Source organism: Scyliorhinus canicula, chromosome 1 (assembly GCF_902713615.1).
Source record: "Scyliorhinus canicula chromosome 1, sScyCan1.1, whole genome shotgun sequence".
Classification (NCBI taxonomy): domain Eukaryota; kingdom Metazoa; phylum Chordata; class Chondrichthyes; order Carcharhiniformes; family Scyliorhinidae; genus Scyliorhinus; species Scyliorhinus canicula.
Window position 1 is genome coordinate 168744466 of NC_052146.1, and position 72089 is coordinate 168816554.

The 72089-nt window shown below is 48.2% G+C and overlaps 1 protein-coding gene across 1 annotated transcript; it reads right to left on the reverse strand.

Moving 5' to 3' along the window:
• Positions 1-28111: 28111 nt before the first annotated feature.
• gtf2h5 (general transcription factor IIH, polypeptide 5) lies at positions 28112-51908 on the reverse strand. Its single transcript, XM_038802382.1, has 3 exons — positions 51829-51908; positions 45156-45282; positions 28112-28470 (listed from the first exon to the last, which is right to left on the reverse strand). The coding sequence occupies exons 2-3, from the start codon at positions 45188-45190 to the stop codon at positions 28290-28292; spliced, it is 216 nt and encodes a 71-aa protein (XP_038658310.1). The 5' UTR covers positions 45191-45282; positions 51829-51908; the 3' UTR covers positions 28112-28289.
• Positions 51909-72089: the final 20181 nt, after the last annotated feature.

Consider the following 72089-nt stretch of genomic DNA (forward strand, 5'->3'; position numbering starts at 1 on the left):
CCACAGTCCAAAGATGTGCGGGTTAGGTGGATTGGCCATGCTAAATTGCCCGTAGTGTAAGGTTAATGGGGGGATTGTTGGGTTACGGGTATACGGGTTACGTGGGTTTAAGTAGGGTGATCATTGCTCGGCACAACATCGAGGGCCAAAGGGCCTGTTCTGTACTGTTCTGTGTTCTATGATAGGAACCTATGCAAGGAGTCAGAGAAAGAGGGAGCAAGGACAAAAGCAAAAGGTAGAAAAGTGAACAAGAAAAATGATAGGTGGAGAAACCAAGGGCAAAATTCAAACGGCAGTGGAGAAAAATATTGGGAGCAAGACAAGCATTGTGAAAAAGACAAACTTAAAGGCTCTGTGCCTTAATGCACGGAGTATTTGCAATAAAGTGGATGAACTAATCACGCAGATAGATATAAATGGGTATGATATAATTGGGATTACGGAGACATGGCTGCAGGGTGACCAGGAATGGGAACTGAACGTCCCAGGGTTCTCAGTATTTAGGAAGGACAGGCATAAAAGAAAAGGTGGTGGATTGCACTGCTGGTTAAAGAGAAAATTAACACAATAGTGAGAAAGTATATTAGCTCTGACAATGTTAAATTTGAATGGGTAGAGTTGAGAAATACCAAGGGACAAAAAACATTAGTGGGTGTCATATATAGACTCCCAGACTGCACTGGTTAGGTTGGAAATGGCATTAAACAAGAAATTAGAGATGCATGTAATAAGGGAATATCGGTGATCATGGGTGATTTTAATCTTCACATAGATTGGGCAAATCAAATTAACCACAATGCTGTAGAGGAGAAATTCCTGGAGTGTGTACGGGATGGTTTTCTTGACCAATATGTGGAGGAACCAACTAGAGAGCAGGCCATCTTAGACTTGGTACTGTGTAATGAGAAGGGAATCATTGCCAATCTGGCTGTACAAGACCCCTTGGGGATGAGTGACCATAACATGATAGAATTTTTTATCAAGATGGAGAGTGAAGGAGTTGATTCGGAGACTAGGATGCTGAATCTTAATAAAGGGAACTATGAGGCATGAGTTGGGCTTGATAGATTGGGGAGAGTTACTTAAAGGGGTGACAGTGGGACAGACAATGGCAAACATTCAAGGAACGCATGGAAGAACTGCAGCAACTGTTCATTCCTGTCTGGCACAAAAGCAAAGGGGGTAAGAGGACCAATCCATGGTTTACAAAGGAAATTAGAAATAGTATCCGATACAAGGAAGAAGCATACAGATTGGCCAAGAAAAATAATAGGTCTGAGGATTGGGAGCAGTTTAGGATGCAGCAAAAAAGGCCGAAGGGATTGATTAAGAGGAAAGTACAGTACGAAAGGATGCTTACAGGGAGCATGAAGACCAACACAGAGTTTCTACAGATATGTGAAGAGAAAGAGATTGGTAAAGAGAAATGTAGGCCCACTACAGCCAGAAACAGGGGAATGCATAGTAAGGGACAAATAAATTGCTGAGCAATTGAATACATACAATTCTGTCTTCACAAGTATTTGTCTTCACAAGTTCACAAGAATTTCACAAGTTCTGTCTTCACAAATAAGGACACAAATCAGGTCCCAGAAATGTTGGAGAATGAAAGGTTTAGTGAGAGGGAAGAACTGAGGGAGATCAACATTAGTAGAGAAATGGTGCTGGGAAAACTGATGGGATTGAAGGCGGATAAATCCCCAGGGCCTGAGAATCTGCATCCCAGAGTGCTTAAGGAGGTGGCTCTGGAAATAGTGGATGCATTGGTGGTCATCTTCCGGGATTCTATAGACTCTGGAACTATCCCTGTAGATTGGAGGGTAGCCCACATCACTCCGATATTCAAAAAGGGAGGTAGAGAGAAAACAAGGAATTATAGACCAGTAAGCCTAACATCGGTAGTGGGGAAAATGCTTGAATCCATTATCAAGGACTTTATAGCACAACATTTAGAAAGCAGTGGCAGGATCAGTCAGAGTCAGCATGGCTTTATGAAGGGAAAATCATGCTTGACAAATCTGATGGAATTCTTTGAAGAGGTAAACAGTAGTCGACAAGGGGGAGCCAGTCGATGTGGTATATTTGGACTTTCAGAAGGCGTTTGACAAAGTCCCGCATAAGAGATTATTGTGCAAAATTAAAGCGCATGGGATTGGGGAAAATGTGTTGAGGGGGATAGAAAACTGGTTGGCAGAGAGGAAACAAAGAGTTGGGGTTAATGGGTCCTTTTCAAATTGGTAGGCAGTAACTAGTGGGGTACCACAGGGATCGGTACTGGAACCCCAGCTATTCACAATATATAGAACATAGAACAGTACAGCACAGAACAGGCCCTTCGGCCCTCAATGTTGTGCCGAGCCATGATCACCCTACTCAAACCCACGTATCCCCCCTATACCCGTAACCCAACAACCCCCCCCCTTAACCTTACTTTTAATAGGACACTACGGGCAATTTAGCATGGCCAATCCACCTAACCCGCACATCTTTGGACTGTGGGAGGAAACCGGAGCACCCGGAGGAAACCCACGCACACAGGGGGAGGACGTGCAGACTCCACACAGACAGTGACCCAGCCGGGAATCGAACCTGGGAACCTGGAGCTGTGAAGCATTTATGCTAACCACCATGCTACCCTGCTGCCCTCATATTAATTATTTGGATGAGGGAACAAAATGTAACATCGCAAAGTTTGCAGATGATACCAAATTAGGTGGGAGGGTGAATTGTGACGAGGTGCAGGGATCCTACAGCAGGGATCCTACAGCACAACTAGGAATTTGTCCGTTGATGCAGACGGGTGTGCACGATACTTTGGTTCCTGAAGTCAATGAACAGCTCTTTAGTTTTGCTGACATTGAGGGAGAGATTGTTGTTGTTACACCACTCCACGTGGTTATCTATCTCCCTCCTGTCTTCTGACTCATCGTTGTTCGAGATCCGACCCACTCCACTTGTGTCGTCAGCAAACTTGCAGATGGAGTTGGAGCCAAATTTAGCCACGCAATGATGTGTATGTAGGGATTATAGTAGGGGACTAAATACGGAGCCCTGGTATTTAGGACTAGCGTGGAAGAGATGTTGTTTATCCTTGCTATGGGTCTATGGGTCAGAAAGTTGAGGATTCAGTTGCAGCGTGAGGAGCCATGTCCTAGGTTTTGGAGCTTTGATATAAGCTTGGCTGGGTTTATGGTGTTGAAAGTGGAGCTATAGTCAATAAATAGGAGTCTGATGTAGAAGTCCTTGTTGTCAAGATGCTGCAGGGATGAGTGTAGGGCCAGGGAGATGGTGCCTGGTATCAACCGCTTGTGGCGGTATGAGAATTGCAGTGGGTGTAGTCATTCTGGGAGTATGGAGTTGATGTGCCTCTTGACCAACCTCTCGAAGCACTTCATCGATGTCAAGGCCATTGGATGAGTCGTTGAGGCACGTTGTCTGGCTCTTCTTTGGTACCAGTATGATGGTGGTCTTCCTGAAGCAGATGGGGACCACAGAACGGAGTAGCGAGAGGTTGAACATGTCCGCAAACTCATCTGCCACTTGGTCTGGTAAGGATCTGAGTGCACAACCAGGGACCCCTTCCAGACACGTCGCCTTCCAAGGGTTCACTTTCAAGAAGGCCGGTCTGACTTTGGAAACTGTGATGATAGGTATGGGTAAGTCTGGGGCTGTTGGGACAGTTGACAGCGGTTTGATAATTTCCTGCTCGAACCGATCATGGAATGCATTGAGTTAATTGGGAAGGGGTGTGCTGCTGCCAAACAAAACTTTATTTAAACTTTCAAAAATCGAACCTATCAATACAGTTTATCAGTATCTCTTAAGCCTAACACATGATTTCCCAATAAACGGCACGTAAAATTAACATGCAACTCTGCACTCCACTTACACAAGCAGGAAAAAATTGATACTTGCATTGCAGAGCATGTTCCTACTGGTAGTGAGACTTGCAGACCCTGTCCGAAAATCTCTTTGTGGCAGCTTCTCCCGATCAGTCACCTAATCCTTCTGCCCCCCCCCCCCCCTCACCCCAACCATCTGTTCAAACAAGATTCTTTTATTCTTCCCCATTTCTCCGTGGGTCTGTTGGTCGTTCTGGGTGAGTGTGCTTAACACTCAATTTGGCTCTGTTTCTTTACTTAGCTCTGGAGTCGCCAGGTATCGTTAAGATACCGCCACAAGTTCGCGGTGAAGTTCAAAGCAATAAAACCATACACCAATTAGTAAGTTCAAACAACTGAGTTTATTATAATACAATTATAATAACTACCCATGCACACGCTAAAACGATTAAGCTATTCCTGCCGCTAAATAAACTAATACTTATCTCGAAGGAACTGCCGGGTCAGGGAACAAGGCCTCTTGCTCTGCTCTGGTCTGCAGACTTCAGGTTGGTATAAGTTAAAAGGGGTCAGGAGTGTCTATCTCTGGTAGCGATCGTTGTGAGACACTTACTTGCTGGCGGCTGCTGTCCGAACCCTCTCCTCTCTCTCGTTCAAGGTCTTCTGGGCAAAAACTGGTCAAGGTGCTGGTCCACGGAGGAGTGCTGGTCAAAGAGAGAGGAGGGCTGGACGAGAAGACTGAACCATGTGTGGGACCTGTCTTTTATAGGTCCCAGGGATCCGCGCCCCTTTGGGCGGACTCCCTTACCTGCTTGGAATCGATTGGGTCTCTTCCCAATCGATATGTTTGAATCCCCCCAATACTGAGGCTGTTCCTTAGCTACTGGGCGGGCTTTCAGGCTCTTTGTTTTCGAACCCTGTGGTGCCTGAGTGTCTGGTATCCTTTACAATGTTGCAGTTGCTTCCCCATTTGTGTCCATTGTATCTGGAATCGTTCCATTAACATGCTAATTATCCCGGTGATTGCCTCATTAGTATGTGGAATGTTCGTTTCGGTGCTGTCTGCTTTCTTAGCAGACAGAATCCACACCTGCTAGGTGCAGCTTGCTGGGGCTGCAAACATTGTCCATTTTATCCTGTATGCTTTGCGTTCCTCCATTTTGTATTCAGGGAAATGGCCAACTTCGGTGGCTACAGGTCTCATCCCCACAACCCAAAGATGTGTAGGATAGATGAGTGGCCATACTAAAATTGCCCCTTAATTGAAAAAAATGAATTGGGCACTCTAAATTTATTAAAAAGACTAAAAAATAAAATAAATGCCCGCTTTGAGCAAGAGGTCAGCAAGAGCGAGCCCTCCACCCCAGAAGCCGCGGATGAACTTGTATCTGAGATCACCACTGCAGACGTCAGAGCAGCCTTCTCGAAGGTCAACCCACGGAAAGCCACTGGCCCGGATGGGGTACCCAGACGAGCACTCAGGTCTTGCGCGGATCAGCTGGCGGGGGTATTCGCAGACATCTTCAACCTCTCTTTACAACAATCTGAGGTCTCTATCTGCTTCAAGAAGACGACCATCATCCCTGTACCAAAAAAAAAGTTAAGCAGCGTGCCTTAATGACTATCGTCCAGTGGCTCTGACATCCATCATCATGAAGTGCTTCGAAAGGTTAGTCATGGCACGAATTAACTCCAGCCTTCCAGATTGCCTTGATCCACTACAGTTTGCCTACCTACCGCTGCAACAGGTCCACAGCAGACGCCATCTCCATGGCCCTGCACTCTACCCTGGAACACCTAGATAACAAAGACACCTATGTCAGACTCCTATTATCGACTACAGCTCAGCCTTCAACACCATCATTCCTACGAAACTCATCTCCAAACTCCGTGGCCTTGGCCTCGCACTCTCCCTCTGCGACTGGATCCTGAACTTTCTAACCCACAGACCACAATCAGTAAAGATAGGCAACAACAGCTCCTACACGATCATCCTCAACACCGGTGCCCCACAAGTCTGTGTCCTCAGCCCCCTACTATACTCCTTATACACCTATGACTGTGTGGCCAAATTCCCCTCCAACTCAATTTTCAAATTTGCTGATGACACCACCATAGTGGGTCGGATTTCAAACAATGGCGACAGTTTAGGAATGAGATAGAGAATCTGGTGAACTGGTGCGACGACAATAATCTCTCCCTCAATGTCAACAAAACAAAGGAGATTATCATCGACTTTAGGAAGCGTAGTGGAGAACATGCCCCTGTCTACATTAATGGGAACGAAGTAGAAAGGGTCGAGAGCTTCAAGTTTTTAGGTGTACAGATCACCAACAGCCTGTCCTGGTCCCCCCCATGCCGACACTATAGTTAAGAAAGCCCACCAACAACTCTACTTTCGCAGAAGACTGAGGAAATTTGGCATGTCAGCTACGACCCTCACCAACTTCTACAGATGCACCATAGAAAGCATTCTTTCTGGTTGTATCACAGCTTGGTATGGAGCCTGCCCTACCCAAGACCGCAGGAAACTACAAAAGGTCGTGAATGTAGCCCAGTCCATCACGCAAACCAGCCTCCCATCTATTGACTCTATCTATAATTCCCGCTGCCTCAGAAAGGCAGCCAGCATAATTAAGGACACCATGCACCCTGGATATACTCTCTTCCACCTCCATCCATCAGGAAAAAGATACCAAAGTTTGAGGTCACGTACCAACCGACTCAAGAACAGCTTCTTCCCTACTGCCATCAGACTTTTGAATGGACCTACCTTGTATTAAGTTGATCTTTTCTCTACACCTTGCTATAACTAACATATTCTGCAGTCTCTCCTTTCTCCCTTATGTATGGTATGATTTGTTTGTAATTTGTTTTAACAATACGTTTCATGGTATACTAATACATGTGACAATAATAAATCAAATCAAATAAAAGATTATTTTATCCCCTTTGAGCTCCACCCAGCCCCTCAAAGATGGTTTTGTCCAGAAGTGTCCAGACTTGAACTCATCATCGCTGTCGGGACATTTGATTACCCACTCCCACTTACACAAAAGAGCAAGGCTATACTATGAATATGCAAATAACCTCCAATTTACATAAAAGAAGCCATCAGACTCCGTAATGGGCTGATGGGTGGTCAAACAAGAGTGTCTCGGAGGTGATGCACTATCAATTACGACGAGACGAGAGTAGAGAGTAATTGAGGCTTTATTAAGCAGAGATGTGGAGCCTCCCGCAGCTGCTGCTGAAATGGCTGCAGCTCGGAGAACCCACACATTTATACTCCACCTACTGGGTGGAGGCGACAGGCAGAGATCTACCCCCGTACCTGTAGTACAGGAGCCTTACCGTAATACTCTCGTATGCAGTATACACAATACAACAGTGGTGACTACCACATTCGCCCCCTGTTTAAAAAGAGTCCAGCGGGGGTGGTGGGAAACTATTTACATACAGGTTGTTTTTTTTTTAAAAATACAGGTTGTTTAAATTTTAAGAAAGAGGTTACAAATTTAGACGGTCAGGTGCCTTGGTCCATCGTTGCGAGCGACGAAGTTGTGCTGTTGATTCAGGCGTCGGTTCGGTCGTCGGGGACTCCGGGAGCATGTCAACCTCATCTTCATCCACGGGTGGGACCAAGGGGAGGGCGGATCGTCCTGGAGCGGGGTCTGACGTGGGGTGCGCTGGGGGGAGGGAGGGTGGCGCCGGAGCGGGGGGGGGGTATGTGTGTGGGGACCCAGCTGGTGCCAGGTCCCGGAGGGAGACTGTGTCCTGGCGGCCGTCGGGGTACACTACGTAGTCGTACTGTGGGTTCGCGTAGAGTACATAGAACATAGAACAGTACAGCACAGAACAGGCCCTTCGGCCCTCAATGTTGTGCCGAGCCATGATCACCCTACTCAAACCCACGTATCCACCCTATACCCGTAACCCAACAACCCCCTCTTAACCTTACTTTAATTAGGACACTACGGGCAATTTAGCATGGCCAATCCACCTAACCCGCACATCTTTGGACTGTGGGAGGAAACCGGAGCACCCGGAGGAAACCCAAGCACACGGGGGAGGACGTGCAGACTCCACACAGACAGTGACTCAGCCGGGAATCGAACCTGGGACCCTGGAGCTGTGAAGCATTTATGCTAACCACCATGCTACCCTGCTGCCCCAAGTAGCTGTGCCCTCTCAACCAACGGGTCCGCCTTGTGGAGCCTCATGTGGTTGCGGAGGAGAACGGGTCCTGGAGCTGCCAGCCATGTTGGGAGCAAAACCCCGGAGGTGGACTTTCTAGGGAAGGCAAAGAAATGTTCATGGGGAGTTTCGTTAATCGCAGTGCACAGGAGCGACCAAATGGAGTGAAGGACGTCGGGGAGGCCGAGAGATTTCTTGACCATAGGGCCAGCTGGACGGCCTTCCAGATGCCCCTGTTGAGCAGGTACTGACGCAGCTCATCACTTATAAATGAGGATCCCCGGTTGTTGTGGACGTAGGCGGGGAAACCGAACAGAGCGAAGGTGGTGTTGAGGGCTTTGATGACGGTGACAGACATCATGTCGGGGCATGGGATGGCGAAGGGGAATCTCAAGTACTCGCCGACCACATTGAGGAAGTATGTGTTGTGGTCTGTGGAGAGGAGGGGCCCTTTGAAGTCCATGCTGAGGCGTTTAAAGAGGCGGGAGGCTTTCACCAGGCGTGCGCGGTCTGACCGGTAGAAGTGCGGTTTACACTCCGCGCAGACCTGGCAGTCTCTGGTGATAGCCCTGACTTCCTCGATGGAGTAGGGCAGATTACGAGCCTTTATGAAGTGATAGAAGCGGGTGACCCCTGGGTGACAGAGATCATCATGCAAGGTGCGGATTCGGTCCACTTGTGCGCTGGCACATGTACCTTGGGATAGGGCATCGGGGGCCCGTTGAGCTTACCGGGGCGATACAAAATCTCGTAATTGTAGGTGGAGAGCTCGTCCTCCACCTCAAGATTTTATTATTTTTAATCTTACCCCGCTGTGTGTAGTTAAACATGAAGGCAACCGACCATTGGTCAGTGAGGAGAGTGAATCTCCTGTCAGCCAGGTAGGTAATGCCTCCAATGCCGCACAGCTGCTACGATGGCTTGGGCCTCCTTTTCGACAGAGAAGTGCCGAATTTCGGAGGCATGGAGGGTGCGGGAAAAGAATGCCACGGGCCTGCCGCCTAGTTGAGGGTGGCGGCCAGAGCGACGTCTGATGCATCGCTCTCGACTTGGAAGGGTAGCGTCTCGTCAACCGCGTGCATCGCGGCCTTGGCGATGTCGGCCTTGATAAGGTTGAAGGCCTGGTGAGCCTCGGCCGTTAGTGGGAAAACGGTGGAGTGAATGAGTGGGGGGGGCTTTGTCTGCATAGTTTGGCACACACTGGGCACAGTACAAGAAGAACCCCAGGCATCGTTTGAGGGCCTTTGGGCAGTGGGGGAGGGGGAGTTCCATGAGGGGGAGCATGCGATCGGGGTCGGGCCCTCAAACTCCGTTCTGGACCACGTAGCCGAGGATGGATAATCGGTCCGTGCTGAACACACACTTCTCCTTGTTGTAGGTTAGGTTGAGGAGTTTGGTGGTGTGGAGGAATTTGGAAAGGTTGGCGTCGTGGTCCTGCTAGTCGTGGCCGCAGATGGTGACGTTATCGAGGTACGGGAAGTGGCCCGCAGTAGTACCGGTCAACCATTCGGTCTATCTCCCGTTGTAAGACCGAGACCCCATTAGTGACGCTGAAGGGAACCCTAATGAAATAGTAAAGGTGGCCGTCCGCTTCAAATGCGGTGTACTGGCGGTCCGCCTTTTGAATGGGGTGCTGGTGGTAGGCAGATTTCAGGTCAATTGTAGAGAAGACCCGGTACTGTGCAATCTGATTGACCATATCAAATATGCGAGGGAGGGGGTACACGTCGAGTTGCAGTATACACAATACAACAGTGGTGACTACCACAGGAGGACAATGGATCTTGCGTTTATTCCCATTAACGGGTTTAAGTCTGAATGGGACAATGTAAGTCAGGTCAGGTCGGGGCATATAACTCTGACCAGTGCCGGCAGTTTAACCCTGTTAACCCTTAAATTACATACTACCTTTTCAATCCAATTTCCTAGCATCTCCCAGACGTCACTCTCCACCACGGCAAAAACTATCACTTTGGTGTGGCATTTTAGTGAAGAGGCTTCTGGGTCTCCTTGTGGTGCGCACTTTACACATGCTGTAGCACATCAGGTGGAGGCAGTGATACCCGAGGAGGAGGGCTGCCCGATCCAAGGAAACAGCTGTAACCCGCACAGATATCGTGTTTCTGGGAAGTAGAGGGCAGCACGGTGGCAAGGTGACACTGCTGCCTCACAATGCCAGGGTCCCAAGTTCAATTATGGCCTTGGGTGACTGTGTAGAGTTTTCATATTCTCCCCGTGTCTGCGTGGGTTTCCTTCGGATGCTCTGGCTTCCTCCCAAAGTCCAAAGATGTGCAGATTAGGTAGATTGGCCATTCTAAATTGCCTCTTAGTGTCCAAAGTTGTGTAGGTTAGGTTAAGGGGTTTAGGGCGGGGAAAGTGGGTTTTGGGGGAGTGCTCTTTCAGATGGTCGGTGCGCACTTGATGGGTTGAATGGTCGCCTTCTGCACTGTATGAGTTCTATGATGATCCCATCACTGGTACAGATGCAGGCACAGAAGCAGGATTTACAGAGGGAGTCAGCGACTTTCCAGCAACTGCAGGTGCAGCTGGAGGAATGCAATGGCCTTTTGGCACAGGAGATGGTGCTGACAGTGCATGCTTGCCAGGCCAACACTGAATGGGTGGCGCCTGCAGTGAAAGCCTTTGGGTAATAAGACAGAGCCATGGGTCAAGACGTTCAGGGCATGGGCAATTTATTCGGTTGATGGCTAAAGGGCAGGGGAGCTCAGTCACGGACAGACGTGTACCGGGCCCACATGAACATTGCTGCCGCGCTCCACAGCTTGGCCCAGGCACAAAAGGGTCATGGCTGAGGGCATCGGGAGCATTGGCCAGGTCACAGAAGAACATGACACAGTCACAGAGGGACATGTCCCCGGCAGTGAGGAACCTGTCTCCAGAGCTCACTCCGACCTCCTCTCCATCCCATGGAATAGCTAGGTGTCCATTGAGCACCACTAGGGAGGAGGAAGTGATGGGCCCACTCCTGTGCCTCCCACAGTAGAGGTGCTGGAACACCTCAGTGCTTCCAAATCCCCCCCAACTGACACTGGCCCATTTAATGGGCAGCGGGCAGAATAGGGTGGCACTTTGTCACCTATGACACGCAAACGTCGGCCGGACACATCCAAGTCCAGGCCCTCCAAAGGACAGCCACCAAAGGAATTTCAAGTCGGAGGGCAAGAAATGCAGCAGGCCGCCTCCACACCTGATGTGCTGTCTGGGGTAACACCTAGAAGGGGGAGGTAGGCCATATAAAATTAGTTTGACACCAATTAAGTTGGCATGGGTACAGCACATATGAGATCGTTAAGGGTCAGGGCACAACGACGTATACAGTCACCAGTAAACACTTTCTCACCAACATTTCAACCTGCCTCTATCCTCTGTCTGAAGGGTTTACCATGGCCAATCCACCTAACTCGCACATCTTTGGACTGTGGGAGGAAACCGGAGCACCCGGAGGAAGCCCACACACACACGGGGAGGACGTGCAGACTCCGCACAGACAGTGACCCAGCCGGGAACCGAACCTGGGACCCTGGAGTTGTGAAGCATTTATGCTAACCACCATGCTACCGTGCTGCCCAAATATGAGGCTGCCTTCTATGACAGCTTACCAGTGAGTGACCCATCACTGCTTACCATCTCCATAACCGCCACCCCTCTTCCCCCATCCCCTCCAAGGATATTTGGGCCCGTGAGATGGATTGGCAAGCACACATGCAGGGAACACCCGGGCGGACAGTGGAAGGTGATCCTAAATGCAGGAGTCAGACTTGGTGAAACGACGAGGAGCATGAGAGTTCATCTCACAGAGAGTCATCATCGTGCTCCGTCCTGTGGACAAGACCCGCTGATACTGCCAACCCAGGGTGAAGACCCTGTGATGATGCTGGTAGAACCCTCGGAGATGGGACAAGAAGCTGGGGTGGTGGGTCAGGAAGGTGCAGTGAAGGGAGGAGGGACAGGAAGATGTGGTGAAGGGAGGAGGGACAGGGACGATGTGGTGAAGGGAGGAAGGACAGGGAAGATAGAGTGAAGGGAGGGCAGAGAAGGTGGAATGAAGGGAGGAGGGACAGGGAAGATGTGGTGAAGGGAGGAGGGACAGGGACGATGGACTGAAGTAAGGAGAGAAAGGGAAGATGGAGTGAAGGGAGGAGGGACAGGGAAGATAGAGTGAAGGGAGGAGGGACAGGGAAGATGGAGTGAAGGGAGGAGGGACAGGGAAGATGGAATGAAGGGAGGAGGGATAGGGACGGTGTGGTGAAGGGAGGAGGGACTGGGAAGGTGCAGTGAAGGGAGGACAGGGGAAGTGTGAGCGGCCACGGTGGAGAGGGCACCACAGGGCGATGGAGAGGTGGGACAGGGCAGCAGAGATGCCGGTGGCCAGGCCTCTTAGTCGGCAAATCGGGAAGTGATCAAGTTGCCTGTGTGTGTTGGCCCTGAAGCACACGTCAGGTAGCCGCTCTGCCAGCTCGGCTCCATACCCGGTTTTTCTTGGGCATCCTTCTCATTAGATGAGACTTGGCATTCATCTTCCTCCTCCAGCATGCCCCCCCACTTTGCTGGGTGATGTTGTGCAGGATGCAGCAGACCCTTCTGCAGCTACTTTGGAGAGCTCCATCAGTGCGGTCCAGGCATCGAAAGCGCATCTTGAGGATACCCATGCACCGCTCAATGATGCTCCTGGCTGCTGCATGCGTGTTGTTATAAGTCTCCGAGCAGGTCTGGGCCTCCAGACTGGCAGCATTAGTCAAGACCTCAGTGGGTAACCCTTGTTGCCCATGAACCAGCCCCTCACTCTAGGGAGTGCTGGGAACCTCAGAGTGCACCGGGTTGTTTACATTGTGCACACTGTTTGGGTATTGGGCATGATGTGCAGCTGGTGGTCACACAGCAAAGGTACATTCTTGGAGTAAAACCCTTCCTTTTGATTAAGGGCACCTTGATGAGCCAGTGCTCGTCGGGAACATATGTGCCATCAATCACCCCCAGACCAGGGGCATGCCAGCGGTGGCAGCTAATCCTGCCTCCTGGGCACCCTGGTGTGCCTGGTCCAGACTGAAGTTCATATAGTCCTCTGTCCGAGTGCATAGGGCACCTGTAACAGCGCAGATGCACCTGTGCGCGGATGTCGGCGAGATGCCAGACAGGTCCTTGCTTGGCCCCTGGAAAGAACCAGAGGCATTCAAATTCAGGGCGACTGTCACCTTGATGGCCACCAGGACCGGATGTCCTCCTCCAACCCCCCGCAGTGTCAGGTGCAAAACCAGCTGGCACAGGTGGCGCACGGTCTCGCTGGTTAGCCGACATCTTCAGCGGCACAGGGGGTCTGGCATCTCCTCGAAGGACAGGCGCTGATGGTATACATGTGCGTCTCCTCTTTGACCTGTTGGATGGCCACTAGAGCCTCAGCAGCTGTCCTTGGCTCTTCTGGGGCACGCTCCTCTTGAGCAAGGTCCTCACTGAGCCGGCCCTGTTCCTCCAGCCTTAGTGCATCTGCAATGGCTCCTGTGGCCAGGTGGATAGCGAGCCCTGCTGGCTGTACTCTGAAATTCATTCTCTGTAGGGGGAGAAAAGAGAAGACATGTTAGCAAGATGAGTATTCCCTTGCCCATTCAAATCCAACATGCTACATGGTGACTCTGAGTTGCACTTCAGCCACTCCCTAATATGTTACCGTCCACACTGCACCTCTGTCCGCATCAGTGAGTGGCACCAGACCTGTGATGTGAGGAGCCTCTATCCTCATCACCCATTTGTCACCAGGGCCACCAGTGGCTGCCGCTACCCGTATCAGCGATAGGCTCTGTGGCCCTAACCGGTTTCCCCAATGGGGACTACTGAGGGTGTCCTCATTGGTAGGGCCGTGTGTTCCATCAATTGCCGTCATCTGTAGAGGCTTCTGTATGGGCAGGTCTTACATATGGGGATGAGCGACATGTGTCTACTGGGAGCTTTGCTGCAGTATGATCTGGGTGTGACACACAAGTTGTGACAATCTGTCTGGGAGCAGGGGCGTGGTGAACAGGCAGTACTTGGAGACAACTGGTGGTCCTGAGGGGTCGGCTAGCTGATAGTGTCACTGGAAAGGCCTCTTCCCTAAGAGGGGCAATATGTCAGGAAGGGTGCTAAATTCCACAATGCACGTGCCTTTGTTTGGGGTGAGCTCTGCTATTCCCCTGCAGTGGAGCCGTGCTTCTAATGAGTGCACTGAGTGCCAACACCTGGTGTGCCACTGATTGAGCTTGGCCATGCCAATCCTGTTGATGATACTGTTGGGGTATGAGGGTTTCCAGAGAGACAGCCTGTGTGGGCGCCCAGGTGACCAGAAGCTCTCCGAACATTTACAGGACACGGTGAGCAGTCAGCAGAGTGAATTTCTAGGGTCCTGTAAGTAGCACCAAAGAGGTACGTTTACAGCACAGACTGCAGCAATGGCAGTCTGCGCCAGGCCATCCCGATCCTGAGGGGCACCCCAAGTCCACGGATCTGTAACCACGCTACTCCCCCCAGCCCAGGCAGCCACCCCCCAGCAAGCCTGACAATTTTGGAGAATTTAAAAAAAGAATCTTACCTTCTTGCTCCCCTTCAGCAGCCATAGTGACTAAGACCCGTTTGTAAATACTTAAACTAATTAATACCCGCATTACTTCTGTCTGAGGGATGGAGCATTGGGGAAGGACAGAACATACTATGTCCAAACAGCTCAGTAGAGTTAAATGAATGAATTTGACGGTTTTGCACGGCCCCACTGACGTTGGCCGCAAACCTCGATTTTGTCGCTATGGGATCGGTGTTGGGCACAAACCTTGATTGGGCATGACGCACAATCGCATTTTGCATTTCCGACATTGCAAATCAGAGAAGCCAACCTCTTATTTACAAAAGCATAATTGGTAGGATTCAAACATCATAGAGTTATCACAATTCAGAGCCTTCTTTTTATTTCCTACATCTCATCTTTAACCTTTGGACAGAGGTTAAATTACGTTGTTTTTTTTCCTACAGATTCAGACAATTGTTACGGTCTCGATAGATGCTATTCGGTCCATCGTGTCTTCACTGCTCTTTGAAAAAGCATTATTACTCATTGCCGTTCTCCTGCCTTTTCCAAATAATCATTCAATGCCTTCTAAACCTTTTTGGCGCTCTCTCCGATACGTTCACAAGTATTGAGCCGAGAGCTGTACACAATACTCCAGCTGTGGTCTAACTAGTGTCTTATACAAGTTTGGCATAACCTCCTTGCACTTGTACTCTGTGCAACTATTAATAAAGCCCAGAATACTATATGCTTTATTAACCACCCTCTCCACCTGTCCTGCCAGCTTCAATGACTTATACACATATACACTCAGTTCCCTCTCTTCCTGCACCCTCATTAATTTTACCCCTGATTTTATATTGTCTCTCCATATTCTTCCTACCAAAATGAATCGTCTCACACTTCTCCGCATTGAACTTAATCTGCTACCTATCTGCCCACTTCATCAACTTGCCCGTTCTGAAGTTCTACATTATCCATCTAAGTGGAGGTAGGGTGATGGGATGGGGGAATGGGCCCAGGTAGGGTGCTCTTTCAGAGGGTTGGTGCAGGTTCGATGTGCCAAATGGCCTCCTTCTGCACAGTCGGTTCATAGTTTACTATGGTTCATAGTTTACAATGCTTCCAAGCAGTAGTCATAATTTTAGTGTAAATGGCTGTAACAAAGATGAACAGCCTTTAGTTGTTTGATCTGAACATTTCATATTTGGATGGGCAGTCAGGGTTTCAGTTTTTTCAGTCAGTTGATTTGTGAGAGGAGTTTCTAAGAATTTGGCCACTGCAACCAACTTGCTAGAGTCATAGATGTTTACATCATGGAAACAGGCCCTTCGGCCCAGCTTGTCCATGCTGCCCAGTTCACAGTAGCAGCATTCAAAGTCCCCTTTTCAGCACCATCATTCTTCCCAATGTCTACTAGAAGTTGGTAGAGGCAGGTCAAGTAATATTTTCTTTTTTTTGGTTGCAGTTTTTGATGTTCCTTCACTACTTCTGGACAAGTCATTTCAGCTGCTCTGCTCCTTACTTTTTTTTTTTTTTTTTAATTTTTTTATTGGAATTTTTTGCAGAAAATATAACAAAAAGTATAGCAAAAAGCAGTAATATGCAACTAACATGCTCCTTACTCACTTCAATATAATGTATCACGTCTTATTCAATTTTGTCCACAGCCCTCAAATGCTGGTGCTGCATTTTTACATTTCTTTGTTGGAGATCAATTTGCTTGAATTGCCAGAGTTCCAATTTTCCTGCTTATGAGAATTTATTTTATTGATGATTGATTCACTTTCTTACAATTTTCTCACAAGATCCTCCTTTTCATTTTGCAATATGTTTATGGGTTTTTTAATGTTGTACTTGAGTTTTGTTTCGTAAACAGTGCTGCTGACCCTACTGTCAGATTTTGAGTGCTGCTGCTTGCAATTAGCTAGCACTCAGCAGTTAAAATTTCCTTTCCAGATACCAGATTGTATTTGGTTCCTTTTAGACAAGTTAAGTTTCCTGTGCTTCCTTTTCAGTTTTGTATACTTCATGCTGACGTTCAGGTTCTTCTAATAAATTCCCAGACTTCTTTAGCTGGATATCATTATTTACAGTTATATTTGTAATCATTTCCCTTGGTTCTCTCATTTTCCTGTGCTCTGACCTCCCTGGTTCAATATTTAGGACTGCTCTTGCTCGTACACTTTGTGGCTGGCTTCCAAAATCTGCTCACGAGAGTGTGAAGTCTGGGCCACGGGAGATCATTCATTGGAGGTCTAAAGGTCTTGCAGTTTTTCTGGTCTGGTTAATCTCATCAAGAACAGCATTGCTGATTGATGGCAATTCATCTCTCTTTTCTGTACTGGATGCTATGGACTGGAACCCAAGGCGAGTTTCCCAGCTCTGTCACCGAATGCACTCCGGATTCACCAATTTCCACTGTTCTACTTTGAAGCAGGCTTTCGTCAAGAATTTATTTTTGACGACAGTCTGGCTTCAAAGTAGAACAGTGGAAATTGTTGGATTTGTGTTATCAAAAGGAGTTAATACTTTAGGGTAGTTAAAATAAAGTAGAAAAAAGTTGTGCTGTTGCTTAGCAACAAGGCATCGGAGAGACCCAGATACAAGGTGACTCGGGAAAAGAACAAAGAACAAAGAAAAGTACAGCACAGGAACAGGCCCTTCGGCCCTCCAAGACTGTACCGTCTATGCTGCCCTTCTAAACTAAAATCTTCTACATTTCCTGGGTCCGTATCCCTCTATTCCCATCCTATTCATGCATTTGTCAAGATGCCCCTTAAATGTCACTATCGTCCCTGCTTCCACCACCTCCACCGGCAGCGAGTTCCAGGCACCCACTACCTTCTGTGTAAAAAATTTGCCTTGTACATCTCCTCTAAACATTGCCCCATGCACCTTAAACCTATGCCCCCGAGTAATTGACCCCTCTACCCTGGGAAAAAGCCTCTGACTATCCACTCTGTCTATGCCCCTCATAATTTTGTAGACCTCTATCAAGTCGCCCCTCAACCTCCGATGTTCCAGTGAGAACAAACCGAGTTTATTCAACTGCTCCCCATAGCTAATGCCCTCCATACCAGGCAACATCCTGGTAAATCTCTTCTGCACCCTCTCTAAAGCCTCCACATCCTTCTGGTAATGTGGCGACCAGAATTGAACAGCTCCAATATACAGCTGCAACATGACTTGCTAATTCTTATACTTAATTCCCCGGCCAATGAAGGCAAGCATGCCGTATGCCTTCTTGACTACCTTCTCCACCTGTGTTGCCCCTTTCAGTGACCTGTGGACCTGTACACCTAGATCTCTCTGACTTTCAATACTCTGGAGCAAGGGTGGGCAAACTTTTCCGTGCAAGGGCCACATTCAGAAATTCACAATTTTAAAGGGCCGCATGGTATATTAAGTAAAATAATTAATATTTAAAATAGCCAAAATAAAAGGTTTTTAAAGGAAAAAAAAGCAATTAATTTTTATTAATTAATATTTTAAAGTAGAAACTTCACATGAAACACATGTTGTGCCGAGCAATGATCACCCTACTCAAATCAACGTATCCACCCTATACCAGTAACCCAACAGCACCCCCCCCCCCCCCATTAACCTTAAAATTAAAAAAAAAAAATGTTTTTAATGACTTGATCGTGGTGGGCCGCATAAAGACCTTTGGCGGGCTGCACGCGGCCCGCGGGCCGTAGTTTGCCCACCCCTGCTCTGGAAGGTTCTACCATTCACTGTATATTCCCTACCTGCATTAGACCTTCCAAAATGCATTACCTCATACTTGTCCGGATTAAACTCCATCTGCCATCTCTCAACTCAAGCCTCCAAACGATCTAAATCCTGCTGTATCCTCTGACAGTCCTCATTGCTATCCGCAATTCCACTAACCTTTGTGTCATCTGCAAACTTCCTAATCAGACCAGTTACATTTTCCTCCAAATCATTTATATATACTACGAACAGCAAAGGTCCCAGCACTGATCCCTGCGGAACACCACTAGTCACTGCCCTCCAATTAGAAAAGCACCCTTCCATTGCAACTCTCTGCCTTCTATGACCCAGCCAGTTCTGTATCCATCTTGCCAGCTCACCCCTGATCCCTTGTGACTTCACCTTTTGTACCAGTCTGCCATGAGGGACCTTGTCAAAGGCCTTACTGAAGTCCATATAGACAACATCCACTGCCCTACCTACACCAATCATCTTTGTGACCTCTTCGAAAAACTCTATCAAGTTAGTGAGAAACGACCTCCCCTTCACAAAACCATGCTGCCTCTCGCTAATACGTCCATTTGCTTCCAAATGGAAGTAGATCCTGTCTCGATGAATTCTCTCCAGTAATTTCTCGACCACTGACGTAAGGCTCACTGGCCTGTAGTTTCCTGGATTATCCTTGCTTTCCTTCTTAAACAAAGGAAAAACATTGGCTATTCTCCAGTCCTCCGAGACATCACCTGAAGACAGCGAAGATTCAAAGATTTCCGCCAAAGCATCAGCAATTTCCTCTCTAGCCTCCTTCAGTATTCTGGGTTAGATCCCATCAGGCCCTGGGGACTTATCTACCTTAATATTTTTCAAGATGCCCAACACTTCGTCTTTTTGGATCTCAATGCGACCCACGCTATCTACACACCCTTCTCCAGACTCAACATCCACCAATTCCTTCTCTTTGGTGAATACTGATGCAAAGTATTCATTTAGTACCTCGCCCATTTCCTCTGGCTCCACACATAGATTGCCTTGCCTGTCCTTCAGTGGGCCAACCCTTTCCCTGGCAACCCTCTTGGTTTTTATGTACGTGTAGAAAGCCTTGGGATTTTCCTTAACATTATTTGCCAATGACTTTTCGTGACCCCTTCTAGCCCTCCTGACTCCTTGCTTAAGTTCCTTCCTACGTTCCTTATATTCCACACAAGCTTCGTCTGTTCCCAGTCTTCTCGCCCTGACAAATTACTCCTTTTTTTTTGACGAGGCCTACAATATCTCTCATTATCCAAGGTTCCCAAAATTTGCCGTATTTATCTTTCTTCCGCACAGGAACATGCCAGTCCTGAATTCCTTTCAACTGACATTTGAAAGCCTCCCACGTGTCAATTGTTGATTTACCCTCAAACATCCGCCCCCAATCAAGGTTCTTCAGTTCCCGCCTAATATTGTTATAATTAGCCTTCCCCCAATTTAGCACATTCACCCTTGGACCACTTATCCTTGTCCACCAGCACTTTAAAACGTACTGAATTGTGGTCACTGTTCCCGAAATGCTCCCCTACTGAAACTTATACCACCTGGCCGGGCTCATTCCCCAAAACCAGGTCCAGTACAGCCCCTTTCCTAGTTGGACTATCTACATATTGTTTCAAGAAGCCCTCTTGGATGCTCCTTACAAAGTCTGCCCCGTCCAAGGCCCTAGCACTAAGTGAGTCCCAGTCAATATTGGGGAAGTTGAAGTCGACCATCACAACAACCCTGTTGTTTTAACTTGTTTCCAAAATATGTCCATCTATCTGCTCCTCTATCTCCCGCTGGCTGTTGGGAGGCCTGTAGTAAACCCCCAAAATTGTGACTGCACACTTCTTATTCCTGGTCTCTACCCATATAGCCTCACTGCCCTCTGAGGTGTCCTCCTGTCGTACAGCTGTGATATTCTCCCTAACCAACTCCGCCACCCCTTTTACATCCCCGTCTCTCCCGCTTGAAACATCTAAATCCTGGAACATTTAGCTGCCAATCCTGTCCTTCCCTCAACCAGGTCTCTGCAATGGCAAAAACATCATAGTTCCAAGTACTAATCCAAGCTCTAAGTTCCTCTGCCTTACCCATAATACTTCTTGCATTAAAACATATGCACTTCAGGCCACCAGACCCGCTGTTTTCAGCAACATCTCCCTGTCTGCTCTTACTCAGAGCCATACTGGCCCTATTCCCTAGTTCTCCCTCAATACTTTCACCTTCTGACCTATTGCTCCGGTACCCACCCCCCTGCCATACTAGTTTAAACCCTCCCATGTAACACTGGCAAACCTCACGGCCAGGATATTTATGCCTCTCCAGTTTAGATGCAGTTTACCCGCCCTTCTTATACAGGTCACACCTGCCCCAGAAGAGCTCCCAGTGATCCAGATAACGGAAACCCTCCCTCCTACACCAGCTGTTTAGCCACATGTTTAGCTGCTCTATCTTCCTACTTCTCGCCTCACTGGCACGTGGCACAGGGAGTAATCCCGAGATTACAACCCTAGAGGTCCTGTCTTTTAACTTTCTGCCGAGCTCCCTGAACTCCTGCTGCAGGACCTCATGCCCCTTCCTGCCTTTGTCGTTAGTACCAATATATACAACGACCTCTGCCTGTTTACCCTCCCCCTTCAGGATGCCGGCTACCCATTTGGAGACATCCTGGACCCTGGTACCAGAGGGCAACATACCATCTTGGAGTCTCTTTCACATCCACAGAATTTGTGCCCCTGACTATAGAGTCCCCTATGACTATTGTTCTTCTGCGCTTTGACCCTCCCTGCTGAACATCAAAGTCAGCCGTGGCTGCTGCTGTTTTCCCCTGATAGGCTATTCCCCCCAACAGTATCCAAAGGGGTATACCTGTTCGAGAAGGGCATAACCACGGGGGATTCCTGCACTGACTGCCTGTCCCTTCTGGTGGTCACTCATTTCCCTGCCTGCACCTTGGGTGTGATCATATTTATATAACTGCTATCAATGAGGCTTTCCGCCACCTGCATGCTCCTAAGTGCATCCAACTGCTGCTCCAACTGAACCATACAGTCTGTGAGTAGCTCCAGTTGGGTGCACTTTCTGCAGATGAGGCCATCCGGGACGCTAGAAGCCTCCCGGACCTGCCACATCTCACAGTCAGAGCACTGTACCCCTCTAATTGACATTGCGTCAATTAATTAGTAAAGTAAATTTAATTTTTTTTTAAAGTTACTGTTAACTATATGTTTCCTAGCACTAGATCTCTACTATAAATGTGAAAGTTAAATACAGTACTCTCCGATCTCTGGCTTAGATACCCCTCTAAATTATAATTCAGTAATTATGTTTAATTAGTTTAACAATGCTTAATTTTTTAATTTAGTGCAGATTCCCAACCAGCCAATCATGTCACAGCTTTACTGTGATGTCACTTCAGTTCACCCCCCCTTCCCCCCACACAATTTGAAATGGTAACAAAAATAAAAATAAATAAAAATAAAAAGCACATACCTTCCCAGGATGCTCTCTGGTTCTCTCCCCGCAGATTAAAAGTTACAGGCCAGAAGAAAGAGAACAAAACGGTAGGGAAAAAGCACCTTCTCCCACTCTGCACCGAATTACCTCACTGCACCAAATTACCAAGTTCCAATTCCCACTCTGGATGTGTCTCACTCACTCAGGCTGTTTCTCCTTGACCTGTGCAAAACTTACTGAGTGTGCTTTCTGTCTGTCTTTTATACAGACCTCAGCTAACCAGGGTGACTCACCCTAACTAAGCTTCAAAGAGAAGAATACAATGTACACCCTTTGTGCCACTAAACAGGCCTCAGGTGACTGACAGATAACTGCCTCTCAGCAATTAGGGTGGGGGCAGCTTCAGACAATTTTTTTTCAGAAAAAGCCCGACCATTTTGCAGAAGGTTTCAGAGGAGGCAAGGAGGGATCTTTTGGAAGTCGATTTCCAAAATCGAAGGTGGTCCCAAAACCAAGGAGTGGGACAGATGAAGATCCCAGGAAGATAGTTAAGTCAAGAATCAAGGACAGGAAGTGAAAACAGGTCCTGTTCAGTGGAATTGAAAGCAAGGCATAGGGGGGACTCCAAAGAGACAAGGCTGCAAGAAGCAGACTTGGAACAATGCGAGTTTAAAGAAGCAGAAGATCCAAGGAGACTGCCTGAGGTTGATAGTTCCTTACTGCGGGCCTTTGGAGCAACGATGTCCTACTTCACACAGCCAAATACTTGAGTGTGTGCATGGAGGGTATAGCCTGAATACACAGAGATCCAGGTGAGGAGAACATATCCTGGTTGGAGACACACAAGTGAAAGCATAGTTTGGGAGAAGATTCCAAAATGTGTTCTTCAAGAGTGGATATTAGAAACCCTTCAGTGAAAGACAGAGGCCAGAATTTTCTCGTCATTCATGCTAGTGGTATCATCCAATCAGACGATGCCGCCATTGGCCAATGGCAGGTCACTTTTGCTACTGCAAAACATGTGGCAGGTTGTACGGAAAACCCCACCTGGAGTTTCTTTTCAACTAATTGGTTCACAATTAAGGGAGGGGGGGGGGGTGCGGGGTTGATGAGAAATCCCAGGATATGCTTTGTGCACCATTTGTCACTTGGCTTCAGAGTGTGGAGTGCCTGAGCACAGGTCACCTATTGGTTCACATGGACTTACTTACCGTTGGAGGGTTGGTTAGCTCAGTTGGCTGGTTCTGCGGAGTGATACCAACAGCATGGGTTCAATTCCCGTACTGACTGATGTTATCCATGAGATTAGCCTTCTGAACCTTGCCCCTCGCCTGAGGTGTGGTGACCCTCAGGTTAAATCACCAACAGTCAGCTGTTTCTCGAAAGGGGAGAGCACCTTATGGCCTTCAGGGACTATGGAAATCTTTACTTACACATTAGAGTGTAAGTTGGAATTTGTAACTTGTGTTATCCTTAAGAGTTTTGCGTCACAAAAAGAGACTCTTTATGTCAAATTGAGAAGTGTAATGCAATCAATATTTTCTTGTTTAATATGTTTTATTCTTTTGTTAATTCGCAAACTCCTGTGGCTGTTTAGTAGCTGCCCTTCACATTGCTAAACTGAATATAAAAGTTAGGATCTATCAAGTTCATGGCACCGTGGCTGGCTCTGCTGCGCAGGAGGGCAGGAAGAAAAATGGCAGGGCTATAGTGATAGGGGACTCGATCGTAAGGGGAACAGACAGGCGGTTCTGTGGACGCAATCGAGACTCCAGGATGGTATGTTGCCTCCCTGGTGCAAGGGTCAAGGATGTCTCGGAGCGGCTGCAGGACATTCGGGGGGGGGGGGGGGGGGTGAACAGCCAGCTGTCGTGGTGCACATAGGCACCAACGATATAGGTAAAAAACAGGATGAGGTCCTACAAGCGGAATTCAGGGAGTTAGGAGTTAAACTAAAAAGTAGGACCTCAAATGTAGTAATCTCAGGATTGCTACCAGTGGCACGGGCTAGTCAGAGTAGGAATGTCAGGATAGATAGGATGAATGCGTGGCTCGAGAGATGGTGCAAGAGGGAGGGATTCAAATTCCTGGGGCATTGGGGCCAGTTCTGGGGGAGGTGGGACCAGTACAAACCAGACGGTCTGCACCTGGGCAGGACTGGAACCTATGTCCTTGGGGGAGTGTTTGCTAGAGCTGTTGAGGAGGGTTAATGTGGCAGGGGGATGGGAACCGATGCAGGAAGTTGGAAGGTAGTAAAACAGGGACAGAAGCAAAAGGAAGTAAGGGGGAAAGTGCAAGACAGAGAAGACATAGTTAAAAATCAAAAAGGGCGACCGTACAAGGTACAGTGACTGAGGGGAGCTCAGTGAATAGGCCTTGTAATACTAAAAGGAATAAAACTGGAGATGTTAAGATTCAAAACAGAGGTAAAAAAACCAACATAAGTGTACTTTACCTGAATGCTCATAGTATTCGGAATAAAGTAAATGAGTTGATGGCGCAAATCATCGTGAATGACTATGATTTAGTGGCCATTACTGAAACATGGTTAAAGGATGGTCACGACTGGGAGTTAAATATCCGAGGGTATCAAACTATTCGTATATTTAACTGGTTCCTTCAAGTCAGCCAGCTCTTCTTGCTCAGGCTTTGTTTCAGCAGCTTCATTACGCGTTTCCCAAAATCACCGGAGGTGCCAATACTTTATTCCCAGCAACAAGTCCACACCATCAATTAGTAAACTAGAAATGACACCAATAGTAACAGGACCAGTGACTAAGTCACATTTTAAATCAACCTGTACAAGGGGACAAATATATAATTTCCATCAATTAATCAATGAATTTACATCCTCACATTCGGCAAACTACCTGGAGGGTTATTCATGTTACATGTCAACATCACTGATGTCTCTGTATCTCTGAGGATAACTGATTATCCTGAAATAAAAGTAATATACTGCAGATGCTGGGAATCTGAAACGAAAACAAAAAATGCTGGAAAAACTTAGCAGGTCTGGGTGCATCGTTGGAGAGAGAAACAGAGATAACAATTGAAGTTTGTGTGACTTCTTCAGAGTTGAAAAGGGCAGAAATCTGATGGATTATATAGTTGGCAAGGGGTGGGATTCTGCTTCTCCTTCTCAACCCCATTCACACCTGCCATCCTTTTCAACTGAGCCAGACTTCGCTCCATGATCAAACCCGTCATATTTCCAATTTGGGTCCTGTTGCTAATGTTCTTGTGAATCAATTCATAATCATCAACCTCCTTTACTTTACAAACGTTATGTGCACAAAAGTTGTACAGCTTGAAATACAACATAATATTTTCTTCCTGTCTGTGAAAAGACATCCTGGTTCTATTTGGATGTTCCCCTGACAGCCTATTTTCCTTGCAAACTCGGGAGTAAGGACATACATACAAAACCTATTTCACAACTTACACAATAAACCCAGAATATGTTATATTCAGGAACACATTGCTTTTCTTATAAGTGAATGCACACCATGGATTGCAGCATTAAAACTGACCGTTGAAGCTCAAAAAAAATTCCAAAAAGTTTGACTTGTTTGCTGAGTATGTGTCAAGACAAGCAGCAAAAATATAAATGTCTCCATTGGGAGGCACTGAAAAACTGAACATGGCAAGACCAAACTACACTTTGTGGGAAAAAGTGGAATAATTTCATTTATTTTATTTGATGCCAGTTTGCTCTGGTGCCTAGCAATTTCTGTCCCTTACTGCAGCCAGCAAAGGAACCAGATATATTTTTATGGCATAAGTCGAGCTTTCCCTCCCTCTCTTATTATAATCTACCAACAGGGGTCAGCATGGTGGCGCAGTGGGTTAGCCCTGTGCCTCACGGCGCCGAGATCCCAGGTTCGATCCCTGCTCTGGGTCACTGTCCGTGTGGAGTTTCCATATTCTCCCCGTGTTTGCGTGGGTTTCACCCTCACAACCCAAAGATGTGCAGGGTAGGTGGATTGGCCATGCTAAATTGCCCCTTAATTGGAAAAAAAAATGAATTGGGTACTCTAAATTAAAAAAATAAAATAAAATAAAAAAATAATCTACCAACAGAAAAACATGGGGAAGGGTTGATCTTTGCTTGACTAACAACGCACACAACTCCATAAAAAATCATGATCTTGCTTTCAAATCATCAAAAAATTTTATGTCCAATTACCATAAACCAGGCATTGTCAAACTTGGGGGCGCACCCGCGGGTGGGTCATGGGCGGGTGTCAGGAGGGTCGCGAAGCCGTCAGTCGCTGCGCACCCGATCGCTCAAATCCACACACAGCAGCTGGCTTTTAATAATGCCAGCTGCGAGCGGCCTTCAGAATGGGCAGGAACAGATTTTAAAAACAATTGACCGCACTGCGCATGCATGCCTGATCATCGGTGCGCATGCGCAACACTATGTGCATGCGCATCGATGATCGGGCACGCATGTGCAGTGTGGCTGCATTTGTTTTTATATGGTCGCAGCCTTTTTTTCTTAAGTTCGGGGGCCAACGGGACCCAAAACCATTTCCTCCATTTTTGTCAGCAACAAACAAGGTAATTGAAAATGGTGGGTCGCGCCGGTCGGCTGGCGTGGGTTGTGAAGGTCGGCCGGCTGGTAAGAATGGGTGCCCGGAAAAAAAGTTTGAAAAACACTGCCATAAACTATTCATTTATTGATATGACTCGGACTCTTTTTAAATGTACACCCAATTTTAATGGCTTTTGTGGTGCTTTTCTCTCTGCCACTGTCCTTGCTTCAAATTTCTGTGAATTACAAGACCACGCAAAACTAGCGCACAAACCCTCAGCGATGATGTGATAAAATGTACACATGCCACTAGAAGAACTTTGGCCACTAGATACAATAGTTTTACAGTTCAGGCAAAACATCAAAAATGTTAATAACCAAAATGAAATATTTAACATACTTTTTATTGTAAATTCTTGAATGCACACCATAGTTCCCATTAAATCTTAAAGTTGTAAATTACCTTTATTCGTGTACATTTTAGTGAAGTTTCCCCATGAGAAAATTTAATTCATAGTCATGCTGCATTTCAATATTTTTTTTAAATAATGCTTTTGAAACCAATAAAATCCAGTGGGTTTAGGATTTTTTTTTAGCAGAAATGGGAGGGGGTTGGAACGGATTTACTAGTAGGTTGATAAGAGATCCAAAAGTCTATTTTGGCACTGAAAAAAATGTGATTTGTGCAAGTCAACCTCATTAAGTGAATGTTAAAATCAAGTGACAAAAACAGCAAGAAGTGCCTGCAAGGGTCCAAATGTGTTATTTAATATGCATGGAGTGCTTTAGCTATTTCCTTGGATTTTGCAGTAAATTGTAAAGTCAAATTAAATTATGCTTGCTAGCAGAGCTTTAACATCTATAAGTACACAGAGTTTTCATATTGTGCAATAGAGAGTTTATTAAAAGCAAATGTATTCTTGCAACTGGAATGTATGCTTAAAGACTAAGCTAGCAATAAGAATTACATGAAATGCTTCACAGCTCCAGGGTCCCAGGTTCGATTCCCGGCTGGGTCACTGTCTGTGTGGAGTCTGCACGTCCTCCCGCTGTGTGCGTGGGTTTCCTCCGGGTGCTCCGGTTTCTTCCCACAGTCCAAAGATGTGCGGGTTAGGTGGATTGGCCATGCTAAATTGCCCGTAGTGTCCTAATTAAAGTAAGGTTAAGGGTGGGGTTGTTGGGTTACGGGTATAGGGTGGATACGTGGGCTTGAGTAGGGTGATCATGGCTCGGCACAACATTGAGGGCCGAAGGGCCTGTTCTATATGTGGAGAAAGCTTCAGGTGGTAGGTGGTGACGATTGGAGGGTGTTTATCTGGGTTCCCAACAACTTATATTACTTCAACAGGACTTTGCAAGGAGTACTGTTTCTAACAAGAAATTTGCTGATGATGCCATATAAAGGGTACAAATAAATGCCCGTTAAAAATTGGTAGACTGCTTTTAGTATGTATTTGAGAACATGAAGAAGATGAGAGTGTGTTTTCAGCAAACGTGAACAAGGAAAAGGAATAGTTGTGATTAGTAATCATTTGTTTAAAGTGGTGGGATCCAAAGATGAATGAATATCTGGAGTTTTGTTTGATTACTTCAGGAATTCAGCAACATAAATAAAGCGAGTTCAATGGGAAAAGCAGATTTATGGCAAAGTCTTCTGAAGCAGCAACTTAGTGTGCCAAATTGCCTTTCTACTCCTGTTCATATACATGAGCATCACTGAGCTGTCCTGAAGTAAAATGCACATCAGCAAACCAAATCGTCTACTCTTTTGCCAATATCGTCTCGTAAAAGTAATCCAGTCAATCTTTTTAATGTGCCAAAACACTTTTTTAACCAGTAAATAAAATACTTAATATCAATTGCTCTGTTAAACTCTTGTCCACTACTTTCTTGACTCCTTGTACCAGCTGGTCATTAATCTCTCTCTGAAATGTTAAGAAATGTGTTTTCCATTTAAATCTTATACATTTTATCACTTTTGCAATATTGGAAATGAGTTTTGATCCATTAATTCTCCAACTTTTTCTTGCAAGATATGAACCACCTCAGCCAGGATAAATAGGTGCGTTTCATCCAGGTCTTGAATGATAAATTTTTTCCCCAAAGCATTTGTTTCATCTAAGTACAGCAAGAATTGCTTCATGGCTGGGTCACTACAAAGACAAAAATTCAGAGAAAGTGCAACAATATTAAAATCAGTCAATTCAATGTGCAACCTTTAATACAAAAAAAAATACTGCAACTTGTGAACAAATATTGTGGTTCTTCTCTAGAAATTAATTGTACAAAGTAATTTACAACATGAACAATGTGAACATATATTGCATAAACCAGTTTCCACTCAGAGCAGAGAAAGTTAGGTTACGAGCCATGATGCAAGACTCCCAATTGAGATATTGCATCTAACACCAAGGAATCCACTATTTTCCTATTTGCGTTCAAGAGTGCAAGATCGACTTCCGGTTGCGGCTATGACCAGCTAAGTCGCACGTTTGGCTGCTCCTGCGAGGAAGGTGTTTTTGGGCCGATTGGAGGGCCCCTAACGGCGCTGGAACGACGATTCCCGGTGGGGGAAGGTCCCCAGAGGAGAACCCTGCGAAATTTATGGTCATCACCCGAAGTGGGGCAGGAAAAAAAGCGGCAGCAGCGCCCCGAAAAAAGCGGGGGAAGAAATCCAAAATGGCGGCCGGCGGCGCACCCGAGGACTGGAGGAAATGGGCGGAGGAGCAGCAGGCCGTTCTCCTGCGCTTCTTCACGGAGCTGAAAGTGGAGCTGTTGGAGTCGATGAACGCGACGACCACCAGGCTGATGGGAGCCCAGGCGACCCAAGAGGCGTCAATTCGGGAGCTGCAGCAGGAGATGGCTGTGAGGGAGGAGGAGGCCACGGTCCTCGTGGGAAAGGTGGAGGTGCACGAGGCACTCCACCTGAAATGGCAAAACCAACTGGAGGAGATGGATACCCGCATGAGGCGGAAAAACCTGAAGATCCTGGGTCTGGCAGAAGGGCTGGAGGGGTCGGACCTCCCGAGGTATGTGGCAGAAATGCTGGGCTCACTGATGGGGGCAGGGGCCGTCCCTTCGCCTCTGGCCTACAGAGTAATGGCCAGGAAGCCAAGAGCAAACGAACCCCCGAGGGCGGTGCTGGTTCGGTTCCAGCGATTCAGTGACCGAGAGAGGGTGCTGAGGTGGGCCAAGAGAGAGAGGAGCAGCAAATGGGAGAACTCGACGGTGAGGATCTACCAGGACTGGAGTGCGGAGGTGGCAAAGCGGCGGGCCCGGTTCAACCGGACGAAGGCGGTGCTGCATGCCAAGAGAATTAGATTCGGGATGCTTCAGCCAGCGCGCTTGTGGGTGACCTATAAGGACCAGCACCACTATTTCGAGTCCCCGGAGGAGGCGTGGGCCTTTGTCCGGGAAGAAAAGCTGGACTCGAACTAGAACCAGGGGATACTTGGCGGTCGTTGCCGCTCTGGTACTTTAAGCTGGACACGTGGCTTTCTTTTGGTTGGATTTTTACTTGGTTGTATTTTTGGACCCTTTTTTTTTCTCTCTACCAGTTTTTTTCTTTTTTCTGTTATTTATAATGTTATGTTGGGGGGGCGGGGTCGGGGGGGGGGAGTGCCGGGGGTATGTGTTTCTTGTGGGGTTTTTCTTTGTATCAGGGTGGGATCGGGGACGGGGGTGGAACTGAAGATGGAGGGGTGGGGAGAGGCAGGGCGAAAGCGCGGGCTTTCCTCTGGTTTCCCGCGCGCGGGGCAGAGGAGGGAGGAGGGTGGGAGGAAGGGGCGGGGTCAGCAATGGCTCCCTTTCCCGCGCTGGAGCGGGGCCGAGGAGGGGTGGTAAGGGGGGGGATGTCCCCCATGCCGGGAGGAGTCGGATTGTGGCAGGGGCAGCCGGGTCAGAGTAAACCAGCTGACTTACGGAAGTACTATGGAGGGTGCATCGCGGCTAGGAAGGGTCCTAGCCTGGGGGGGGGGGGGGGGGGAGGGGGGTGGGGGGGGGGGGGGGGGGGGGGAGGGGAGGGGGGAAGGGGGGGGCTACCTGGTTGCTGCTGAAAAGGCCAGGGAGGAGAAGTTGAGGACCGGAGGGGTGGGGGGAGGGCGCCATCGCCATGGGGAGCGGGTCAGAAGGGGAGGGCTGACTCGGGGTGAGCAGGTGACAGGATATGGCTAGTCGGCAGGGGAGAGGGGCGGGCTGCCCTTCGACCCGGCTGATCACTTGGAATGTGAGGGGGCTGAATGGGCCGGTCAAGAGAACGAGAGTAATCTCGCATTTGAAGGGACTGAAGGCGGATGTAGCAATGCTACAAGAGACCCATTTGAAGGTGGCGGACCAGGTCCGCCTGAGGAGGGGGTGGGTGGGACAGGTGTTCCACTCAGGACTGGACGCAAAGAACCGGGGGGTGGCGATCCTGGTAGAGAAGAGGGTGTCGTTCGTGGCGGCGGAGGTGGTGGCGGATAAAGAGGGTAGATATGTCATGGTGAAGGGTAGGCTACAGGGGGAGAAAGTGGTGATGGTTAATGTGTATGCCCCGAATTGGGACGACGCTGGCTTCATGAGGCGCCTACTGGGCCTCATCCCGGACCTGGAGGCAGGGGGCCTGATCATGGGGGGGGACTTCAACACAGTGCTGGACCCCGTGCTGGACAGATCGAGTTCAAGGACGAGTAGGAGGCCGGCAGCGGCAGAAGTGTTAAAGGGGTTTATGGAGCAGATGGGAGGGGTAGATCCCTGGAGGTTTGGGAGGCCGAGGGCGAGGGAGTATTCCTTTTTCTCCCATGTCTACAGAGTCTATTCTAGAATTGACTTTTTTGTATTGAGCAGGGGACTGATCCCGAGAGTACGGGAAGTGGAGTACTCGGCCATAGCGGTCTCAGACCATGCGCCACACTGGGTAGATTTGGAAATGGGGGAGGCGCGAGACCAGCGTCCGCTGTGGCGCCTGGATGTGGGGTTGCTGGCGGATGAGGAGGTGTGTAAGAGGGTCCGGAAGAGCATTGAAAGATATCTGGCCACTAATGACACGGGGGAGGTGCAGGTGGGGATGGTCTGGGAGGCCCTGAAGGCGGTGATCCGGGGGGAGCTGATCTCCATACGGGCACATAGGGAAAGGAGGGAGAGACAGGAGAGGGAGAGGCTGGTGGGGGAGCTTGTGGACGTGGATAGGAAATATGCGGAGGCACCAGAGGAGGGGCTGCTGGGGGAACGGCGCAGTTTGCAGGCTAAGTTCGACCTGTTGACCACCAGAAAGGCAGAGACACAGTGGAGAAGGGCGCAGGGCGCGATTTATGAGTATGGGGAGAAGGCGAGTAGGATGTTGGCGCATCAGCTCCGCAAGCGGGATGCGGCCAGGGAAATTGGGGGAGTGAGGGAGAGGGGTGGGAACGTAGTGCAGAAGGGGCCAGAAGTAAATGGGGTCTTCAGAGACTTCTACAAGGAGCTGTATCGGTCAGAGCCGCCGACGAGGGGAGGGGGGATGGAGGGCTTCTTGAACAAATTGAGGTTCCCCAAGGTCCAAGAGGAGCTGGTAGAGGGGCTGGGGGCGCCGATAGGGTTAGAGGAGCTAGTCAAGGGGATTGGGCATATGCAGACGGGGAAGGCGCCGGGGCCAGACGGGTTCCCGGTGGAATTTTACAAAAAATATGCGGATTTGGTGGGCCCTGTGCTGGTACGAGCCTTCAACGAGGCATGGGAGGGGGGGGCTCTGCCCCCGACAATGTCGCAGGCACTGATCTCTCTGATCTTCAAGCTGGACAAGGACCCCGTGCAGTGTGGGTCATATAGGCCTATCTCGCTCCTGAATGTGGACGCCAAGTTGCTGGCAAAGATCCTGGCTACCAGGATAGAGGATTGTGTGCCAGGGGTGATACACGAGGACCAGACGGGTTTTGTGAAAGGGCGGCAGCTTAATACGAACGTGCGGAGACTGCTAAACGTCATCATGATGCCGGCAGTGGAGGGTGAGGCGGAGATAGTGGTGGCATTGGACGCGGAGAAAGCATTTGATAGGGTGGAGTGGAAGTACCTGTGGGAGACGCTGGAACGGTTTGGATTTGGGGAGGGATTTATTAAATGGGTGAAGCTGCTCTATTCGGCCCCGATGGCAAGTGTAGTGACGAATGGTAGGAGGTCGGAATACTTTGGGCTCCACCGGGGGACCAGACAGGGGTGCCCCTTGTCCCCCCTGCTCTTCGCACTGGCAATTGAACCGTTGGCGATGGCACTGAGGGGCTCAGGGAGGTGGAGAGGGCTGACAAGGGGCGGGGAGGAGCACCGGGTATCGTTATACGCGGACGACCTGCTGCTATACGTGGCAGACCCAGAAGGGGGAATGCCGGAGGTGATGGAACTGCTATCAGAATTTGGGGACTTTTCGGGGTACAAGCTAAACTTGGGCAAGAGTGAGGTATTTGTGATACACCCAGGGGACCAGGAAGAGGGAATCGGGAGACTCCCGTTTAAGAGAGCAGGAAAGAGTTTTAGATATTTAGGGGTGCAGGTGGCAAGGAACTGGGGGACTCTCCACAAGCTGAACTTCTCCAGGCTGGTGGAACAGATGGAGGAGGAATTTAAAAGGTGGGACATGGTGCCGCTGTCGCTGGCGGGCAGAGTGCAGTCCGTTAAAATGACGGTCCTCCCGAGGTTTTTGTTTTTATTTCAGTGCTTGCCCATCTTCCTCCCTAGGGCCTTCTTCAAAAAGGTGACGAGTAGCATCATGAGCTACGTGTGGACGCACGGCACCCCAAGGGTGAGGAGGGTCTTCTTGGAGCGGAGTAGGGATAGTGGAGGGCTGGCATTACCCAATCTTTCGGGGTATTACTGGGCGGCAAATGTATCGATGGTGCGCAAGTGGATGATGGAAGGGGAGGGGGCAGCTTGGAAACGAATGGAGAGGGCGTCCTGTGGCAACATAAGCCTGGGGGCCTTAGTAACGGCGCCATGGCCGCTCCCTCCCACGAGGTACACCACGAGCCCGGTGGTGGCGGCCACCCTCAAGATCTGGGGGCAGTGGAGGCGACACAGGGGGGAAGTGGGAGGTCTGATGGAGGCACCGTTAAGAGGGAACCATAGATTCATCCCGGGGAACATGGACGGGGGATTTCAGAGCTGGCACAGGGTGGGCATCAGGCAGCTGAAGGATCTGTTTGTAGATGGGAGGTTTGCGAGCCTGAGAGAGCTGGAGGAGAAATTCGGGCTCCCCCCGGGAAACATGTTTAGACATTTGCAGGTGAAGACATTTGCTAGACGCCAGGTGGAAGGGTTTCCCTTGCTCCCCAGTAGGGGGGCGAGTGATAGGGTGCTCTCGGGGGTCTGGGTCGGAGGGGGGAGGATATCGGACATCTACAAAGTAATGCAGGAGGCGGAGGAGGCATCAGTAGGGGAGCTGAAAGCCAAGTGGGAGGGGGAGCTGGGAGAACAGATAGAGGATGGGACATGGGCTGATGCCCTGGAGAGGGTTAATTCTTCCTCCTCGTGTGCGAGGCTTAGCCTCATTCAATTTAAGGTGCTACAAAGAGCCCATATGACGGGGACAAGGATGAGTCGGTTCTTTGGGGGTGAGGACAGATGTGTCAGGTGTTCGGGAAGTCCAGCGAACCATGTCCATATGTTTTGGGCATGTCCGGCACTGGAGGAGTTCTGGAAGGGGGTGGCAAGGACGGTGTCGAGGGTGGTGGGATCCAGGGTCAAACCAGGATGGGGGCTTGCGATCTTTGGGGTTGGGGTGGAGCCGGGGGTACAGGAGGCGAGAGAGGCCGGAGTACTGGCCTTTGCGTCCCTAGTTGCTCGAAGAAGGATATTAATACAGTGGAAGGACGCGAGGCCTCCAAGCGTGGAAACTTGGATTAATGACATGGCAAGCTTTATTCAGTTGGAAAGGGTCAAATTCGCCCTGAGAGGGTCGGTACAAGGGTTCTTCAGGCGGTGGCAGCCGTTCCTCGACTTTTTGGCTCAGAGATAGGGTACAGAGGTCGTAGCAGCAGCAACCCGGGGGGGGGGGGGGGGGGGGTGGCAACAACGGTTGTGGTGGGTTATTTACGGTTGAAACGCGGGCAAATTTGCTCGCAGTTCATGTCTGATGTTGATTGTTGCTTTGTTTGTTTTTGGGGGAGGGGGGGGAGGGACAACGCGCGCGAGTTCGGGCGGGGGGGGGATATTTGTTAAGAGGGAATATTTTGTAATATTTTATAGTTAGTTGGGGTAAATATCTTCATGTAAAAAATTCTTTCAATAAAAATTATTTAAAAAAAAAAAGAGTGCAAGATCAATTTAAAGGATATAATCTTTCTTGATGTTTCCTTTCTTCCAACCCCCCAATCTTTATTTTTGAAACTGTGAATGAGCAAATCAGTTTCCACAGTAATTATCAATGTGAGGAACTGCATAATCAATAGAAATACAGGTGGTACTTCAATGATTACGCCATTAAAGCTGTGTATATCAATTACCTCCCTCCTATTGCTGGGCTCAATTATTTAAACCAATTCACAGGACTGAAATGCAAAGTCTGACTATTCACAAACTGAACATGGTGACATTGTAGTAATAACTTAAAATGTTCAATCCTTACATTGAGAAATTAAACAAACTTTAATGCCTCAAGAAGAGGACCAGGTGTCAAAATGGACTAAGTTAGTATCATGATATTAGAGAGATTGTGGTATTCAACTCCAGTATTAGAGACAATATAGTACACCCTGTACTTCAGTGGGTCATCTGGGAGTCCGAGGTCAGATAGTACTTGTAAATGTAAGCTGTAGATCTAGGTTGCAGATCTGCAATTGTGTATATATTCTGTCTTAATAAAGTTTGTTTACAATAATTATATTGGTCATCCTGCAATATAAAAACAGGACATGGTGTCAGGAGTGGGATTAAACACAACAATAGAGATTTTGAGACCAACGACAGAGCTCAGAAAAATCCATAGGTGCAGTCTTCCATCTTTCTACATGTAGCAGGGGAATAAGCTCTAGAAAAGTTTGACATATTTATGTTTGAAAGTGATGAGAAACAAAATGATTTGAAAGGAATAGTGGAACAATTCGAAGCTTACCGCAGCCCGGGGGGGGCGCTCAAAAGGGGTTTGGCCGGCGATCGGTGCCCACCGATCGGCGGGCCGGCCTCTCTGAAGGAGGAACTCCTTTCCACCGCCGCCCCGCAAGATCAATCCGAGATTTCTTACGGGGCGCCCACGGGGAGGACGGCAACTGCGTATGCGCGGGTTAGCGCCGGCCAACCTGCACATGCGCGGGTGACGTCATTTACGTGGCGCTGCTTTCACGCGGCGCCAAGGCCCGGCTCGGGTAATTGACGCGCCGCCGCTCCTAGCCCCCCCCCCGGGGATGGGAGAATAGGGGGCGACGAGCAGCCTCCGACGCCGGAGTGAAACACTCCGGTTTTCACTCCGGCGTCGGGACTTAGTCTTCCGATGGGAGAATCTCGATCACTATTTTTTTACATGACTGTAAGACAATATTAGTCAGCACCTAACTCGAGTTGTGAAAACAAAAAATCATGTGAATTTGGAGAGCTTGATGAAACTGAGATAGAATAATTTACGGGATTACAAATGATTCTCTTGAAAAAATGGGTTTTGGGAGAAGCAGATCTCATGTGCAGAGTGGCAGAGACAACAAAATGCAGATTTTTAAATAGATGACGGAGATGACTCACACAATCCAACAGCTAGATGCAGTTGAACAGAAACAGCACTGGGGAAAAATAAATCGAGAGCCGAAAGAGACAAAGAATAAAACTGCTATGAAAACACTTAAATGCAATCCATGCAGATAAGAGCATTTACCATGCAGTTGTCCAGCTTACAGAAAGCAGTGTAAATAAATGACTTTGCTCAAACGTGTAAATCAAAGAAAGTTCACACGATTGCAGATGATGACTAAAACTGAACTTTTCATTGGTGAAGTAACAGCAAATCCGAAAGATGATGATGAAAGGTTGGTTAAAAAACTTCCAACATGAATTTGAATTTCAAGTTTGACACAGGTGCACAATCAAATGTCATTCTCATAAGTCTGTGTTGTAAGCTATGCGGAGAGGCTGAATAAACTCGGACTGTTTTCATTAGAAGGATGGAGGTTGTGGGGTGACCTGATAGAGGTCTACAAGATTATGAGAGGCATGGATAGAGTGGATGGGCAGGCACTCTTTCCCAGGGTGGAGGGGTCAGTCACTAGGGACAGAGGTTTAAGGTCCATGGGGCAAAGTTTAGAGGAGATGTGAGAGATAGTTTTTTTTTTACACAGAGGGTGGTGAGTGTCTGGAAAGCGCTGCCAGGGGAGGTTGTGGAAGCAGATACATTAACGGTGTTTAAAATGCATCTCGACAAATACATGGATAGGAGGGGTATAGAGGCATACAGCATTGAAGTGCTAAGGGTTTTAGCTAAGATTGGTATCATGGCCGGTACAGGCTTGAAGGGACGAAGGGCCATTATTCTTTGATGGCAGCTATTCTCAAATATTAGGTTATTAAATGAGAATGTGTTGCCATTGAACATTGGGTAGGGAGGGGGTTGGAGTTATTGTTGTTTTTGATTACACTGTTTACTGATTGACTGTTAATTCATTTTTGCGTGGAATGTATGGGTGGATATTGAGTCTGTATATTGAGGAGGGTGCTGTTTTTGTTTGGGGGATTGTTGTTGTATTTCTTTGTTTTTTCTTTTGCTGTTAATGTGTTAATTTGTCCGGATTAAACTCCATCTGCCATCTCTCCGCCCAAGTATCCAATGGTCGATATCCTGCTGTATCCTCGGACAGTCCTCATTACTATCTGCAACGTCACCAACCTTTGTGTCAACCGCAAACTTTACTAATCAGACCAGCTACAATTTCCTACAAATCATTTATATATACTACAAACAACATATGCCCCAGCACTGATCCCTGCAGAACATCATTAATCACAGCCTTCCATTCAGAAAAGCACTCTTCCACTGCTACCCTCTGTCTTCTATGAGCAAGCCAGTTCTGTATCCATCTTGACTGCTCACTTCTGATTCCGTGTGACTTCACCTTCTGTACCAGTCTGCCATCAGGGACCTTGTCAAAGGTCTTACTGAAGTCCATGTAGACAACATCCACTGCCCTTCCTTCACCAATCACCTCTGCCACATCCTCAAAAAACTCGATCAAGTTAGTGAGACATGACCTCCCCTTCATAAAACCATGCTGCCTACTGTTAATGTCCTTTTGTTTCCAAATGTGAGTAAATCCTGCACCTAAGAATCTTCTTCAATAAGGAAAACACTGTCCCAGACACCAGTGTTAAAATATTGTGAGGTCAGTTAGCCGATCAAGATATCAGTGGACGTTTCAAAAACCGGCCTGAGAGCCAGCCTCTTGCAAAATGAAGCGCCTGTGGTGCACCAAAGGTAATGACTGAAACACAGCAACATTCTGCCCAAATGGAGGAAAACACGCTCAAAATTGTGTTTAACTTAGAACGCTTCACTAGTTTGTCTTTGGCAAAGACGTGGAAGTGGAATCTGACCACACACTGAGGCAGGTGTTGGCAAGAGCTAGAGAAAGCCTTTGGAAGCGATACTTAAAAAGCCCCTGAACTCTGCACCAAGAATCCAAAGATTCCTAATGCATCTGCAGAGATACCACCAGAATTAAATACATATCAGGTAAAGACACGTATAGCACAGACACTACAGAACAACAAAATAGTTCTCATGTTGATAAAGAATAACCAAACTAGATGAGATCTGGGAGGCGACGAAGAATGATACCAGCCTGAGTAAACTGCAGCAAGTTGTGCAAAATGGTTGGCGTACAAGTCGGAGTACTGTTCCTTCTGCTGTACAAAGGTACTGGAGCTTTTGTGAGCAACTTCATATTGCAGAGGGAAACTTTTTCAAGCAAGGTTCTTGCATCACTGAGGAACGAAATGCTGCAAAACATACATGAAAGTCACTTCGGTATAAAAACATTCAGGAGCAGCACGGTAGCAGCGCCAGGGACCTGGGTTCAATTATGGCCTTGGGTGACTGTGCGGAGTTTGCATGTTCTCCCGTGTCTGTGTGGGTTTCCTCCAAGTGCTCAGGTTTCCTCCCACAGCCCAAATATGTGTAAATTGGTTGGGGTTACGGAATAGGGTGGGTGGTGCTCTTTCAGAGGGTTGGTGCAGACATAATGGGCTGAATAGCCTACTTCTGCACTGTAGGGATTCTATGGAAAAGCTTGAGATACATTGACCTGGAATGTGAGCACAAATTTGGGAAATGGTGAATGTGTATGCAACGTGCCAAAAGTACAGCAAATCACACCAAAAAGAACCACTTCAGCCACACAGTTCTCCAGAGAGCCTCTGGCAGAAAATTAGAGTGGACATGTTCATATTTGACAATAGTACGTACCTACTAGCAGTAGGTTATTACTCACTCTGTTGTTGAGAAAGAATAGTAAGAGCATCACTGCAATAAATTATTTGGTATAAATTTTTGCTCGCCATGGCATACCTGAAGTACTCAGACACAATTCTCGGGTACTAGAAGTTTCACAAATTTGAACAGGATTGGGAGATTTGCCACAATTCACCAGGATGGTGGAACGTACTGTGTAAACCTTAAAAAGAAATCCGTTCAAAAAGGCAAAGATGGACAGAAGAGACCCTCTTACCTGGCTTTGCTGGATTTCAGGAACACTCCATTAGAGGCATTGGTTCATCTCCAGCACAACTCCTGATTGGGAGAAAACTAAGAACTAAGGTTCCAACTTTGCCCCAACTGCTATTTCCACAATCAGTGAGCTGCACCGTTCAAACTGAGACAGCACAAGCAGAACAGTACTTTGATCGAAGAAACCAACCTCTGTCTGAACCAAACATGGGAGAGTCAGTGAGGTTTCAGCAGGAAAGGATCTGGAATCGTGTTGTTACAGGAATCATAGGAGAACCAAGGTCTTACACAGTGCAGACTCCAAAGACAGGAGAAACCAGAAATTCCTATGGAAAACAAATAAAATTTAACCCTCCTCTGAACCAGAAAGTGTAGCTGAAGATCAAGAACTAGAATCCATCAGTGGAGCAACGGACAAAGCCTGAGAATCCTGTAAGCTATCGAAAGTAGAGGAAGTGCCACAGCTAAAGCAGGCCCCTCATCCTTCAAAATCATCTGTCAACATTCAGAACATCCAGTGGAGAAATTGTGAAAAGAATCAGAGATGAGTAAAAGACTGATCAAAATGGGGGGTGAAAGAATTGATAAGAGACTTTTGTGCACTTGAGTAGGCAATACTCTCCGACTATTTTGCTTGATCAGAACCTGGTCTGAAATGTTTTTGTTTTTTGACAAAAAGGGAAATATGATATTAGAGAAATTGTGGTATTGGACAATATTAGAGGTAATACTCTGTACTTGATTGGGTCCCCTGACCTGGCTGTCAGAGGTCAGATAGTACTGGTAAATATGCTGTATCCAGGCTGCAGGTCTATGTTGCAGGTCTGCAATTGTGTATATGTTCTGCCCTTAACAATGCCTGTTTACAATAATTATATTGCTTATCCTGAAACATAAAAAAAGACAGGTAGCACACTGGTCATCTGTTTGAATCCAGTCTGCTCAATGGATGAATTTGACAGATCTTTACTCGTTCCTTAATGGACGCAGCTAAACACAACAAACACCCACATTTTAGGACCAAATTTAAAATCTAATTTTCCCCTGACCTGGCAATTTTTACCGTTCCTTCACTGTGGCTGGGTCAAAATCCTGGAAATTCCTCCCTAATGGAGCTGTGGGTGTACCTACACCACAGTGACTGCCCTAATGGAGCTGTGGGTGCACCTACACCACACTGACTGCCCTAATGGAGCTGTGGGTGTACAAATACCACATTGACTGCCCTAATGGAGCTGTGGGTGTACCTACACCACACTGACTGCGCTAATAGAGCTGTGGGTGTACAAATACCACATTGACTGCCCTAATGGAGCTGTGGGTGTACAAATACCGCACTGACTGCCCTAATGGAGCTGTGGGTGTACCTACACCACACTGACTGCTCTAATAGAGCTGTGGGTGTACAAATACCACATTGACAGCCCTAATGGAGCTGTGGGTGTACAAATACCACACTGACTGCGCTAATAGTGCTGTGGGTGTACAAATTTCATAGAATTTTACAGTGCAGGAGGCCATTCAGCCCATTGAGTCTGCACCGGCTCTTGGAAAGAGCACCCTACCCAAGGTCAACACCTCACCCTATCCCCATAACCCAGTAACCTCACCCAACACTAAGGGCAATTTTGGACACTAAGGGCAATTTATCATGGCCAATCCACCTAACCTGCACATCTTTGGACTGTGGGAGGAAACCGGAGCATCCGGAGGAAACCCACGCACACACGGGGAGGATGTGCAGACTCCGCACAGACAGTGACCCAAGCCGGAATCGAACCTGGGACCCTGGAGCTGTGAAGCGATTGTGCTATCCACAATGCTACACAATACCACACTGACTGCCCTAATGGAGCTGTGGGTGTACAAATACCACATTGACTACAGCAATTCAAGGCGGCAGCTTACCATCACCTTCTCAAGGGCAACCAATGTTGGCCTAGCCAGCGAAGGCCACATCCTGTAAAAATGAATTTTTAAAAATCTACATAGTAAACTTGACTGCGTGTATGCTAGATCTGCATTTTATCTTTGAAACTCTCAACTGCCGAGATTTCATATTTACGTCCCACAGTGAGGCAAATTAATTTCTCCGACTTCATACTTGCCCAAACTTTAGCACCGCAATGAAATGGAACCTGACTAAAGTTGATGTGTAAATGCATCTTAGAAAAGCAGTATGACTAATGGGAAGCAAAAGAAATAGTTCTTCAAGTTAAAATTAAATTTCATCTTCAATACGGACGGTGTTTATGAAGGATATGGGTGGAGCGGATCCATGGTAGTTTTTGCACCTGGAGGTAGAGAATTCTCCTCTTTACTCCGGTACATAACGTGTATTCGTGTATCGACTTTTTTGTGATGGGGAGGTCATTGTTGCCAGGGGTGAGGAAAGCGGAATATTCCGCAATAGTTATTTCAGATCATGCTTTGCACTTGGTAGATGTGGTTTGGTTGTGAGGCTGTTAGCGGATTTGGGATTTTCTGTGAAGATGGCAACGGTGATTGATGAGCACGTGGGGTTTAACAAAAATGGGGAGATTTTGGCTTCGGTACTGTAGTAGGCCCTGAAGGTGGTGATGAGAGGGGAGATAATCTTGCATAAGGCACAGGTGGAGAGGGAGGCAAGGGAGGAACGCCAAAGATTGGTAGATGAGATCTTGGAGGTAGATGGTAGGATTCGAGAGATCCTATTCCAGAGCCTGTGACTAGTAGGAAGAAGCTGCAGATGCAGTTTGACCATTATCCACGGATAAGGTGGTGCATCAGTTCCAGTGCTCGAGGGGGTATCTCACTGACCTGGTGAGAAAGCCAGTCATCTTTTGGCTGGTCAGTTGAGGCGGCAGGCGGCCTCCCGAGAGATTGGTCAGGTTTGGGATTCGGGTGGTGGACTAGTGCCCGCACCGGTACGTTAATGGGGCGTTTGAGGTGTTCTGTAAGAATCTTTATAGGTCGGAGCGCCGGGGATGGCATCGGGTAAGGTGGACTTTCTTTAATAATAATCTTTATTATTGTCACAAGTAGGCTTACATTAACACTGCAATGAAGTTACTGTGAAAAGCCCCGATTTGCCACGTTCCGGCGCCTGTTTGGGTACACAGAGGGAGAATTCAGAATGTCCAAAAGACCTAACAGCACGTCTTTCGGGGCTTGTGGGAGGAAACCGGAGCACCTGGAGGAAACCCATGCAGATACAGGGAGAACGTGCAGACTCCGCACAGACAGTGACCCAAACTGGGACCGTGGTGCTGTGAAGCAACAGTGCTAACCACTGTGATACTGTGCAGCCCGGCGGGGTATGCGAAGGGAAGGTATTTGTCGCCTAATGGGCGAATGCGGAGACGTTTTGGGGTGATGTGGAGATCCTGAGGCGGCATGGGTGCAGATGGAGTCGAGTTCATGTCGGGGGTCAGGATTGAGGATTTTAGTGGCAGCCTCAATTCCATTTTCGCCAGAGAAATATCCAGTGGTGGTCTTCACATTCAAGATATGGGGACAATTTGGCAGCACTTTAAATTGAGGATGGTATGGAAGATGGCACCGATTTGTACGAACCATATGCTTGGGCCTGCGAGGTCGGATGTCAGATTCAAGGTATGGGAGGAGAAGGGGGTGGAGAGGTAGGGATTTGTTCTTAGAGGGGCTATTTGCGAGCTTGGAGTAGTTGTTGGATAAATTCGGACTTTCTGCAGTTGGGATACATTTAGGTATCTGCAGGTGCACAATTTTGCATAAAAGGTCTTTCTGACATTCCCTGTGGTGCCGCCATCGTCGTTGATAGAGACGGTTTTGTCGCTTGCAAGGATGGAGGAGGGGAATATCTCGGGGATTTACGAAGGGATTATAGAAACATAGAAAATAGGAGGAGGCAATTCGGCCCTTCGAGCCTGCTCCGCCATTCATTATGATCATGGCTGATTGTCAAGTTCAATACCTTGGTCCCACCTTCCCCCGTATCCACTGATTCACCGTTAGCCCCAAGAATTATATCTAATTCCTTGTTGAAATTAGTAACGTTTTGGCCTCAACTACTTTCTGTGATAGCGAATTCCACAGATTCACCACTCTCTGGATGAAGACATTTCTCCTTGCCTCAGTCCTAAAAGGTTTACCCAGCGGAGGCGGTAGAGGCGGGCACGATAGCATCATTTAAGATGCATCTAGACAGATATATGAACGGGCGGGGAACAGAGGGAAGTAGATCCTTGGAAAATAGGCGACAGGTTTAGTTAAAGGATCTGGATCGGCGCAGGCTGGGAGGACCGAAGGATCTGTTCCTGTGCTGTAATTTTCTTTGTTCTTTGTTTATCCTCAAACTATGACCCATAGTTCCGGACTCCCCCCACCATTGGGAACATTCTTCCTGAATCTACCCTGTCTAATCCTGTTAGAATTTTATAAATTTCTACGAGATCCCGTCTCACTCTTCAAAACTCCAATGAATATAATCCAAACCAATTTAGTCTTTCCACATATGACAGTCCCGCCATCCCAGGAATCAGCCTGGTAAACCTCCGCTGCACTCCCTCCATAACAAGAACATTCTTCCTCAGATAAGTACACAAAAACTGCACACAATACTCCAGGTGTGGCCTCACCAATATTCTATACAATTATAGTAAAACATCTCTATTCCTACATTCAAACCCTCTCGCTATGAAGGCCAACATACCATTTGCCTTCTTTACTCCTGCTGTATCTGCGTGCTTACTTCACGCAAGCATGCTCCTGTTACTGTTATGCGCCTTCCTATATTTTCGACCAAAGCGGATAACCCACACTTATCCACATTATATTGCATCTGCCATGCATGTGCCCATTCACTCAGCCTGTTCAAATCCTGCTGAAGCATCTCTGCATCCTCCTCACAGCTCACCCTCCCACCCAACTTTGTATCATCTGATTATTGCAGAGGATGTAGTGTCAGCTGAGGGGGTTAAGGCCAAGTGGGAGGACGACATGGGGTTGGAACTAGAGGATTGGGGGGTGGGGGGGGGGGGGGGGGGGGGGTGATGCGAGGCTCTGCGGAGGGTGAATGCTACATCTTTGTGTGCGTGATTAGGGTTAATACAGTTGTTTGCGGGAGTGGAGGATAAGCGTGAGCGTTGTGAGAGGGGCCCAGCTAACCATGTAACATGTTCTGGTCATGTCCCAAGCTCATGTGTTTCTAGGTCTCCTTTAGCACCATGTCGCCGATTTTGCAAATTGTATGAGAGCCCTGTCTCTGACGGGCCATGACCATTAAACTATAATCAATTGTCGTAAAACCCCATCTGGTTCACTATTGGCTTATAGGGAAGGGAATCTGGCAAATGTCAACCCTTCCTGACAATGGCGAGCCTGTGAAAACTTTGGGAAATGGTCAGCAAGGTGAGCAATGGTGGGCATCAGCCCTTCTTGACACAAATCTAGGCCATGATGTAACTATGTTTTATGTATTCAAGGTTTTTGCCCCTTGCTCTTGTGAACCTGGGTCCTGGGATCCAGCAGACCTCCAATTGCTGTCTCGCCTGGGGGTTCCTGCCTCCTCCTGATTTTCATTAGCAGCTGTGTACTGCTCACAGATTGTACCCTGAAGCCTGGCCACTAATGTTTCCCACTGAGGTGCGTGTATCTGCGCTGGTGAAGGGTGGGGATGACAGCTTTAATGATCTTCCTGGTAGGTGACAGCGCATGGCCCAGCCACTGAGGAGCATCGCCGAGGAAGTTGACATGGTGGTGCAGGCATCGAAGAGCTGCAAAGGCTGGCAGAGCCAGATGCTGCAGGGACAGCCGGGGCTTGAACCAGCTGCCCCTCCATTCCAAGGTGAACCCCAGGGCCCTATGGGCACCGAGCGGGGGAAGGGTACTAACTGTGTGCTAACCCGGACCAGTCCCATGGAGTGGCGACAGTGGCCATCAGCTCCCCCGAGTTCCACCCCTCTGATGAAGCTGCATCTCACAGTCAGCACCCGGAACAGGATGTGCATGAGCAGACGACACGTGCGCCGGAGCCTCTGGCCCCAGTGTAGGCACGCCAGGGGCATTGAAAGCCACAATGCATTGAAAGCCTTATGGCCATAGCCTTGATAGACTTTTATAATGAAACTTTTATCTGGTGGTTATTCACCCTCATTACCTTACACAGTAATGACCAATTGCTATTTTTGTCTACTGTGCGGTGTCTTTAGGAAATCTTGAAAAAGTACTTACCATTCAATAAGAACTCCTTTTAAGACATTAACCATCTTTAATGAAGCTCCAAGGTGATTGTCAAGAGTCACTGTTGATCATCAAACTGCATATGAACTAGATCACAGAGAAACTTAAGCCTTCGGAGCTGAAGAACACCAGAAAAATGTTTACAGACATTTTTAAAACACATCAAATTTCCAATAAAGAATTTAAAACACAGTTGCTAATTTCTAACCAGAATATGCATTTACGAAAATATTTGAAAAAGACCACAAGTTCTTCAAGCCCTCTCCATTCACACTTGGTGCAACTACAAACTACATGTATCCATCCCTCATCCAGAAATCTCTCCGGAGAAGCTAAATGTATAATTTTACTTTTTGGGAAATACTGTCACTCATCACCATAAATTGCCTTCAGCACTATGCAATTCAGACCTGTAACAACTAAACACAAGGTTTTAAAAAAAAATTTAGATTACCCAATTATTTTTTCCAATTAAGGGGCAATTTAGCGTGGCCAATCCACCTACTCTGCACATTTTTGGGTTGTGGGGGCGAAACCCACGCAGACACGGGGAGAATGTGCAAACTCCACACAGACAGTGACCCAGAGCCGGGATCGAACCTGGGACCCCAGCGCCGTGAGGCGGTTGTGCTAACCACTAGGCCACCGTGCCACCCTCCTAAACACAAGGTTAGTAGTATAGTACAAAATGCCCTTGACATACTGTATAACCATAGTTTAAGAGGCCAACTACCCTACTAGGTGTTTTTCAGGGTTCAAGTAGTTAGCAGTATGAAAATTTCAGTTTACACTTTTTTTAAAACACCACTATCGCAACATATGAGAAATTTGCATTAATTACACGCAAATTTGTTTCAAAAATAATTTTGTTCATTTATTTGCAATGAACATACATTAATCAATGACAAATATAGTTGGGGCTGGTGGGAAGGGCGATGAAGAGGTACAGCTGAGGGCAACATAAGAGGAAGATGCATTAAAGGGTGGCTACAAGGATGGGGGCTGGCAAGCTGGTGGGAATGAGTAGAAGGCTGTCAGTGTCATTGAGAGTTTCTGTGGCGAACTCCTGGCCCTCAAGGAGTGTTAATAGAACCATCTATCTTGGTGATCAAACTGTCATAAATCGTACAGTAAATGAGAAGGTAGCCCACAAGTTTTTCAATTGAAGTTGTGGCACTGATTACATCACACGGCCATGGCTGGGTATGTTAATTAAGCCCTCAATTGCCTTTTGGAGGAACCATACCCATGACCTGAACCCTGCACTTAAAAATTGAAAGGAGCAGAATGGAGTTGTGTTAAATTCCTCCATAAACCTCTCCCGTCTGTCTGGGGTGGGAGTGTAAAACTGTGGCCAAAGTATCTCAAAGGCAAATTATTCATATTTCTCACTTATTGATACTAAGATACTCGTACTAATCACTGACAGGATTATCAGTACAAAAATTCATAAATAAACAGCTGTTTTGTGAACCAATTCTGAATCTACAAAGTCAAAAAGTGTCCCCTGCTGCTCCAAAAAACCAAGTTCCATCAATGCTTGCTATATTATGGAATAAAATGGGAGATGTGTGGAGTGTTTTATGGCAAGAGTTATATCTTACTAGGCTAGTAAACCTGCAGTGATAATCCAAAGTATGCAAGTTCATGTACCATGACAGCTTAAAATATTTATTTTTAAAATTGGTAAAAGGGGCAATTTAGCATGGCCAATCCATGTACCCTGTACATCTTTTGGGGTTCTGGGGGCGAGACCCACGCAGACATGGGGAGAAGGTGCAAAACAGTTTAAAAAGTTGAATTCAGTTTGAAAATCTAGAAATCAAAAAGGGACCGTGACGCTATTGGCTTGTCATAAAGCATCCACTTGATGCCCTACAGGGAAAGATCCTGCCATCTTTACCCCATCTGACCGATATTTGTTTCCAGACCTATGTCAATGTGAACAACTCTGAAGTGTCTCAGCAAACCACTCTGTATCAAATATTTACAGGCTAACCAGAAAAATCAGCATAGGGATTGGAAATAAATACGGGCCTTTTCAGTAACACCCACACCCAAGGATGAAAATCTATTATTTTCTCAGATAGCTACTGGCACTCACATAGAAACAATAACAATGACATGAAATAACTTGCATCAATGATTTAACATTGAATACTGCAGCAGGGTTCAATCTGTAAAATATATCTTCTATTTTCCTGAAAGATCTATATCCTGGATATCAATAAGAGTTCGTCTTCATGAGCCTTGCAGCAGTACGAGTTCAACTTTTCCCCCTACTTTGGCACCCAGAACAAATATGGTCCAATGGTCACTCTGATTCCAGTTCAATTAGACCACTTATTCAGCAGTCTGAAACGGAAAAAGAGAAGCTTCACTCCATCCCAGACGGACAAGGTTCAGCATCCAGCGATAATCACTGAAATGTTGTTATTTGTAAATGATATTATTGTGTTTTTTATAATGCAAATAATGTTTGACAAATCTCATAGCTATAAAGTCAGGCTCAATGCACAGAAGCAGTTTATTCATTCCATCGAATCCATGGCATCTCTCTGTAGACCAATGCAATCATTCCTATCCCCATGCTCTATCCCCAGATCCCTGCAAGTCTATTTCCCTCAAATGTGCATTGAATTTTATTTTGAAATCATTCATCGACCCTGCACCCTTGTAGACATCGAGTCCCAGGTCATTGCCACTCGACAAGGTTCTCACATCCCCTTGCCTAAAATCTTAAATATATGTCCCCTGCTCCTTGTGCCATCAACTTTCTTTACTGCCTTATCTAAACTGATCATAATCTTGTGCACCTCTACCAAATCTCCCCACAATCTTCTTGCTCCTTCCCAAGAATCTCCAGCTCAACCTTGTAGCTAAACCTCTTCCACCCCTTGGAACTGGATTGACGGAGATGTTTGCAAGAAATTAATCAGAGGTGTGGAATTTAAACCTGGAGAATTACACAAAAAAAACTAGCTCATCTGGGGCATGTTTAAATCTTCCCTTGTCAATGCGATTAACCAATGATGTGGAGTTATTCCCAGTGGTTTTACGAGTGTTCAGCAATCGGTGTGTCTGAACATTTTATGCGCAGCATCTGAGAGATGTGGAACGGTGTAACAGTGGTTAACATTGCTGCCTCACAGCATCAGGGTCCTGGGTTCAATTCCAGGCTTGGGTGACTGTCTGTGTGGAGTATGCATTTTCTCCCAGTGTCTGCGTGGGTTTCTCCGGGTGCTCTGGTTTCCTCCCACAGCCCAAAGATGTGCTGGTTAGGTGGATTTGCTATGCTAAATTGCCACTTAGTGTCCAGGAATGTGCAGATTACGTTACAGGGATAGGGTGGGGTGAATGGGCGTATGGGGGGGGGGGGGGGGGGGGGGGGGAGGAGGGGGAGAAGAAGAGTTCTCTTTTGGAGGGTCGGTGCAGACTCGATGGGCCAAATGGCCGCCTTCTGTAGTCTAGGGATTATGTGAATGATGTTAGAAGGCAAGAAAACCATTGACAAAAGGTGATAATGTGCAAGCACCCTTGCTAACAACGTTGTGCGAATGAGTGAGAGACGTATGGAATAAACTCAAATCCCAATATTGTCAAAAAAATCATTTCTAAAATGTGGAATATCGAATGCACTCCATCATACCAGGGATGATTACTTGTTGAATAATAATGCCGAAGTTACTAGTATTACCAATAGTGATCAAGAAGACAAGGAAGATCGACATGGTTAAAGAGAAAAGTGCAGAGGATACTGGAAGTCTGCAGAGGAATTTGGATAGGTTAAGTGAATGGGCTAGAGTCTGGTCGATGGAATACAATGTTGACAAATGTGAGGTTATCCATTTTGGTAGGAATAACAGCAAAAAGGATTATTTAAATGATAAAATATTAAAACATGCTGCTGTGCAGAGAGACCTGGGTGTCCTAATGCATGAGTCACAAAACGTTGGTTTACAGGTGCAACAGGTGATTAAGAAGGCAAATGGAGTTTTGTCCTTCATTGCTAGAGGGATGTGGGGAGGTTATGCTGCAGCTGTATAAGGGGTTAGTGAGACGACACCTGGAGCATTGTCATAAGTTTTGGTCTCCTTATCTGAGAAAGGACGTACTGGCGCTGGAGGGTGAGCAGAGGAGATTCACTAGGTTAATCCCAGAGTTGAGGGGGTTGGATTATGAGGAGAGGTTGAGTAGACTGGGACTATACTCGTTGGAATTTAGAAGGATGCGGGGGGGGGGATCTTCTAGAAACATACAAAATAATGAAGGGAATAGATAGGATAGATGCGGCAGGTTGTTTCCACTGGCGGGTGAAAGCAAAACTAGGGGGCATAGCCTCAAAATAAGGGGAAGTAGATTTAGGACTGAGCTTTGGAGGAGCTTCTTCACCCAAAGGGTTGTGAATCTATGGAATTCCTTGCCCAGTGAAGCAGTTGAGGCTCCTTCATTAAATGTTTTCAAGATAAAGATAAGATAGTTTTTTGAAGAATAAAAGGATTAAGGGTTATGGTGTTCGGGCTGGAAACTGGAACTGAGTTCACAAAAGTTCAGCCATGATCTAATTGAATGTTGGAGCAGGCTCGAAGGGCCAGATGGTCTACTCCTGCTCCTATTTCTTATGTTAAGTGTCAAAATATGCAATTTTGAACAGAATGAACAGTTGTTATCTTTGTCGTGAAGAAATTGGAAGGGTGATTTAACTGAAGTCTGTGAGAGGCCTAGATGAATTTGATAGGAAGGACTTATTTCAATAACCAGAGGTAGAATTTAAATAATTGTTTGAAGGAGAGCTGAGGATTTTTTTGTCGGGGACACACGGTCAAAAAGGACATTTTTAGGCTATGATACCTCAGGTGCAATTCCACAGCTTTGGGCCAAAAGCTGGAAAGTGGAATTAGATTGTATAACCTTTTCGACCAGCACACACATGATGCACCAAAAAGTCACTTTCCGTGCCATAAATCTTTCTACATTTCTATGTAAAATTACTCAGGCCTGAATCACTTAAAGGTTATTCTTGGCAGACTAACAGTCCTTCTCTTGCAAACATAACTATGGGAAATCCATGAGCATTTAAATGCTGCCCCTCAGTGATATTGTCAAAAAACAAAATGTTAGGTTCCAAATCTGAAAAACAAATTGCATGCAGTGTCTTTCATAGAACATAACAGCGCAGTACAGGCCCTTCAGCCCTCGATGTTGCGCCGACCTGTGAAACCATCTGAAGCCTATCTGACCTACACTATTCCATTTTCATCCATATGTCTATCCAGTGACCACTTAAATGCCCTTAAATTTGGCGAGTCTACTACTGTTGCAGGCAGGGCGTTCCACACCCCTACTACTCTCCGAGTAAAGAAACTGCCTCTGACATCTGTCCTATATCTACCACCCCTCAATTTAAAGCTATGTCCCCTCGTGTTGGTCATCACCATCCGAGGAAAAAGACTCTCACTGTCCACCCTATCTAACCCTCTGACTATCTTATATGTCTCTATTAAGTCACCTCTCAGCCTTCTCCTCTCTAACGAAAACAACCTCAACTCCCTGAACCTTTCCTCGTAAGACCTTCCCTCCATACCAGGCAACATCCTAGTAAATCTCCTCTGAACCCTTTCCAAAGCTTCCACATCCTTCCTATAATGTGGTGACCAGAGCTGCACGCAGTACTCCAGGTGCGGCCGCACCAGAGTTTTGTACAGCTGCAGCATGACCCCGTGGCTCCGAAACTCAATCCCCCTACTGATAAAGGCTATCACACCATATGCCTTCTTAACAGCCCTATTAACCTGAGTGGCAACTTTCAGGGATTTATGTGCCTGGATGCCAAGGTCTCTCTGTTCATCTACACTACCAAGAATCTTGCCATTAGTCCAGTACTCTGCATTCCTGTTACTCCTTCCAAAGTGAACCACCTCACACTTTTCCGCATTAAACTCCATCTGCCACCTCTCAGCCCAGCTCTGCAGCTTATCTATGTCCCTCTGTAACCTATAACATCCTTCAGCACTATCCACAACTCCAACGACCTTCGTGTCATCTGCAAATTTACTAACCCATCCTTCTACACCCTCTTCCAGGTCATTTATAAAAATGACAAACAGCAGTGGCCCCAAAACAGATCTTTGCGGTACACCACTAGTAACTGAACTCCAGGATGAACATTTGCCATCAACCACCACCCTCTGTCTTCTTTCAGCTAGCCAATTACTGATCCAAACCGCTAAATCAACTTCAATCCCATACTTCCGTATTTTCTGCAATAGCCTACCGTGGGGAACCTTATCAAACACCAACTGCTACAAAGCAGCTTTGATTCTCAATCACAAACCAGCAGCAGCTTCCACACAAACCCCTTGTCATTAGTAACAACTGTGCACATTGATAACACCCTCCTTACAAAAATATCAATGAGTTTTATTAAAAATCACACTGGAGCTAGGGTCACGGATCTAGACGACGCGTGAAGACCAACCATATTAACTTAGTAAAAACAGAAAATGCTGGATCAACTAAGGATGTCTGACAGCGTCTGTGAAGAGAAAGAGTTCACGTTTCGAAGCCAAATGACCCTTCTAGAAAAGCAAGTTTTTATATGAAGTAAATGTTCGTGACCGAAAAATACTCCCACAACTTGCAAGAAAAAAGGCCGCGTTCCAACCTGTTCAAAACACACCGGCCCTTCTCACAGCCACCTGGTGACCCCAGACCCCCGACCCGGATTGGTCAGACCTACCGCGCCGTCAGAGGCAGCGAGACCCCGGATTGGTCAGACTTACCGAGCAGTCAGAGTCAGCAAGATCCTGGATTGGTCAGACTTACCGCGCAGCCAGAGGCAGCAAGATCCTGGATTGGTCTGATCCACCGCTCCGCCAGAGGCAGCGAGACCCCGGATTGGTTAGACCTACCGACCAGCAGACGCAGTGAGATCCTGGATTGGTCAGGCCCACCGTGCCGTCAGAGGCAAGCGAGACCTCCGAATGGTCAGACCCACCGCGCCGTCAGAGGAAGCGAGGCCCAGAATTGGTCAAATCCATCGCGCCGTCAGAGGCAGCTAGGCTCTGGATTGCTCAGACCTACCGACCACCAGAGGCAGCGAGGCCCCGGATTGGTCAAACACACGGCGCCGTCAGAGGCAGCGAGGCCCCGGATTAGTCAAACACACGGCGCCGTCAGAGGTAGCAAGGCCCCGGATTGGCCAAACACACGGCGCCATCAGAGACAGCGAGGCCCGGATGGACGGGGTGCAGGGGATGTGAATAGTGTCACGTGTCCTGTACTCTCTGCACAGAGGTGGATGTTGCCGGTGTTCTGCACGACATTATGTCAGAAAATGTTACCAGCTGCAGATTCGTGAGCTCCGGGTTTCAGAGGTTAAACAGCAAATGACTTGGGAGTGAAGGGGGATGGGATCCTGCACTCAGAATTTAGAGAGCTAGTAAGAAAGCTGAAATTCAGTGATCCCTGTGCCACCTGCAAGTGAGTACACATCTGAGGTAGATGAATCCCTGGGACACACTGACCCTGAGGAAGGTGCCACCTGTACAAGTCAGGCAGGTTGCTCTTGAACAGAATTGGGGACTGAGTTATTTTCGATGCATTTTGCCAGTGCTGGTAGGAGGGCTTTAAATTAACTCAGCAGTGGAAACCAAGAGGAAATATTAGAGAGCAATACAATGTACAAAATATTGAGAGTGTCACAAAACACTAGTATAGGGAGTATCAGTGAAGTCATCGCAAGGGAGAACGTAACAATATCTAAATCAGGGTTACTGTGCATGTGTGTGAATGCACAAAGTATAGTAAACACGATTGGGGAGTTACAGGTCCAGATTGTGATGTGGAATTATGTTATTTTTTTAAATTTCCAATTAAGAGGCAATTTAGCATGGGCAATCCACCTACCCTTCACATCATTAGGTTGTGGGGGTGAGACCCATGCTGACATGGAGAGAATGTGCAAACTCCACATGGACAGTGACCCGGGATTTGGATCGAACCTGGGTCCTTGGTGCCGTGAGGCAGCAGTGCTAACCACTGGACCATCATGCCACCCTGTGAAAATATGTGATGGCAATAACAAAGACCTGCATCAAGGGAGAGTAGGACTGTATTAAATATTCCTGGGTAAAAGTTAAACAAAAGATCGGAAAGGAAGTGGGGCACACTATTGGCTAAGGAGAGCATTGCAGTGTTGGAGAAAGAGGTGGTTAAAGGACAGAATCAATTTGGCTATAGCTAAGGAACAAAAAGGGTGCAATTACATTGCTGGGTGTAGTCTATAGACCAACAATTAGAAGGATGTAGAAGAACAAATCTGCAGAAAAATTACAGAGAGATGGAAAGATTATAGAGTAGGTATAGAACATAGAACAGTACAGCACAGAACAGGCCCTTCGGCCCTCGATGTTGTGCCGAGCAATGATCACCCTACTCAAACCCACGTATCCACCCTATACCCGTAACCCAACAACCCCCCCCTTAACCTTACTTTTTTAGGACACTACGGGCAATTTAGCATGGCCAATCCACCTAACCTGCACATCTTTGGACTGTGGGAGGAAACCGGAGCACCCGGAGGAAACCCACACACACACGGGGAGGACGTGCAGACTCCGCACAGACAGTGACCCAGTCGGGAATCGAACCTGGGACCCTGGAGCTGTGAAGCATTTATGCTAACCACCATGCTACCGTGGTCCCCCATATAATGGGGGACTTTAATAACCCGAATGTAGACTGGGGCAGTGGTAGTGTAAAGGGCGGTGAGGGGTAAAGTTCCTGGATTGAGTTGAAATGTTCTACAGCAGTATGGGGAAAATTGTACAGCTATTGGACTGTAGTGTACTTCACCCGCATGCTCATGAGAGACCAGACAAAGACTCTTGGAGTTGTGAACAAAGCTTTTATCACATTTATAACTGGGCTGGTGGAGTGTGGAGTTCGCACACCAGTGAGCTGCGCTTCCTGCCCCGTACAGACAGTGATTCTTTTCAACGGGTATGGTATTCAGGCGGGAAAGTGGAGCTGAGTCCACAAAAGATCGGCCATGATCTCATTGAATGGCGGAGCAGGCTCGAGGGGCCAGATAGGCTACTCTTGCTCCTAGTTCTTTTGTTCGTATAATTCTTTACATTGTTACAGAAATTTGATTATACCAATCACTGACGTAGAGGGAGAAATTGTACAGCTATTCAACTGTAGTTTACTTCACTCTCACGCTCATGACAGATGAAGACTCAGTATTAATTTACCAATCAAATTAAAAGTCCACATGGTTAATTAAACTACCGAATCATTACAAAGGCATGTCGTTGTCTTGAAATTAGTGATATCAGTGCTCCGATCTGGTGTGCAGCCATCAATCACCTCCATCCCTATTGCTTTCAGCAGACAGAGTGCAGCCATCAGAATGGTACCCTGTTACACCTTGTAGAATAGACCTTGAATTGTAACTTATGCAGTTTCTCTGCCTGAAAGCTGGCCTCTCTGAATGTCTGTTACAATTAGCAATTCCCACAGAGTGAAATGTGAGAATCTCCCCTCCCCCCTCCTGTCCATCAGTGGGCGCTCCTCTCCGGCACCACCCTTCCCCCCCCCCGACCCCGCCCCCTTCCTCCCCTGGCGCGGGAAAAAGCCCGCGCTTTCCACCAAGGCAGCCCCCTTTCACGGGCTAATCTCAGCTCCCCCACCTCGGGCCTCCCCTCTCCCTTCCCCCCCAATGGGACCCCCTCTTCCAACCACCAATGCCCACACTTTCACCCAACCCCCACTACCAACCAAAAAAGAGAAAAAGCAGTACCAAACAGAACAGAACATCCCCCAAAACACAACAATCACATCAACCCCTCTAGACATCCCCTCGCCCTCAATCCGAGTCTAACACTTCAGCCTGGATAAAGGTCCACGCCTCCTCCGGCATCTCAAAATAATGATGGCGGTCCTTGAAGGTGACCCACAGTCACGTCGGCTGCAACATTCCAAATTTCACCCCCTTCCGATGCAGCGCCGCCTTAGCCCGATTGTACCCGGCCCTCTTCTTGGCCACCTCTGCGCTCCAATCCTGGTATATCCGAACCTCTGCATTCTCCCACCTGCTGCTCCGCTCTTTCTTTGCCCATCTTAGGACACACTCCCTGTCCACGAAGCGGTGGAACCGCACCAGTACCGCCCGTGGCGGCTCGTTGGGCTTGGGCCTCCTCGCCAGAACTCGATGGGCCCCCTCCAGCTCCAGGGGTCCCGGGAAGGCTCCCACGCCCATCAGCGTGTTCAACATCGTGACCATGTATGCTCCGACATCCGACCCCTCCACCCCCTCCGGGATCCCAGGATCCGCAAGTTCTTCCTCCTCAACCGATTCTCCATGTCCTCGAACTTCGCCTGCCATTTCATATGCAGCGCCTCGTGCACCTCTACCTTCACCGCCAGGCCCAAGAGCTCGTCCTCGTTCTGCGAGGCCTTTTGCTGCAGCTCCCGGATCGGCGCCCCTTGGGCCTTCTGGGTCTCGAGCAGCTTGTCGATTTAAGCCTTCATCGGCTCCAACAGCTCTGCCTTCAGCTCCGTGAAGCAGCGCTGGAGAAACTCCTGCGACCACTGCTCCCACGCTGCCTGGTCTCCACCCGCCGCCATCTTGGTTTTCCTCCCTCGCACTTTTCGCTGCTCCAAATCTACTTTCTTCACCGCTCCACTCCTGGTCCAATCCATACAGTGCCGGGAAAATATTGCTGTCACCTTCTCACACTGGGAGTCGTCGAACAAATGCCGTTGGGGGCCCTAAAAAGAGCCCAAAAGTCCATTTCTGGCGGGAGCTGCCGAACATGCGACTTAGCTCCACATAGCCGCAACCGGACGTCCCACCCCTTCCCTATTGGCAGACACCCTGGAGCCAGAGGAAATGGTGGGCCGTCCCACTTTGTTTTAGACTCGTTGAGTTTTAACGCCTGTGGAGTTTCTGCCTTAAAGCTGGTATCCTTTTTACAATTGGCAGCTTCTCTCAGAACTGAAGATTTTAACTTCTCAGTAAATGATGGAACTAGAGTTTTTCAAATTGAATGCAGTGTAATGTCTAATATCTAAAGATGCCTAAATTACCCTCCTCAAGCAGCATGTGTCCAATACAACAAGAAAGAATGCACTGCTGGGACCTGCTTCCTGGAAACGCAATGGGCCATGTAGATCAAGTGTCAGTGAGGCAACATTTAGGAGACAGTGATCATTGTATTGTAAGGGGTTAGGATGATGATTGAAAAGGAATCCAGGGCAAAAATAATTAACGAGGGGGGGGGGGGGGGGGGGGAGAGAGAGCCGACTTCAATGGGGCAAGAACTGAGCTGGGATGGTTAGACTGGAACGAAAGGTTGCTGGGCAAATCTGTAGCTGAATAATGGGCTACCTTCGAATAGAAATGGCCTGACACAGACAAGGTACATTCCCTTAAAAGGGAACGGTAAGGCAAACTCATCCAGAGCTCCCTGGATGAAAAAGGAGATAAACATTAAGATTTTTTAAAATTGAAAGTGCCCAATTCTTTTGTTTTCCTAATTAAGGGGTACTTTAATGTGGCCAATCCACCTACCCTGCAGATCTATGGGTTATGGAAGTGAGACCCACTGATGGATCTCTATGTCTATTCGGAACTCTGGATATCCGTTATCCCTTCTCAGTTCCCAAATATCAGGGGTCAAGTCTGTGCTTTTTGGCAAAGTCACTTGTACTTTATTTGTCAGTTGTGCCACTGGTAAACTTATTTTAAGTACAAAATTTAGAAAGTTTCCAACTAGCTCTGCAGCAAGCTAGTCAGATTGATCGTCTTTAGTGAATACAGTAATTGAGTTTTCATTCAATTACAGATCATAGTAATTCTTAAAATGATAATACACAGGATAAAATAACTAAGTAATTTAAACAAAAGAAAGATGGTGATTAGCAAAAGCAAGCTGCAAAGGAAATAGGTTTCAGAAATGTAGATGGGGTGTTCCCGGGATGAGTTTTTCCATCCCGGTAAGTGATTCTTAAGGAGATTATTAACTTAAGGTCTGGTCATTTTACTTGTGATTGGCTTTAACTAATTTATAATTTACTCAATTCGGCCAAAATATCTGTCCATCAATTTACAAGATATATGTATTTAAATGTATTGGTGCAAATTTCCCATTCCATCGCTTGCCAATTTTCCAAATTATCTACACCTGCATCTAATATTAATTAGAAAAACACAGTTTTCGTTAAGACAGTATCACCATAGACGGGCTGTTACCATAGAAACGGGACTACTCGTTCTTAGGACAGCAGCATCATTTCTTACCATACAATGGGGCCTTTTAGCTAGTTGACATCACTGATCTGGCAGCCTCAAGCAACTTGCAAATTGCAACTTGAAATTAAAGTGTATGATCTGGATTAACCCTTAGTGGATTCCCGGCTTTTGTTTCTTAATATGATTATAGTTAATTATTCTTAATGAGTTCTCATTTAACCCTTTTACCTGCATCATCTTCCCTTACTCTCATGGTTGTAGCTGACGGGAAAAGGCAGTTTCTATCACCTACGCAGACACGGAGAGAATGTGCAAGCTCCACACGGACCCGGATCAAACCTGGGTCCTTGGTGCCGTGAGACAGCAGTGTTAACCACTGCACCACCGTGCTGCCCCAAACATTAAGTTTTTCATAGAATCCCTACGGTGCCGAAGGAGGACATTCGGCCCATCAAGTTTTCACCAACCCACCGACGGAGCACCCTACCTAGGGCCAACCCCCGCCCTATCCCCGCAAACCCACCTAACCTTTGGACACTTAGCCTTTGGAGCAATTTAGCATGGCAAAGCCACCTAACCTGCACATCTTTGGGCTGATAAGATAAGGAAGAAAAGGTGTGCTTATGACAGGTGTCAGGTAGAAAACAGTTGAGAATTAAGAGTGATAGCGTTAAGTTTTATTCAGTTTTATTCATATAGGGGCTTGTTGAATGCTTATAGCTAATAGGCAAAATATAAAAAGTGTCTTGACTGGGAATCCAGTCATTTTCTCATAAAATGAATTCACTGTTGTATTCAGTACTGAGAACGGATTGTTCTCTGTAATAGAACATAGAAAAATACAGCACAGAACAGGCCTTTTGGCCCACGATGTTGTGCCGAACTTTTGTCCTAGATTAAGAACAAATTAATCTACACCCCATCATTGTACCGTAATCCATGTACCTATCCAATAGCCGCTTGAAGGTCCCTAATGTTTCCGACTCAACTACTTCCACAGGCAGTGCATTCCATGCCCCCACTACTCTCTGGGATACCTCTGACATCCCCCCTATGTCTACCACCATTCACCTTAAATTTATGTCCCCTTGTAATGGTTTGTTCCACCTGGGGAAAAAGTCTCTGACTGTCTACTCCATCTATTCCCCTGATCATCTTATAAACCTCTATCAAGTCGCCCCTCATCCTTCTCCGTTCTAATGAGAAAAGGCCTAGCACCCTCAATCTTTCCTCATAAGACCTACTCTCCATTCCAGGCAACATCCTGGTAAATCTCCTTTGCACCTTTTCCAAAGAGGCGACCAGGACTGCACACAGTGCTCCAAATGTGGCCATACCAACGTTTTGTACAGCTGCATCATCACCTCACGGCTCTTAAATTCAATCCCTCTGCTAATGAACGCTAGCACATCATAGGCCTTCTTCACAGCTCTATCCATTTGAGTGGCAACTTTCAAAGATCTGTGATCTCTCTGCTCCTCCACATTGCCAAGAACCCTACCGTTAACCCTGTATTCCGATTTCATATTTGTCCTTCCAAAATGGACAACCTCACACTTTTCAGGGTTAAACTCCACCTGCCACTTCTCAGCCCAGCTCTGCATCCTATCTATGTCTCTTTGCAACCAACAACAGCCCTCCTCACTATCCACAACTCCACCAATCTTCGTATCGTTTGAAAATTTACTGACCCACCCTTCAACTCCGTCATCCAAGTCATTAATGAAAATCTCACACAGCAGAGGACCCAGAACTGATCCCTGCGGTACGCCACTGGTAACTAGCCTCCAGGCTGAATATTTGCCATTCACCACCACTCTGACTTCTATCGGTTAGCCAGTTTGTTATCCAACTGGCCAAATTTCCCACTGTCCCATGCCTCCTTACTTGCTGAATAAGCCGACCATGGGGAACCTTATCAAATGCCTTACTAAAATCCATGTACATCACATCCACTGCTTTACCTTCATTCACGTGCTTGGTCATCTCCTCAAAGAATTCAATAAGACTTGTGAGGCAAGACCTACCCCTCACAAATCCGTGCTGACATTCCCTAATCAAGCAGTGTCTTTCCAGATGCTCAGAAATCCTATCCCTCAGTACCCTTTCCATTACTTTGCCTACCATTGACGCAACACGAACTGGCCTGTAATTCCCAGGGTTATCCCTATTCCCTTTTTTGAACAGGGGCACGACATTCGCCACTCTCCAATCCCCTGGTACCACCCCTGTTGACAGTGAGGACGAAAAGATCATTGCCAACGGCTCTGCAATTTCATCTCTTGTTTCCCATAGAATCCTTGGACATATCCCGTCAGGCCCGGGGGATTTGTCTATCCTCAAGTTTTTCAAAATGCCCAACACATCTTCCTTCCTAACAAGTACCTCCTCGAGCTTACCAGTCTGTTTCACACTGTCCTCTCCAACAATATGGCCCCTCTCATTCGTAAATACTGAAGTACTTGTTCAAGACCTCTCCTATCTCTTCTGACTCGATACACAATCTCCCGCTACTGTCTTTGATCGGACCCACCCTTGCTCTAGTCATTCTCATATTTCTCACATATGTGCAAAAGGCCTTGGGGTTTTCCTTGATTCTACCCGCCAAAGATTTTTCATGCCCTTTCTTAGATCTCCTAATCCCTTTCTTAAGTTCCCTTCTGGCTATCTTGTATCCCTCAAGCGCCCTGTCTGAACCTTGTTTCCTCAGCCTTACATAAGTATCATTCTTCCTCTTAACAAGACATTCAACCTCTCTTGTCAACCATGGTTTCCTCACTCGACCATCTCTTCCCTGCCTAACAGGGACATACATATCAAGGACACGTGGTATCTGTACCTTGAACAAGTTCCACATTTCAATTGTGTCCTTCCCTGACAGCCTATGTTCCCAACTTATGCACTTCAGTTGTCTGACAGCATCGTATTTACCCTTCCCCCAATTGTAAATCTTTCCCTGTTGCACACACCTATCCCTCTCCATTAATAAAGTGAAAGTCACAGAATTGTGGTCACTGTCTCCAAAATGCTCCCCCACTAACAAATCTATCACTTGCCCTGGTTCATCACCAAGTACCAAATCTAATATGGCCTCCCCTCTGGTCGGACAATCTACATACTGTGTTAGAAAAGCTTCCTGGGCACACTGCACAAACATCACTCCATCCAAACTATTTGATCTAAAGAGTTTCCACTCAATATTTGGGAAGTTGAAGTCACCCATGACTACTATCCTGTGACTTCTGCACCTTTCCAAAATCTGTTTCCCCAATCTGTTCCTCCACATCTCTGCTGCTATTGGGGGGGCCTACAGAAAACTCCCAACAAGGTGACTGCTCCTTTCCTATTTCTGACTTCAACCCATACTACCTCAGTAGGCAGATCCTCCTCGAACTGCCTTTCTGCAGCTGTTATACTATTTCTAATTAATAATGCAACCCCCCCCCACCTCTTTTACCATCCTCCCTAATCTTATTGAAACATCTATAACCAGGAACCTCCAACAAACGTTTCTTTTTTTTAATAAACAATTTTATTGAGGTAGTTTTTGGCTTTGTAAACAGTTACAGACATCAACAGAAAGAAAGCAAAAAAGGCAGAAATGTGCAAACATCCATGTACTTTCAATACTTCAATCGTAACATACTGCACAAGCCCGCTCCTGTCCCACCGGTACTACCCGCCATTTTATCCCTCCGACTCTACTCTACTCTACCCCCCCCCCCCTGCTGACTCTCACTCTCCCGCAAATAAATCAATAAATGGTTGCCACCTCCGGGCGAACCCCTGTACAGATCCCCTCAAGGCGAACTTAATTTTTTCCATACCCAGGAAACTCAACATGTCCGCAAGCCACAACTCAGTCTTCGGGGGCTTTGAGTCCCTCCACGCCAATAGTATTCGTCGCCGGGCTATCAGGGAAGCAAAGGGCAAAACATCGGCCTCTTTCTCCCCCTGGACTCCCGGGTCTTCCGAAACTCCAAAAATTGCCACCCCTGGATCCATTGCCACCCTTGTTTTTAGCACCCGGGACATGACGTCCGCAAATCCCTCCCAGTACCCCCTCAGCTTAGGGCATGCCCAAAACATGTGAACGTGGTTCGCTGGTCCTCCCGCGCACCTAGCGCATTTGTCCTCTATCCCAAAGAATTTGCTCATCCGAGCCACCGTCATATGGGCTCGGTGAACGACCTTAAATTGAATCAGCCTGGCACATGTCGCGGTCGAATTTACCCTACTCAGGGCCTCTGCCCACAGCCCGTCCTCCATTTCCCTGCCTAGCTCCTCCTCCCATTTAAGTTTCAGTTCCTCCGTTTGGGACCCTTCCTCCCTCATGAGCACCTTATAAATATCCGAGACTCTACCCTCCCCTTCTTCCCCCCTAGCTTCTATTCTGTCTAGGATTCCCATTGTCGGGAGGCGTGGGAAAGATGGGACCTGTCTACGAACAAAGTCCCACAACTGTAGGTACCTAAAATCATTTCCCCTTACCAGCCCAAATTTCTCCTCCAAGCTCCTCAAACTCGCAAAGCTGCCTTCCAGGAACATATCGCCCACCCTTCCCACCCTCGCCCGCCGCCATACTCGAAACCCCCCATCCATACTCCCGGGGGCAAACCGATGGTTGTCGCAGATTGGCGCCCAAACCGACGCTCCCGTCTCCCCTACATGCCTCCTCCACTGGCCCCATATCCGCAGGGTCACCACCACTACCGGGCTGGTGGAGTACTTGGCCGGCGACAGCGGTAGAGGAGCCGTGACCAGGGCTGCCAAGCTGGAGTCCCTGCACGAAGCCGCCTCCACCCGCTCCCAGATAGACCCCGTACCCACCATCCACTTCCTTACCATAGCGATGTTGGCCGCCCAGTAATAATTAATCAGACTCGGCAAAGCCAGCCCACCCTCGCTGCGGTTCCTCTCCAACATCGCCTTCTTCACCTGCGGGGATTTTCCCACCCAGACAAAGCTCATGATCATCCTGTTAACTCTTTTGAAGAAGGACTGTGGGACAAAGATCGGGATGCACTGAAAAACAAACAGAAATCTGGGGAGGATTGTCATCTTTACAGTCTGCACCCTCCCTGCCAGCGACAGCAGGAGTGCATCCCATCTCCGAAACTCTCCCTTCATTTGCTCCACCACCCTGGCCAAATTTAACTTGTGCAGCCTGCCCCAGTCTCGTGCCACCTGGATTCCCAAATACCGGAAATTTTCCTCAACCAGCCTAAACGGTAGCCCTCTCAATCTGTTCTCCTGGCCCCTTGCCTGTACCACAAACATTTCCTCAACATTCCCAGTATACTTCCCATCCTGGCCACTGGGTCCGACACGTACAGGAGCAGGTCGTCTGCATAAAGAGAAACCCTATGTTCTACCCCACCCCTCAACATCCCCTTCCATCCCTCTGCGGCTCTCAGCGCAATCGCCAGCGGCTCTATGGCCAGCGCAAACAGCAGCGGGGAGAGCGGGCAGCCCTGTCTGGTCCCTCGGTACAACCTAAAGTACTCCGACACTTCTCTGTTAGTCCTGACTCTGGCCCTCGGGGCCTGATATAATAATTTGATCCAATCCACCAATCCCTCCCCGAACCCAAACCGTCCAAGCACCTCCCATAGATAGTCCCACTCCACCCGGTCAAAGGCCTTCTCGGCGTCCATCGCCACTACTACCTCCACCTCCCTGCCCGCCGGGGGCATCATTATCACATTAAGTAATCTTCTCAGGTTGGCCGCCAGCTGCCTACCTTTCACGAACCCAGTTTGGTCCTCCCCAATCACCTCCGGTACGCAGTCCTCCATTCTAACCGCCAGTACCTTTGCCAGGAGCTTGGCGTCAACATTAATCAGGGAGATTGGCCTGTAGGACCCGCACACCTCCGGCTCTTTACCCCGCTTCAATATCAGTGATATAGTGGCTTGCGACATTGTCGGTGGCAGGGTCCCTCTGTCCCTTGCCTCATTGAAAACCCTCGCCAAGACCGGGCCCACCAGCTCAGAAAACTTCCTATAGAACTCTACTGGCCCTGGCACGCGGGAGGCAACATACCTTCCTGGAGTCTCGCTCGCGACCACAGAATCTCCTATCTATTCCCCTAACCATTGAATCTCCTATCACTAATGCTTCTTTATTCTCCCCCCTTCCCTTCTGAGCCCCAGAGCCAGACTCAGTGCCAGAGACCTGGCCGCTAGGGCCTTCCCCCGGTAGGTCATCCCCCCAACAGCATCCAAAACGGTATACTTGTTTTGAAGGGGAACGGCCACAAGGGATCCCTGCACTGTCTGCCTGTTCATTTTCTTTCCCCTGACTGTAACCCAGCTACTCTTGTCCTGTACCTTGGGTGTGGCTACCTCCCTGTAACTCTTCTCTATTACCCCTCTGCCTCCCGGATGATCCGAAGTTCATCCAGCTCCAGTTCCCTAACACGGTCTCTGAAGAGCTGGAGTTGGGTGCACTTCCCGCAGGTATAGTCAGCAGGGACACCGGTGGTATCCCTCATCACCCACATCCTACAGGAGGAGCATGCAACTGCCCTAGCCTCCATCCCCTCTTACCTTACAGGATACAGCTGCACTGTGGACCAACTGGAACTCTGCCCTCCGACTCTGCTCCCAGTCAGCTGTACTCTCGGTAAACTCCCGACTCCCTTCATGCTCTTTGAGGAAATGTAGGAAATTAAATGAAAAGGAGCACCTTTCTCCCTCCTCTCCTAACTCCCTCAGTCACCAAACTCTCACGATAGCACTCAAATGCACCCAAATTCAGCACTCCCTCGATCACCAAATTCTCACTCTGGCACCCAAATTCAGCAGTCCCTCAGTCACCAAACTCTCGCAATAGCACTCAAATGCACCCAAATTCAGCACTCCCTCAATCACCAAACTCTCACTGTAGCACTCAAATGCACCCAAATTCAGCACTCAGTGCAAACAAAGTCTGCACTGTAACTAGCTCAGATTTATACGGTGACTCTAGCCTCTGAAAACTGGCCTAATCCAATTAACTAATTAACAAGCTCCAGCTGCAAGTAGTTACAAGTAGAACCTTTGTTTAAAGCTGATTGAAAATTCACCTTCTCAACCAAACAGCAACTTTTAAGTTAATTAACTCAATAAAAGACTAGACTTTAGATACAAATAAAAAATAAACCTTTAATATCCCTCAGTCACCAAACTCTCACTATTGCACTCAAATGCACCCAAATTCAGCACTCAGTGCGAGCAACTAATCACTTCTTCATGTCTCTGCCAAGCTGTGAAACATGGCAGATGTGCAAAAACATCCAGTATTTTTCCTAAGAATGCACACACAAGGCGCGTTGGGGGGACTCCCGTTCGGGAACGGCATTGTCGGGGATTGACGCCCGGTCCTAGGGACAGCGAAGGCGGTGAAAGCCAGGAGAAAGCACAGGGAAGGGATATGTTGAGGACCAGTAAAAAACGGCTGTGAAAACAGCTGAAAGTCCGTTGGGAGTAGAAAGGTCACCGCGGGGTTACCAAGAAAAATGGAGGCTGGAGCACCAGGGGAGGCCGCATTGCTTATGGCTGAAGAAATAACTACAGTGATGGCTGCGGAATTCGAAAGGCAGTTTACAAAATACATGGAGACAATGAGGAAGGAGATGAGGGAGGTTTTGAGTGTGCTGGTGGAGGAGGCGATTTCCCCAGTGACGACGGTGATGGCGAGCGCAGTGGCGGAGGTGCAGAAGCAAGGGGAGGCGCTGAAGGAAGTGGAGGAGACATTATTGCAGCATGGTGATCAACTTACCTCAATGGGGAAGGAGATGCGGAAGGTGATGGAGATTAACAAGGATCTGCGTGAAAAGTGGAAGGCCTGGAAAACAGATCCAGGCGACAGAATTTGAGGATTGTGGTGTTGCCCGAAGGAGTTGAAGGGCCGAGGCCGACTGAGTATTTTGCTGCGATGCTGGCAAAACTAGTGGGGGAGGGGGAGGATCCCTCCCGATATGAACTGGATCGGGCTCATCGGTCGTGGAGGCCTGTACCAAAGGCGAGTGAGCCGCCAAGGGTGGTGACTCTGTGCTTCCGTAGGTACAGTGTGAAGGAGAAGATCCTGTGCTGGGCCAAGCAGAAGCGGGTGGTGCGGTGGGCTGGAGCTGGTATACGTGTATACCAGGACTTTACGGTGGAGCTGGCGAGGAGGCGGGCTGCCTTCAACCGGGTGAAGAGGGCACTGTACATCAGCAAGGTGCAGTGTGGTATTGTATATCCAGCGAAGCTGAGGGTGACTTACAAGCGCAAGGACTTTTATTTTGGAATGGCAGAAGCAGCGGAGGAGTTTGCGAAGGCAGAAGGACTGTGGCAGAACTGAGAAATTGAGAAATGGCCATGTGCCGATGTAACCTCATGACTGTATTTTCTTCTTTTTTTGTTTTTTTCACTGCGTGCGGGTGTATGGGCTAAAGGAGCCGATTTATATATTTGGACAAGGGAAGTGATGGGACTTTAACTCAAAGTGAGGGCTCTTTGGGGTGCAGGTGGATATGCAGGGTTTGTGTGCTAAAAGGGGATTTTTGGGCTTTCCTAGGGCCGGGCAAGGGGGAAATGGACCCAGGCGGGGGCCTCCATGCTGGCCGGTCTAAGCCGGCCAGTGAACGGGAGTGAGGTGGGGGGAGGGGCTGCGGCCATCGGAGCCTGGCAGAACAGGGTCCGAGTGGTCTAGCCAGGGTGGAAATTTGGGCGGAAGGAACCGAGGTTGGGGGAAGGAGTTTTACAAGAGGCAGTGGACGGGAGGAGTTTGAGAGGGGGGGGGGGAGGTTTACAACTCTTGGGTGTCACATACGGCACTCTTTCAGAGGTTGGATGGCTTTGAGTGTGGGGGTGGATTCTATGGTGATCATGGGCGGTCCCGGACTCCTTTTTTCTTTTTCTCCTTTGTTTTTTGTTTCCACCGTGGGAGGGTTTGTTTTATTGGATGCATATATTGACAGGTGGGCCGTTGTTTGGGGTGGTGGGAGGATAGGATTGTTGTTATTGTTAAGGGCATTGATTTTGTATTTGTTACCGTTTAGTGTCTGTGGGTGGGGTGTAAAGTTTGAAGGAAAATGTGGAAATGGAGAATAAAAACATTTATTAAAAAAAAGACTGCACACAGACACGCTAAGCTAGCTTTGATAGGCCCGTGTCAATCTTAAGTAATGTCCAATGTTTGAGTAACAAATTATCCTTTAAGTAATGGACACTGATTTGAAACCAGGAGCTCTCAGCTGAGAATTAGAAGCCAAGAAACTTAAATGAGGGGTTAAACCAGAGATAAGAATTCCCTTAAAGATAGGACCTCGTGGTTGAGATCCTTTGGTCCTGGTTTCTGGAATCATCTATCTGTTTGTTGTGTATAGTGATTTCTTTTGTGCTTCATGTTTTTACCATGTGCTTGACTTTTTATGTATTGTTTGATATTTTGTTTCTTAAATTTTTATTCAGTTCTTACTCAAGTGTATACCAGTGAGTAATTAACTATAAAGCCGTATTTTTGACACCTCCCACCAACCGGACACCCAATTCTTATTAGAAGGTAAAATAAGAGTCCCACAAAGAGGAATATCGAAGGTTCAGAGGAGGTAAAACAGCATATTAGAGAAGTGAATAGGTATTATGAGAAAAGACAGGCTACCAATATAAAGGGGAAATCCACATAAGTAGTAAAAGGAGGACGGCCAATTCAGGACCTAAAATGGAAATTACAAATAGAGGCTGGGTTCATGGCTGAGGTCATAAGAGTTTTACAGCATGCAAAGAGGCCCTTTGGCCCATTGTGTCCACGCCATCCATCAAGCACCTAACTATTCTAATCCCATTTTCCAGCACTTGGTCTGCAGCATTGTGTGCAATGGTATTTCATCTAAATATTTCCAAGTTGTGAGGGTTGCCACTTCCACCACCCTTTCAGGCCGTGAATTCCAAATTCCCCGCCGCGGGCGGTGTTGGTGCGGTTTCACCGGTTCGTTGATCGTGAGTGCGTGCTCCGGTGGGCCAAAAAGGAGCTGAGCAGCAAGTGGGAGAACACGGAGGTGCGGATCTTTCAGGACTGGAGTGCGGAGGTGGCTAAGCGGAGGGCCGGGTTCAACCGGACGAAGGTGGTGCTCCACAGACGGAGCGTGAAGTTTGGCATGTTGCAGCCGGCGCGTCTGTGGGTCACCTACAAGTACCGGCACCATTATTTTGAGACCCCGGAGGAGGCGTGGGCCTTTGTGCAGGCCGAGAAACTGGACTCAAACTGAGGGTCAAGGAGGGGGTTTTGTATGATAATGTACTTGTGTCTGATTTTTGCTCTGGAGGGGGGGGGTTCTCTGTTTAATGCAAGATGTGGGTTGGCTTTGGGGTGGGTGGGGCGATGTTGTTATGTCTTTTTGTATGGGTCTGGTGGACGGGTTCGGGCAGGGAGGTAAACTGGGAGTGCGGGGAGTTGGTGGTGGGGACTGGCAATGGGAGTTGCCCTAGAGGAGGCGGGGTTGGGCAAGGCGAAAGCGCGGGCTTTTCTCTGGTTTCCTGCGCTGTGGGATGATGGGGGCGGAGTCGGGGCTGAGAAGCGCGGGCCATTGCTAGCTGTTATTGTCCCACGCAAGAGCGGGGGTGGGGGGGGGGTGGGGAGGGGTTTATGCGGCGCATGTTGGGCCGCATTCCGGACCTGGAGGTGGGGGGCCTGATCATGGGAGGGGGGAGAACTTCAACACGGTGCTGGATCCCCCATTGGATCGATCCAAGTCCCGGACGGGTAGGAGGCCAGCGGCGGCTAAGGTGTTGAGGGGATTTATGGATCAGATGGGAGGGGTGGATCTCTGGAGGTTTGCAAGGCCAAGGGCCAGGGAGTACTCATTTTTCTCCCATGTGCATAAGGCCTGTTCGAGGATTGATTTTTTTGTCCTGAGCAGGGGGCTGGTTTTGAGGGTGGAGGATGCTGAATACTCTGCCATTGCCATTTCAGATCATGCCCCGCACTGGGTGGACCTCGGGCTGGGGGAGGAGAGGGACCAACGTCCGCTCTGGCGCTTGGAGGTGGGGCTGCTGGCAGATGAGGAGATGGCCGGGAGGGTTCGGGGGTGTATTGAGAGGTACCTTGAGGCCAACGATAACGGGGAGGTCCGAGTGGGGATGGTCTGGGAGGCATTGAAGAGGGGAGTTGATTTCCATCCGAACCCATAGGGAGAGGGGGGAGCAGAGGGAGAGGGAGAGACTGATAGGGGAGATGGTGAGGGTGGATAGGAGATATGCGGAGGCTCCAGAGGAGGGATTGCTGGGGGAGAGGCGTAGCCTTCAGGCCAGGTTCGACCTATTGACTACCAGAAAGGCGGAAGCTCAGTGGAGGAAAGCACAGGGGGCGGTGTATGAATATGGGGAGAAGGCGAGCAGGATGCTGGCACACCAGCTCCAAAAGCGGGACACGGCCAGGGAGATTGGGGGAATAGAATAGAATAGAATAGAACAGTACAGCACAGAACAGGCCCTTCAGCCCTCAATGTTGTGCTGAGCCATGATCACCCTACTCAAACCCACGTATCCACACTATACCCGTAACCCAACAACCCCCCCCCCCTCCCTTAACCTTATTAGGACACTACGGGCAATTTAGCATGGCCAATCCACCTAACCCGCACATCTTTGGACTGTGGGAGGAAACCGGAGCACCCGGAGGAAACCCACGCACACAGGGGGAGGACGTGCAGACTCCACACAGACAGTGACCCAGCCGGGAATCGAACCTGGGACCCTGGAGCTGTGAAGCATTTATGCTAACCACTATGCTACCCTGATGGAGATGGAGGGGGAGTGACGGATAAAGCTGGGAAGGTGGTGCGGAGGGGGGTAGATGTTAATGGGGTCTTCAGGGACTTTTATGGGGAGCTGTACCGGTCTGAACCCCCGGTGGAGGGGGGTGGAATGGGGCGCTTCTTGGACAAGCTGCGATTTCCGAGGGTGGAGGAGGGGCAGGTGGAGGGACTGGGGGCACCGATCGAGCTGGGGGAGCAGGTTAAAGGGATAGGGAGCATGCAGTCGGGGAAGGCGCCGGGGCCGGATGGGTTTCCGGCCGAATTTTATATAAGGTATGTGGACCTGTTGGCCCCCTGTTGGTCCGGACCTTTAACGAGGCAAGGGGGGGGGGGGGGGGGGGGGCGGCTTTGCCCCCAACTATGTCACGGGCGCTGATTTCCTTGATCCTGAAGCGGGACAAGGACCCTCTGCAGTATGGGTCATATAGGCCGATCTCGCTGCTCAATATAGACGCCAAGCTGCTGGCAAAGATCTTAGCCACAAGAATAGAGGATTGTGTGCCGGGGGTCATTCATGAGGACCAGACAGAGTTTGTGAAGGGAATGCAGTTGAATACTAACATACGAAGGCTCCTGAATGTCATTATGACCCGGCTGTGGAAGGGGAGGCGGAGATAGTGGTGGCATTAGATGCGGAGAAGGCCTTTGATAGGGTTGAGTGGGGGTATCTGTGGGAGGTGTTGGAAAGGTTTGGGTTTGGGGAGGGGTTTGTCCGTTGGGTGAGGCTGCTCTATGAGGCCCCGATGGCGAGTGTAGCCACGAATAGGAGGAGGTTGGAGTACTTTCGGTTGTACCGGGGGAAGAGGCAGGGGTGTCCCCTGTCCCCCTTGCTCTTTGCGTTGGCAATTGAGCCCCTGGCCATGGCGTTGAGGGAGTCAGGGAACTGGAGGGGCCTGGTGCGGGGTGGGGAGGAGCATCGAGTGTCGCTTTATGCGGACGACCTGTTACTGTATGTGGCGGACCCGATGGGGGGGATGACGGAGGTGATGACGATTCTTAGTGAATTTGGGGGCTTCTCTGGGTATAAGCTGAACCTGGGCAAGAGCAAGTTGTTCATGGTGCACCTGGGGGATCAGGAGGAGGGGATTGGTAGGCCCCCACTGAAGCAGGCAGGGAAGAGCTTCAGGTACCTAGTAGTCCAGGTGGCTGGGAGCTGGGGGGCCCTGCACAAGCTCAACCTCACAAAGTTGGTGGAGCAGATGGAGGAGGAGCTCAAAAGGTTACCGCTGTCACTGGCGGGGAGGGTGCAGTCCGTTAAGATGACGGTGCTCCCGAGATTTTTGTTCCTGTATCCTTATCCAGAAGGCCTTTTTTAGGAGGGTCAACAGGAGCATTACGGGATTTGTGTGGGCGCATGGGACTCCGAGGGTGAGAAGAATGTTCTTGGAACGGGGCAGGGATAGGGGGGGGCTGGCGCTGCCCAACTTCTGTGGGTACTATTGGGCTGCCAACGCAGCGATGGTGCGTAAGTGGGTAATGGACAGGGAAGGGGCAGCATGGAAGAGGATGGAGATGGCGTCCTGTGTGGGCACGAGCCTGGAGGCGCTGGTAACGGCGCCGTTGCCGCTCCCTCCAACAAGGTATACCACGAGCCCGGTGGTGGTGGCTACCCTCAAAATTTGGGGGCAATGGAGACGGCATAGGGGAGAAGTGGGGGGCTCGATGGAGGCCCCGATACGGCGGTACCATCGGTTTGTTCCAGGGAGCATTGATGGCGGATTTCTGGGCTGGACAGGGTAGGGGTTAGGAGGTTGAGGGACCTGTTTGTGGAGGGGAGGTTCGCGAGCTTGGGGGAGTTAGATGGGAAGTTTGGGCTCCCCCCCGCGGAACATGTTTCAGTACATGCAGGTTAGGGCGTTTGCCAGGCAGCAGGTGGAGGGGTTCCCCTTGTTGCCCCCACGTGGGGTACTGGACAGGGTGCTCTCGGGGGTGTGGGTCGGAGGAGGGAGGATTTCAGACATATACCGGGTAATGCAGGAGGTAGACGAGGCCTCGGTGGAGGAACTGAAGGGTAAATGGGAAGAGCAGCTGGGTGAGGAGATTGAGGAGGGGACGTGGGCAGATGCCCTGGAGAGAGTGAATTCCTCCTCTCCCTGTGCGAGGCTTAGCCTCATACAGTTCAAGGTGCTGCATAGAGCCCACATGACTGGGACAAGGATGAGTAGGTTTTTCGGGGGTGAGGACAGGTGTGTTAGGTGCTCGGGGAGCCCAGCGAACCACGCCCATATGTTTTGGGCATGCCCAGCGCTGGGGGAGTTTTGGAAGGGGGTACCAAGGATGGTGTCGAGGGTGGTGGGATCCAGGGTCAAGCCAGGCTGGGGACTCGCAATTTTTGGGGTTGCAGTGGAGCCGGGAGTGCAGGAGGCGAAAGAGTCCCGGCGGAGGATTCTTCTTCAGTGGAAGGATGCGAGGCCCCCAAGCGTGGATGCCTGGATCAATGATATGGCAGGGTTCATCAAATTGGAGAGAATGAAATTTGCCCTGAGGGGATCAATACAAGGGTTCTTTAGGCGGTGGCAGCCTTTCCTGGTGGAACGGTAGGGAAATAGGCCGGCAGGAGCAGCAACCCGGTTGGGGGGGGGGGTGTTTGGTTCGGTGGGAGGGAGAACTGTGTGCATGGGTTTGTGGGATGTGGCGGGTGCCATCTCTTTCCTTTTTGTTGTTTGCTTTTGTTTTTGGGTGGGTGTTCTTGGGTTTTTACCATGGTTGTTTTGTTAATATTGTGTTGTTTATATTGTGTGAAAATCTTAATAAAAATTATTTAAAAAAAAAGTGAATTCCAGATTCCAACCACCCACTGGGTGAAAAGGTTTTCCCTCACATCTCTTCTAAACCTTCTGCCCATTAACTTAAATCTTGTTATTAACCCCTTCGCTAAGGG

Coding starts and splice junctions, on each gene's coding strand:
- gtf2h5 (XM_038802382.1), bottom strand. CDS start 45,190: ATGGTTAATGTCTTAAAAGGAGTTCTTATTGAATG. Junction 28,471..45,155: donor AAAGGAGTTCTTATTGAATG/GTAAGTACTTTT, acceptor TTGTCTTTGTAG/TGACCCAGCCATGAAGCAAT.